The sequence below is a fragment of the Scyliorhinus torazame genome, chromosome 13, assembly GCF_047496885.1.
Source record: "Scyliorhinus torazame isolate Kashiwa2021f chromosome 13, sScyTor2.1, whole genome shotgun sequence".
NCBI lineage: Eukaryota > Metazoa > Chordata > Chondrichthyes > Carcharhiniformes > Scyliorhinidae > Scyliorhinus > Scyliorhinus torazame.
Window position 1 is genome coordinate 193,282,843 of NC_092719.1, and position 64,139 is coordinate 193,346,981.

General features: G+C 45.9%; 1 protein-coding gene across 2 annotated transcripts; it reads left to right on the forward strand.

The window, feature by feature from the left end:
- The first annotated feature begins 14,505 nt into the window (after positions 1-14,505).
- On the forward strand, positions 14,506-50,506 carry atrip (ATR interacting protein). 2 transcript variants are annotated; one of them, XM_072472650.1, is made up of 16 exons: positions 14,506-14,651; positions 15,933-16,020; positions 17,153-17,605; positions 21,179-21,261; positions 22,420-22,590; positions 23,864-23,982; positions 25,015-25,178; positions 26,687-26,794; positions 28,205-28,306; positions 30,037-30,163; positions 31,959-32,693; positions 37,970-38,112; positions 41,182-41,273; positions 42,779-42,865; positions 43,683-43,935; positions 49,311-50,506. In XM_072472650.1, the coding sequence occupies exons 2-16, from the start codon at positions 15,993-15,995 to the stop codon at positions 49,382-49,384; spliced, it is 2,739 nt and encodes a 912-aa protein (XP_072328751.1). In that variant the 5' UTR covers positions 14,506-14,651; positions 15,933-15,992; the 3' UTR covers positions 49,385-50,506. The 2 variants fall into 2 exon arrangements, with proteins under 2 accessions (XP_072328751.1, XP_072328752.1); XM_072472651.1 differs by lacking the exon at positions 14,506-14,651 and adding an exon at positions 14,692-15,234.
- Positions 50,507-64,139: the final 13,633 nt, after the last annotated feature.

The window sequence follows — 64,139 nt, forward strand, 5'->3', positions numbered from 1 at the left end:
CGTGGACTACAGCCAGACCATCAATCGGTACACGCAGCCCAACGCGTACCCCCTCCCACGCATATCTGATATGGTCAATCAGATTGCGCAGTACCGGGTCTTCTCAACAATTGACCTGAAATCTGCCTACCACCAGCTCCCCATCCGGAAGTCGGACCGGCCATACACTGCCTTTGAGGCGGACGGTCGCCTCTACCACTTCCTTATGGTCCCTCTCGGTGTCACAAATGGGGCCTCGGTCTTCCAAAGAGAGATGGACCGAATGGTCGACCAGTACGATTTGCGGGCCACCTTTCCGTACTTAGATAATGTCGCCATCTGCTGCCATGACCAGCAGGACCACGATGCCAACCTCGATAAATTCCTCCGCACTGCCACCCGTCTCAACCTGACCTACAACAAAGAGAAGTGTGTGTTCAGCACGACCCGGTTAGCCATTCTCGGCTATATAGTCCAAAACGGACTTCTCGGGCCCGACCCCGACCGCATGCGCCCCCTCATGGAACTTCCCCTCCCCCACTGCCCCAAGGCCCTCAGACGCTGCCTAGGGTTCTTTTCCTACTACGCTCAGTGGGTCCCAAACTATGCGGACAAGGCCCGCCCACTCATTCAGTCCACCCAATTCCCTCTCACGGCCGAGGCACAACATGCTTTCGCCCGCATCAGAGCAGTCATCGCCAAGGCCGGGATGCGCGCAGTGGACGAGTCACTGCCTTTCCAAGTAGAAAGTATAGCGCACAAAGACTCCGTGAGACGAATAGAGTGAAGTCGATGAGGCTTTATTAAGCGTGTCTGTTCCCCCGCAGCTCAATAGTAGACTGGCCTGCGGGGGAGGACTCCGGCTTCTTATACTCCGCCTTCAGGGCGGAGCTAGAGGTCAACGGCCAACCAGGATCCGGGATCTGTCAGCCAATGACATTAGGGCTTCCAGTCCCACATGACCCCCAATACATATTACCACATTCACCCCTTGTCAAAAATGAACCCTGCGGGGTGATGCTTCGTATGGTGGTAAGGGTTTACAGGGCTGGTCATGGGAGGAAAAAAAACATTCATATGGCAATACAGTATTGTACAATTTTGTCCTGTTTCAACTATTTACAGAGGGTATAGGGAGAAAAGCAAAATGTTCTTGTGAAAAGTCCATATTTTGAGTTAGACCGACGCCACGAGTCGGTCGGACGGTCTGGTCGTCCGTGTCGATCGCCTCGGCCCCGGTGGTGGTGGTGGTGCTTGTACCGGTGTTGTCGTCTCCGGGAGCCTTACGGTTTCCGCTTGGGCTTTATTCTTGGTCGGGCCTGAGGGGAGGGGAACCGATCCTCCTGGGAAGGGGGCGGTCGCGGGGTGCGGCGGTGGCAGGAAGGGGGGGGGGGGGTTGGGTGAATGGTGTCGGGGGGGTGTGTGTGTTGCCGGCGGGCGCCAGATCCCGCAGGGAGACCGTGTCCTGTCGGCCGTCGGGGTACTCCACGTAAGCGTACTGCGGGTTCGCGTGGAGGAGGTGAACCCTTTCGACCAACGGGTCCGCCTTATGTGCCCGCACATGCTTTCGGAGCAAGATGGGTCCTGGGGCCGCCAGCCAGGTCGGCAGCGACGTTCCAGAGGAGGACCTCCGTGTCGGGGTGGATAAAGCTCTCCGTGTTCCCGGAGTCGACTAGGCATGGCGTCTCGTGGCCGTTTATTAGCACCGTTGTCGTCGTCGTCTGGAGTGTCCGGGGCCGAGCTTGATCGAGCGTAATCGAAGCGAGGCGTGGTTGTAGTAGTGGAGTGGGGTCCGTTGTTGCCGTCCAAGATGGCGTCGGGGATGGACAAAATGGCCGCCCCCATACATCGCACGTGGCTGGGGGGTCACACGTTGGCGGCGGGGGTGGACAAAATGGCCGCCCCCACGCATCGTACAGGTCTGGGGCGGTCCAAGATGGCGGCGCCCTTCCTCCCCTCGTGGTGGCCGGGACCCAAAATGGCGGCGTCTGCGGGCCGCACATGGGGCGCTGGGGGGGCTGGGGAGCGCTAGGACCGCGCGGAGCTCCCTCACCGGGGACAGCGGTGGTCGGGACCCAAGTTGGTGGCGCCGGCGGGTCAGACGTGGGGCGCGGGGTGGGGGCTAGGGGGGCGTTAGGGACGCGCAAAACTCCCTCTTCTCCATGGAGAGTGGTGGCCAGGACCCAAAGCGGTAGCGCCGGCGGGTCATACATGGGGTGCGGGGAGGGGGGTTGGGGAGCATAAGCGGCGTGCAGGGCTCCCTGTTCTACCGGGACCGCGGTGGTCGGGACCCAGAGCGGCTGCGCCTGCGGGTCGTACATGGCGTGCTGGGGGGGTTGGGGCGCGTAAACGGCTTGCAGGGCTCCCAGTTCTCCCGGGACAGCGGCGACCTCGCGGGACCGGCACACAACCGCGTAATGGCCCTTTTTCCCGCAGCTCTTGCAGATAGCTGCGCGGGCCGGGCAGCGCTGTCGGGGGTGTTTCGCCTGGCCACAGAAATAACAGCGGGCGCCCCCGGTGCGACTCGGCGTTTGGACCGCGCAAGCCTGTGGGGTGTCCGGGGGGGGGTGGGTTTGTCGCGACGGGTACGTACGGAGCCCAATGGGCTGCCGCGCGGTCGGGGCCGTAGGCGCGGGTATTACGCGCGGCCACGTCTAGGGAGGCTGCTAGGGCCCGGGCCTCTGAGAGTCCTAGCGACTCTCTTTCTAGAAGTCTTTGGCGGATTTGGGAGGAATTCATACCTGCCACAAAAGCATCGCGCATTAACATGTCCGTGTGTTCATTTGCGTTCACTGAAGGGCAGCTGCAGGCTCGTCCCAAAATCAGCAGCGCGGCGTAGAATTCGTCCATCGATTCTCCGGGACCTTGCCGTCTCGTCACGAGCTGGTAGCGAGCGTAGATTTGGTTAACTGGGCGGACATAGAGACTTTTCAGTGCTGCGAACGCCGTCTGGAAATCCTCCGAGTCTTCGATGAGGGAGAAGATCTCCGTGCTCACCCTCGAGTGCAGGACCTGTAGTTTTTGGTCTTCTGTGACCCGGCCGGTGGTCGTTCTGAGGTAGGCCTCGAAGCAAGTCTGCCAGTGTTTGAAGGCTGCTGCCGTGTTCACTGCGTGGGGGCTGATCCTCAGGCATTCCGGAATGATCCTGAGTTCCATAGTCCTTTTTAGGCACGCTTAATAAATTGTAGCGCACAAAGACTCCGTGAGACGAATAGAGTGAAGTCGATGAGGCTTTATTAAGCGTGTCTGTTCCCCCGCAGCTCAATAGTAGACTGGCCTGCGGGGGAGGACTCTGGCTTCTTATACTCCGCCTTCAGGGCGGAGCTAGAGGTCAACGGCCAACCAGGACCCGGGATCTGTCAGCCAATGACATTAGGGCTTCCAGTCCCACATGACCCCCAATACATACTACCACAGAAAGCGACGCTTCAGACGTCGCCCTTGCCGCCACTCTAAACCAGGCAGGCAGACCCATGGCATTCTTTTCCCGCACCCTTCATGCCTCTGAAATTCGACACTCATCCGTCGAAAAGGAGGCCCAAGCTATTGTTGAAGCTGAGCGGCATTGGAGGCATTACTTGGCCGGTAAGAGATTCACTCTCCTTACGGACCAACGGTCGGTAGCCTTCATGTTCAATAACACACAGCGGGGCAAGATCCAAAATGATAAAATCTTGTGGTGGAGAATCGAGCTCTCCACCTTGATGCACAATCAATACTCTTGAGACCACGAGGAGTCATATCAATTCAGCTTTAATCAGATAGAACTGTACCCAGCAGCGATGTTACAGAAGTGGAGGCTGCTGGGATGGCATCGGTTCTTATACCCCGCCTCTCAGGGCGGGGCTATGTACATTACCCAATGGTAGACCCCGTGGTCGAGCCAATGGTCATTCCTCGGGTGACTCCCGGGTGGCAGACGTCCTCATGGAGGGCTCGGAGGCGGTCTACTTGTGCGGTGGCACAAGTGCCGCGGGATAGGGCATCAGGAGGCTCGTTCAGCTTCCCGGGACGATACAAGATCTCGTAATTGTAGGTGGAGAGTTCGATCCTCCACCGCAAGATCTTGTCGTTTTTTATCTTGCCCCGCTGTGCATTATCGAACATGAAGGCCACCGACCGTTGGTCCGTGAGGAGAGTGAATCTCCTGCCGGCCAGGTAATGCCTCCAGTGCCGCACAGCTTCTACTATGGCCTGAGCCTCCTTTTCGACCGAGGAGTTGCGAATATCGGAGGCATGGAGAGTGCGGGAGAAGAAAGCCACGGGCTTGCCCGCTTGGCTGAGGGTGGCGGCCAGAGCCACGTCGGACGCATCGCTCTCGACCTGGAAGGGGAAGGACTCGTCGATGGCTCGCACATGGAGTTTAAGGACGGAGACTCCAACGATTGGACCGGCGAGGGACAAAATGGCTGCGCGCACTCCTCCAGCATGGTTGCCAGGGGACAGAATGGCAGCGGCTGCGACGCTGCCTGGAGGGACAAAGGCTGCGGTACGCGTTGGGCCGGCGGGGCTGGGAAAAAGGAGTGCGGTGGGCCTTGGACGGTCGGGACTTGAAAAAACGGCTGTGGTTGCACAGCGGGTGGCTGGAAGAACGGCTGTGGGTACTCGTTGGATACCGCGGCCACCGTGCGGGCTAGGCAGACCGCGGCATAGTGGCCTTTCTTACCGCACCCTTTGCAGGTGACGGTGCGGGCCGGGCAGCGCGCGCGCGGGTGATTCGCCTGGCCGCAGAAGAAGCCGCGTTGGCCGGCGACTTTAGCGGGGCGCCTTGCTGTGCAGGCCTGTAGAGTTAGCGGGTAAGTCTGGGGGTTAAGCGGGTAAGTCTGGGGGACTGCCGCGGCGGGGTGCCACGCAGCCCAGGGGGGCGCGGTGCGCGTGGGGGCGTACGCAAGGGCGTTCTTGTACGCCACGTCCATGGACCCAGCCAGGGCCCGGGCCTCGGTGAGGCCCAGTGTGTCCATTTCGAGTAGCCTTCGGCGAATGTCGGGGGAAACCATACCTGCCACGAAAGTGTCTCGAATTAAAAGTTCGGTGTGCTCGTTCGCCGTCACCGCTGGGCAGCTGCAGTTTTGGCCCAGCATTATCAGTGCCCGGTAGAAGTCTTCGAGTGTCTCATCTGGGCTCTGCCGTCTCGTTGCCAGCAGTTGACGGGTGTAGACCTGGTTCAGTGGACGAATGTATTGTCCTTCCAGCACTTCCATGGCTTTATCATAGCTCGCCGCCCCTTCGATCAGGGGGTAGATCGCCGGGCTGACCCGCGAGCGTAGGAGGTGTATCTACTGCCTTTCCATGGGGGTGTCAGCAGCCGTATCGAGGTAGCTCTGAAAGCATGCCAGCCAATGCTTAAAAATCGCGGTGGAGTTTTCTGCGTGAGGGCTGAGCTGAAGGCACGTCGGCTTGATGCGGAGATCCATCCTTCAAAAGTACTTATCTGATTAAATTGATGCACAATCAATACTCTTGAGACCACGAGGAGTCATATCGATTCAGCTTTAATCAGATAGAACTGTACCCAGCAGCGATGTTACAGAAGTGGAGGCTGCTGGGACGGCATTGGTTCTTATACCCCGCCTCTCAGGGCGGGGCTATGTATATTACCCAATGGTAGACCCCGCGGTCTAGCTAATGGTCATTCCTCTCTCAGGTACTGCAATACCTGGTATTACCACACACCTATAATTACGAGATCTTGTATCGCCACGGTAAACTCAACGAGGCCCTAGACGCCCTCTCCCGAGGTACATGTGCCAGCGCACAAGTGGACCAACTCCGGGCCCTACACGACAGCCTTTGTCACCCGGGGGTCACTCGATTGTACCATCTGGTCAAAGCTCGCAATCTTCCCTACTCCGTCGAGGAAGTATGGACAGTCACCAGGGACTGCCAGGTCTGTGCGGAGTGCAAGCCGCACTTCTACCGGCCAGACCGTGCACGCCTGGTGAAGGCTTCCTGCCCCTTTGAACGCCTCAGCGTGGACTTCAAAGGGCCCCCTCCCCTCCACCGACCGTAACACATACATTCTCAGTGTGGTCGATGAGTACTCCAGATTCCCCTTCGCCATCCCATGCCCCGATATGACATCAGCCACCGTCATCAAGGCCCTCAGCACCATCTTCGCTCTGTTCAGTTTCCCCGCCTACATCCACAGTGACAGGGGATCCTCATTCATGAGCGATGAGCTGCGTCAGTTCCTGCTCAGCAGAGGTATAGCCTCCAGCAAGACGACCAGCTACAACCCCCAGGGAAACAGGCGAGTAGAACGGGAGAATGGGATGGTTTGGAGGGCCGTCCAGCTGGCTCTATGGTCCAGGAACTTCCCAGCCTCTCGCTGGCAGGAGGTCCTCCCTGACGCTCTACACTCCATCCGGTCACTATTGCGCACCGCCACTAATAACACACCCCATGAACGTGTTTTTACCTTCCGCAGGAAGTCCGCATGCGGGATGTTGCTCCCGACTTGGCTTGCTGCCCCAGGACCGGTCCTTCGCCGTAGGCACGTCCGACTCCACAAGGCGGACCCCTTGGTGGACAGGGTTCACCTGCTCCACGCCAACCCGCAATATGCCTACGTTGAGTTCCCCGATGACCGCCAAGAGACTGTCTCACTCAGGGACCTGGCACTGTCAGGTTCCACCCCAACACGTACCCCCACCAATGCACCCCCACCCACCTCCCACCGCGCCGCCAATATTGACCCCACCAGACCACACACCCCCTCCCCTGTTCCGCACAAGAGGGCAAAGAGGACTTCTGCATGCTCCCGGAGTTCCCCGATGACTGGCCAGCATCAGCACCGCCACCACCGCCATCGGTGCCACCTCCACCACCGCCAGCACCGACTTCGCCGCCATCGTTACGCCGCTCCCAACACAGCACCAAAGCACCAGACCGGCTGAACCTTTGACGGACTCCGGACTGTCAACATGGAGTTTTCTTTCCCTACCACTGTACATAATTGCATTAATTGTATATAGTTTCACCCCCGCCGGACTCATTTTTAACAGGGGGTGAATGTGGTGAACACTGTAATATGAGATGTAAGGTAGGACCTGCACTTCAGGTTCGCCGGTAGCTCCTGCCGGCTGACTCCGCCCACGGAGAACTGGATAAATATGCATGACCTCCAGTGCCCTGCCATTTCGCCAGCTGCAGCAGGAGGCCACGCATCTCACTGTAATAAAGCCACAGTTGTACCCAACTTTAGTCTTTGTGCAATTGATTGTGCATCAGTGGCGTACCCCGACGGCACAAGATACGGTCTCCCTACGAAACCTGGCGCCCACCGGAGCCCCACGCACACCCCAGCCACCAGTCCCACCCTCCCCGCCACCAGGGCATCTTACAGGAGGATCGATCCTTCCGCCTGCCCCGTCTAGGCCCCCCCACCCACCGACGCACCCCGCAGGCGCTCGCTTCCTAGGTCAACCGTTTTCCCCACCAGCGCCGTCTAGGGGTGTCGAAGCTGCCATGGAGATCGAAGCCACGCTCCCGGAGTCACAGACGCCTGAGCCTCTACCGGAGTCACCACCGAAGCTCCGACGATTACAGAGGATCAGGGCCCCCGATCGACATAATTGCTTCATTTTAAATTGTAAACTGTAAATTTAAATCATCAATTGTAAATAGTTATTAGAATTGTAAATAGTTACAAAACGCTGTACGGAGGTATTACGGTACCTCCATAACTAATTCTACCACGTTGCCATGTTTGTAGTATCAGGCCACCACCCCCGCCGGATGCTTTTTTAACAGGGGGTGAATGTGGTAGTAGAGGTATTACGGTACCTGGTATGCTGGAGCACCATTGGTGGAAACTATGCTTTCTATTGGTTAAGATGTATGGCAGCTCCGCACTGCTAGGCGGGGTATAAGAGCCCGTGCCCCCCCAGCAGCCATCATTCTGTACCTGAGCTGCTGGGGGAAACATTTAGTTTATTAAAGTCTTCAGTTGGACTACAACCTCGCTTTAGCGGTCAATGATCGTGCATCACCGAGGAACCGCAGTGCTACTTCTGCGGCCAGGGTCAACACCCCCGGCAGCGTTGCCCAGCCCGCACAGCGACGTGTAGCGACTGTGGGAAAAAGGGACACTTCGCTCGAGTCTGTCTGGGCCGACCTAAGGCCCAGAAATCGAAAACTCACCAGGCCCGACCCATGGACTCACAGGCCCGCAGACCCCGCAATGTGGTGCGTGCCTGCCCGGAACGCCCTCTTCAGACGCGTTATCAGCCTCGTGCGACTCATGGGGGTCGCCATCTTGGCTGCCGGCTCAAACACCGGCCGACACGTGCGACTCATGGAGGCCACCATCTTGGCCGCCGACTCCGGCATCGACCGATGGGGGCGGCCATCTTAGTCGCCATCTTCGACCCAGCCTGACACATGCGACTCATGGGGGCCGCACCTTGGGATACCGCCGACCACACAGGCTACCCGCAGCTGGGCGCAGTCACCCTCGACCAGTCGCAGCCAAAGCACCTGAAAAACTCAATGATGGTCGTCCGGGTCAACGGGCACGAGACCCCCTGTCTTTTCGACTCCAGGAGCACTGAGCGCTTCATCCACCCCGGCACGGTAAGGCGCTGCTCCCTCCATACCTACCCCGCATCACAAACCGCATCACAACCAATCTCCCTTGCGTCCGGTTCCCATTCGGTTCAGATCCGGGGGGTACTGTATCGCCAATCTCGCTATGCAGGGCGCAGAGTACGCTCGTGTTAAGCTCTATGTCCTCCCCAACTCTGCGCCCCCCCTGCTGCTCGGTTTAGACTTCCAATGTAGTCACCGAAGCCTGACCCTACAGTTCGGCGGACCCTTGACCCCCCTCACGGTATGCAGACTTGCGACCCTCAAGGTCTCCCCCCCTTCGCTCTTTGCGAACCTCACTCCCGACTGTAAGCCCATCGCCACCAGGAGCAGGCGCTACAGTTCCCTAGACATGACTTTTATCAAGTCCGGAGGTCCAGCGACTGTTGAGTGAAGGGATCATCGAGGCGAGCAACAGCCCCTGGAGAGCCCCTGGTCGTCCGGACCGGGGAAAAGAACCGGATGGTTGTGGACTACAGCCAGACCATTAACCGGTTCACGCAACTGGATGCGTACACTCTCCCCCGCATAGCGGAGATGGTCAACCAGATCGCATAGAACCGTGTGTTCTCAACGGTCGATCTGAAGTCGGCCTACCACCAGCTCCCAATCCGCCCGGAAGAACGACACTACACCGCCTTCGAAGCAGCCGGCCGACTCTTCCACTTCCTCAGGGTCCCCTTCGGCATCACTAACGGGGTCTCGGCCTTTCAGAGAACGATGGACTGAATGGTGGACCAGTACGGTTTGCGGGCTACATACCCGTACTTGGACAATGTTACCATCTGCGGCCACGACCAACAGGACCACGACGTCAACCTTCAGAGGTTCCTCCAGGCCGCCCAATCCCTGAACCTCACATATAACAAAGAGAAGTGTGTTTTCCGCACTACCCGACTGGCCATCCTCGGCTACGTCGTGGAGAACGGAGTCCTAAGGCCCGACCCCGACCGTATGCGCCCCCTCACAAAACTCCCCCCATCCCACAGCCTCAAGTTCCTCAAACGATGCCTGGGGCTGTTCTCCTACTACGCCCAGTGGGTCCCCAACTATGCGGACAAAGCCAACCCACTTATTCAAACCACCACTTTTCCCCTGACGGCTGAGGCCCGCTCGGCCTTCAGCCACATCAAGGCCGACATCACCAAGGCCGCAATGCAAGTGGTGGACGAGTCCGTCCCCTTTCAGGTAGAGAGCGATGCGTCAGACGTCGCACTGGCCGCCACACTCAACCAGGCGGGCAGGCCAGTAGCATTCTTCTCTAGCTCCCTCCACGCTTCCGAAATTCGACACTCCTCGGTCGAGAAGGAAGCAGAAGCCATAGTGGAAGCCGTGCGGCACTGGAGGCACAACCTAGCCAGTAGGAGGTTCACCCTCGTCACCGACCAGCGGTCGGTCGCCTTCATGTTTGACAACGCACAACGGGGCAAAATAAAAAATGACAAAATCTTGAGGTGGAGGATCGAACTCTCCACCTACAATTACGATATCAAGTATCGTCCTGGGAAGCTCAATGAACCCCCAGATGCCCTGTCCCGCGGCACATGCACCAGCGCGCAAGGTGACCGACTTCGGGCTATCCACGATGACCTCTGCCACCCGGGGGTCACCTGGCTTACCCACTTCATTAAGGCCCGCAATCTGCCCTAGGAGATCAAGGCCATGACCAGGGACTGCCAGGTCTGCGCGGAGTGCAAACCGCACTTCTACCTGCCAGACAAGGCCCGCCTGGTAAAGGCCTCCCGGCCCTTTGAGCCCCTAAGAATTGAATTCAAAGGGCCCCTCCCCTCCATCAACCGTAATATATACTTTCTAACCGTCGTCAATGAGTACTCCCGCTTCCCCTTCGCTGTCCCCTGCCCTGACATGACCTCAGCCACTGTGATAAAGGCTTTGCACTGCATCTTCACACTGTTCGGTTTCCTTGCGTACGTCCACAGCGAACGGGGCACATCGTTCATGAGCGGTGAGCTACCTCAGTACCTGCTGAGCAAAGGCATCGCCTCGAGCAGGACTACGAGCTATAACCTGCAGGGAAACGGGCAGGTGGAGAGGGTGAACGCGACGGTATGGAAGGCCGTCCTTCTGGCCCTCCGATCTAGAAGTCTTCCAACCCCCCGCTGGCAGGAGGTCCTCCCCGACGCCCTCCACTCCATTAGATCACTCCTCTGTACAGCCACGAACGAGACCCCTCACGACCATTTGTTTGTCTTCCCTAGGAAGTTCATCTCCGGGGTCTCGCTTCCATCTTGGCTGACAACTCCGGGACTGTGGCAAACCACTGTGTTCCTATATTAAGGGCTGTACGGTATAACCTGCACTACAGGTTCACCTGGGCCCCTGCATGCTAGCTCCGCCCAGGAGCCGGGTTATAAATATGCGTGGCCTTCAGCTAGCAGTCATTTCGTCAGCTGCTGTAGGAGGCCACACTTCAGATACTAATAAAGCCTCAGTTTGAATTCAACTTCGTCTCCAGCCAAATTGATCGTGCCTCAATTTATTAGTATCTGATTCAGAAGATGGACCTCCGTATTAAACCAGATCGACTGCAGCTGGATCCACACGCAAGCGACGCCAGAAAGGACTTTCAGCACTGGCTAGCTTATTTTGAAGCGTATATCAACGCGGCGCCGACCCCTGTTCCAGAAGATTCAAATCTTGTACTCCAGACTCAACTCTAAAATCTTCCCGCTGATCCAGGAGCGCCCAATTACGCTGACGCTATGACTCGACCCAAAGAGAGTTATGAGCAGAAGACGAACACGCTCTTCACCAGACACGCGCTCACAACGCGTACTCAACTACCTGGTGAGTCAATCGAGGACTTCTGGAGGGCCCTGATCCCATTAGTTCGGCACTGTGACTGCCAGGACGATACAGCTAAGGAGCACTCAGATCTCCTTATGAGGGACGCTTTTGTAACTGGGATTGGGTCCGATGTTATCTGGCAGCGGCTCCTAGAAGGGGCCACGCGCGACCTCGCAGAGACTAAAACACTGGCGTTTTCCATGACGGTCACCCTGCGCAATGTACAGTCCTACGCCCCCAACCGCGCTGCCCACTCCTCCTACGCTTCATGGACCCCACAGGCAGCCGCCCCAGCGGGGGCGCTACCCACCCAGCGCCAGCCGGTGATCTCCGGGGGGCCCCAATGCTATTTTTGCGGCCAACAAAGACACCCCCGCCAACGCTGCCCGGCCCGCGCTGCCCTTTGTAAGGCCTGCGGGAAGAAGGGCCACTACGCAGCGGTGTTCCAGGCCCGCTTAGCTGCTGCGGTCGCCCCCCCCCTCCCCCGGTCACGGACAATGGGCGCCGCTATCCTCCCCAGGCCATGTGCGAGCAATGGCCTCCGCCATCTTCTCCCCTGCACCAGGCCCGCTCAGCGGCAGCGGTGCCCCCGCCTCCCCGGTCACGGACAATGGGCGCCGCTATCCTCCACTGGCCATGTGCGAGCAATGGGCGCCGCCATCTTCTCCCTCGCACAACACGTGCGTTTCATGGGCGCCGCCATCTTGCTCCACCCCCGCAACGTGCGTTCCATTGGCACCGCCATTTTGTGACCCCTAGGACCTCCCGGCGTCGCCATCTTGTCCACCCCGCAGCACACAGAGACCAACGGTGTTTCAGGACCCCGACGCAGCGGCCGCCTCACTACCCGATGATCAACCACGACTCGCATCCATGGTAATCGACCAGCCCAGACCACACACTCTGACCAACGCATCCACCAGCGTGAAAGTCAACGGCCACGTGACCTCCTGCCTACTGGACTCCGGGAGTACCGAGAGCTTTGTACATCCAAATACGATAAGGTGCTGCTCCCTTAAGGTACACCCTACCAATCAAAATATCTCCCTGGCCTCCGGGTCCCATCGCGTAGCGATCCGGGGGTACTGCACGGTCACGCTCACAGTCCAAGGCGTGGAGTTCCATGGTTTTCGCCTCTACGTCCTCCCTAACCTCTGCGCTGCACTTATCCTTGGCCTCGATTTTCAGTGCAACCTCCAGAGCCTGACCCTTAAATTTGGCGGACCAATTTTCTTAAAATCTTCCAATCGTCACATGGTGCAGACTCAATGGGACAAATTACCTCCTTCTGCACTGTTGGGATTCTATGGATTCTATGTAACAAACTGGGTAGATAAATGGGACCCAGCAGATGCAATATTTGAATTTCCAAAGGCATTTAAGGTGTCACATAAAAGCACAAGATAGGAGCTCAAAGTGTTGTTGATGATGTATTGGCATAAGAAACAAAGGCAAAAAAACTAGCAGGTGGAGTATAATGTGGGAAAATGTGAGGTTCTCCACATTGGCAGGAAGGATAGTAAAACAGAATATAATTTAAATGCAGAGAAACTGCAGAATGTTGCACTACAGAGGGATGTGGGTCCCCTTACATGAATCACTAAAAAGTAGCATGCAGTATACAGCATTTAATTAAGACAAATTGAAAGTTGGTTTTTATTGCAAGGGGCAATGGAATATAAAAGTAGGAAGTCTTTCGAAAGCTTTACAGGGCAGGTATGATACCATATACACCTCGTGAAATGCATACAATTTTGGTCTCCTATACTTAGGGAGGGATAGACTTGCATTGGAAGCAGTTCAGAGGTTCACTAGGTTGATTCTTGGGATGAAGTGGTTGTCTTGTGAGGAAACGTTTGGCCTGTACACTCATTGGAGTTGAGAAGAATGAGAGAATATAAGATTCTCGGGGAAGTTGCTGGAAAGATGTTTCCTCTCATGAGGGAACAGTTTACAGGGGTCTTCCATTTAAAATAGAGTTTTAAAAATTTAAAAAAAAATCCAAGTAAGGGGCAATTTAGTGTGGCCGATCCACCTACCCTGCACATCTTTGGATTTTGGGGGTGAGACCCATGCAGACATGGGGAGAATAATAATAATCTTTATTAGTGTCACAAGTAGGCTTACGTTAACACTATAATTAAGTTACTGTGAAAATCCCCTAGTCTCCACACTACGGCCCCTGTTCGGGTACACTGAGGGAGAATTCAGAATGACCAATTCACCTAACAAGCACGTCTTTCGGGACTTGTGGGAGGAAACTGGAGCACCTGGAGGAAACCTACGCAGATACGGGGAGAATATGCAGATTCCGCAAAGACAGGAATCAAACCTGGGTCCCTGGCGCTGTGAAGGAACAGTGCTAACCACTATGCTACTGTGCGAATGTGCAAACTCCACACTGAGGCAACAGTGCTAACAAGTGCGCCACCGTGCCGCCCTCATTTAAGATAAGAGTTGAGCGGCAGGAATTTATTTTCTCAGAGGTAGTTAGTACTTTGGAATTCTCTTCCAGTCAACAGTGGAGGCTGTTTGGGTCATTCAGATAGTCTGAGTTAAACAAATTTATGGCTGACAAAGGGAGTCGAAGGCTATGGCGACAGACAGGAAAGTGGAATTAAGGCCACAAATCAGCCATGGCCTATTTCCACTCCTATTTCTTTTGCCAATCTCAGCCTCCAGCAATGATCTAGAGCAAACAAAAGAGATGCTCCCTCGCAGCCTCGAGAGAAAAAGAAAATTGGTTTTAGGTGAAGAGCATCCAAATTAGAAATCCATTATTAGGTGGGTTACAGGGATAAAGAGAGGGTGGAGGCATGGGGCTTAAGTAGTGTGCTCTTTCCAAGGGCCGGTGCAGACTCGATGGGCTGAATGGCCTCCTGCACTGTAAATTCTATAAAGTTATAAATAAAAACAGAAAATGCTATAATTATGAATCCATTGTTGCTGCCAAAACTTTTAATTCAGAACTATAGTGCAGAGGAGTATAGCTTTGGCATTTTACTTGAACATTTTTTTGAATAAGTGAATATGACGATGATTAATTCAATATGCGTGGCATCTATTGTTATTGATGCTTCAAAATGCAGTATCCAAATAGAATCTGAACCAGGAGGATGCCGTAGGTATAGGGAGCACCAATCGGAAAGCTGGATGGAGGGATGTGTGCGGTGCCGGTGAACGGGAAGAAGCCACGAGTTGATTGGCTGTGGCTGGGTGACGCTGCTGCAGGCAGGCAACATGGCTGTCAGTGGAGAGCTCCTTGTGCTCGAAGCTTTGTGAGTGTCAGAGTTGGACCCTCGCGGGCTTTCAATTCCCACCGCGACGGGGCCCAGTTGTTAATCAGGCGACCTTGTGTCCTCTGGGTGTCGTTTATTCATACGCGCGAAACCAGACGTCTATTTTTGGAAGGGGGCGTGCCAAATTCTTGAGTTGTCACAGAAAATGCTGCAAGTACCCAGCAGGACTGCGGAGAGAGGAGCAGAAACAAATGCTTCAGGCTGTGATCTTCCATCAGAACTGGGACTGTTGGAGACGTAACATTTAGAGGTCTTCAGCCACTATGTCTTTGTTGGCGGCGGCGGGGGTAGATGAAACATAAAAGCTTGACATCATTTTCCAGTTCTGATTGGAAGGTCACCGACCTCAACTCTCCACAGACACTGCAGACTCGTTGAATATATTCGACGTGTTCTTATATTTCTGATTTCCAGCACCCGCATTTTTCTGCCTTTCTATTCCTGACTTGAGAGCTTGGACCCTTTTTAGTGAGAAGAAAAGACTGAATTCGCAACTACACAGCATTGATTTTTCTTTTGAAGCAGATGCAACACTATGGTTTTTGTAACCTTGTGAACCAAGGTTAGAAATTGAGCATGTAGTAGGTTATTGGGTAAACTAGGGGTGGCACTGTGATTTGTTAGCACTGCTGCCTCAGCTCCAAGGGCTCTGGTTCAATTCTTTTGGGTGACTGTGTGGAATTTGCAAGTTCTCCCCATGTCTGTGTGGGTTTCCTTCAGGTGCTCCAATGGGCGGCACAGTAGCACAGTGGTTAGCACTGTTGTTTCACAGCGGCAGGTTCCCTGGTTCGATTCCCCTCACTGTCTGTGCGGAGTCTTCACGTTCTCCACGTGTCTGCGTGAGTTTCCTCCGGGTGCTCCGGTTTCCTCCCATGGTCCCAAAAGACGTGCTGTTAGGTAATTTGGACATTCTGAATTCTCCCTCTTGTGTACCCGAACAGGCGCCAGAATGTGGCGACTCGGGGCTTTTCACATTGACTTCATTTCAGTGTTAATGTAAGCCTTCTTGTGACAATAAAGATTATTATTATTATTACCTGAGAACTCAGCACAGAGTAGGTTCTTGCTCTGTCCAAACAAGCTCACTTGAATCATCCATGGAATCCCACTTTCCCCTTTTTATTTTTCTATGTCTCAAACATCAGATTTTAGTTGAAAGAATGTGTAGATGATTTGTTTACAGGTTGTTGCCAGTATTCTGTCCAACCAGCTCCTGGGAAGTATGTGAAAACTTTCTCCATCTTTCTCCTATCACTATAGGAAAATGGAACCCGCCTTCGCGTAGCACGCCAAGAGGCTGCCATGTGCAAAATTCCATAAATGAATCTGTTACATATGGTTGATTCAGGTAAACTGAATATTATTTCAAGTGTGAGTAATGTTGAACTGCATTATGTCCTGTTACGGGCAGCATGGTGGCACAGTGGTTAGCACTGCTGCCTCACGGCGCCGAGGTCCCAGGTTCAATCCCGGACCTGGGTCACTGTCCGTGTGGAGTTTGCAAATTCTCCCCTTATTTGCGTGGGTTTTGCCCCCACAACCCAAAGATGTGCAGGGTAGATGGATTGGCCACGCTAAATTGCCCCTTAATTGGAAAAAATGTATCGGGTACAAAAATATTTAATGTCTTGTTAGATGCATCCAATTTAAGAAGCAATGTGCCATGGTTGTAGCTCGAGGATGCCCAAGAGAGACATTATTTAAAGTATTTAAGATTCATAAGAGATAAATTTAAGCTATGATATGTTGAAAATTGCTACAAACTTTAGATGCAGACTCCATGGACTCAAACTTAGATGAGATATACACTTGAGATATGCAGAGCTTTGCTCCTCACTTCAATTCTATCATCCATCAAGATCTCTTTTTTTCTTTTCCAATTCTGGCCTCTTGTACATTCCGGATTTTAATTGTTGCACCATTGGTTATTGTGCCTACAGTCACTAAATTTCTAAATTCTGGAATTGTATCTAAATTTCTCTATCCATCTCTCCTCCCTTAGGACAGTCTTCAAAACTTATCTTTTTGACAAAGGTTTTGTCACCTATTTCATCATCTCCTTATGTGACTAAATGTTTTATTTTATTGGATAACATCCTTGTAAAGCAACATGAAACTTTTTACAATGTCAAAGGTGCTATACAAATGCAAATTGATGGTAGTGGTGAATGTAGGGAATGGACTGCCTTGTGTGGTCGGAAGGAGCAAATTATGAGATATTTGTCTGATCAGATTCAGATTGTCTTTTGGGGTCCTTTGCTGTTCTATATTATAATTGCCCATGTTGGACAAATATTGCTGATTCTTTTATCTGGATTAAATAATTTTTGTTGTAAAGGTATTCGATTTTGGATTAGGACAGTCTTCTCTGTATAGGTGTTTGCTTTCTGTCAGTCTGTCTTTTGAAAAACATTGGAAAGGGTTAATTAAAAGATGAATATTGTTCATAAATGTTTTATTATCTGTTGGCTGCTCCGCAGGATCAAATACTGGAGCAATGTCATCAAGTGCTCTTTTTATGAACTCAGCAAAGAAACGAAACAGCTCTATTATTTATAGCATGGAAAGGTTGCCACCAGAAATTCCAGTTTCAAGGATTTCAGGATTTTCAAACCGAGGAAAAAAGAACATAAACCATGACTGTGAAGGGTTTCCACCAAACAAACGCCGCAAAGCAGAACAAGCCACAAGAACAAATGAAGATCCTTTTGGAGATGATGAAGATTTCACTGCTGATGATTTGGAGGAATTGGATATTCTAGCCTCACAAGTTTTAAGTCAGGATGTGAAGCCTGTGCCCAATGCTATGAAAGCACCTGTGAGCAATATTAAAAAGAAAGAATCATCAGTACTGAAAAATGACACACAGACAAAAGTTTCTGCTGTGTCAACTGTATCATTAAGCAATGTAAATGCAGTAAAGGAACTTCATGGTAATGTGCAAGTTTTTAATTCCAGCATTTATAATATTGAATTCATAGCTGATAATACTTAAATGTTCTTTTCTTGGTTTTCTCTTCTCGTTTGCCATGTTATAGTGAATTGAGCACCAGTTCAAAATGGAGATGATTTATATGTAAACTTTTGGCTTGTTTTGTCATGCCATTTGACTGGGGGAGGTGGGAGGATGTGGAGCAGGGGAGAGAGAGTGGTGGTAGGTATCATAGCTGAAATTGATGTCCTCGCCATTCACATGCGCATAATCATCAGCACCTGTTTGCCTAATCAACTAAGAAGTGCTGAGGATAATTTTTGTGACCGTGTTGCTGAGGATTGAGTTAAGGTTACTAATATTAATGGGGATTCATGATTGAATCTGCAACCTGCACGGTCTCCATGGCCTAGTTAATCTCTGCATAATCTTGCTCCTGTTAACTTTGTAAAATAAGTTCATTTTTTAATAGAATCCAAGTCGGTTGGTGGAACAGGGAGTTTATTGACTTGTCCTGTCTTACAGCTTTCCTCCCACACAACCCAGTGTTCCAGCAATTTTCTATTTATATGATTAATAACCATCACCTATTTCTCTCAACCTTAAAGTAATTGACATTAACAAACCTTAAAAATGTAATTGATAAGACAGTGACACATTTAAATGGGAACAGTAATGTATAAAAAATAACTAAAGTTGATTGCTGTGGTCATGCAATAACTTTTTAAATTGGCATTACTTTTTCTTACACCTGTACAGAGTCAAAATGAAACACGGCAATAATGTATGTTTATGTAGCACTCCTCATAGAAACACATTTTGAGCACTTTACTAGGAAAAGAAATGGATGTGAAAAGGATGTGAAAGGCCATGCAGAGAGGAGACTGAAGCTATAGTTGGAAAAAAAAGGCAGTTTGAATGCAGGGGGAGGTATAAAGGCATTGTGGTTTGGAAAATGATTTCCAGAAGCCACGGATTTATTGGCTGAAAGGTTGACCATCCGTGTTGATGTGTGGAGTACTGGTAATTCAGAATCTGAAGAATGGAGGATAAAAATGTATCCCAATAGAGTGAAGTAAGATGGTGGCGGATTTTGAGAACTGGATCAGTGGTCCGAAAATCAATTAAATGCAGCACGTGAATGCAGTGATCAAGGCATGGATAAGGAATCTCAGCAGCAGTGGGTGAAAGTTTGGACGGAGGACATGAGCAAAGACAAACTAGGATCTATTGGATGTGGAGTAGAAAGATTAATTTAGGAGTGAGGTTGTGCACCATAAGGGGAAATTGTGAATTCTCAACTTGAGTATGTAATTGCTGATGAGAGCTGAATGAGATGGCTTAAGATTTCTTGAGCAATTTTCAACTCATCCGATCTTAATGTTGGAGAAGCAGTTTGATCATATACCAAAAGTTTGTGAACAGTGGTGGCAGGGCACTGTCTTACAGTGACCAATGAAGTAAAATTCCATTTGTATTATAAAAACAGCTGGAAAAACTCCGGTCTGGCAGCGTCTGTGGAAAGCAAATCAGAGTTAATGTTTTGAGTCCATGTGACTGTCCGATAGAGCTCAAATAGGGAGAAATGTGATAGATTCTTCAAGGGGGGGGGGGCGTGTCGAACGTTTTGAGCAAAGTAGAAAGTCCGAGATAGAAGGGAAGGAGGAGAGATTTGACAAAGATCATATGTTCTCAAGGCAAAGGGAGTGTTAATATAGTGTTAAAAGACTAAAGAAGCTGCTGATGCTGACATGAAGGTAAGATAGCAGAATATGTTAATTGTGGAACAAGGGTCAGTGAGGACAAGGAGAACTCTCATGCTTCTGGGAGGGAGGGGAAGGGGTGCGGGAGCTGTGTCGGACATGGCTGAGTGTCCTGTCAACCACAGAAAAAAAGGAAGACATGTTAGAAGCACCATTTTGGGAGGTAGCATCATCACAACAAAGTCAGAGAAACTGGGAGAATGGGATGGAGTTCATGCATGAAGCGGGGTGTGAGACGCAGTAATCAAGGTAGCTCGTCAGTGGGCTTGTAATGAATATTGGTAGTCAGTCTGTCACAGAAATGAGATAGACCCAGCGTTATCTGCTTTTATTTCTGATTCCCAACATCTGCAGCATTTTGCTTTCATTCCGTATTTATTTGGAATTCCAAGATTTACCAGTATTTGTAGTATTCTATTCAAAATTTGTTTATAATTAGGGCCATTTTTTAAAACATTGAACTGGATAGTCCTCTTGATTCTTACCAGTATCTGTGAATTGCAGGATTCTGTTCATTTAGTGTGAAAACTGAAAATCGAGGCTATTATGCATGTGTGTAAGACTTCCCCATGTCATACATTTTTACAGAGTTCTGCAACAAGCAACGCAAAGGAAATATTTCGGAAACAAATTTTTTCAAAAAAATCATCAAGAAATTACAAATAAGCATCCAACATCCTTTAAACTCTAAGCAAAAACCTCAGGCAAACATCTCCCCTATCAATTCAACAGTAACTTTATTAAACTCTTTGACGAACAACTGACCAACCCGCCCTCAATGCAAAATGAGTGCCCTTTTGGAAAACATTTTATACATCTTTCCCAAGAGTGAGCATGGACATCATACATACAGGACTGTGTGTCCTATAAAGGTGGTTCTTAATAGAAAATGTCAAATATTACATTGGATTGGGTTGGATTTGTTTATTGTCAAGTGTACCGAGGTACAGTGAAAAGTATTTTTCTGCGAGCAGCTCAAACAGATCATTTAGTACATGAAAATAAAATAGAAGGAAAATACATAATAGGGCAATACAAGGTACACATCGGGTGAAGCATACAGGAGTGTAGTATTAATCAGGTCAGTCCATAAGAGGGTCATTTAGGAGTCTCGTAACAGTGGGGAAGAAGCTGTTTTTGAATCTGTTTGTGCGTTCTCAGACTTTTGTATCTCCTGCCTGATGGAAGAAGTCCTTCATCTAAAACCGTGGAGTAAAAGCCCACTCTCAGTCCCGGATCATTATGTAGTGGTTGAGTGTTGTTTTCAGATCCGCTCGTTCACCTTCTCGGGTGTGGGAATTTCTTGTACTATTTACAGTCTCAGCAGTTCACTCCTGCATAAGAGCTAGAAAATGTTTAACAGTTGTTGGCAGAATATGAGAAAGGGAAAAGGATGTAAAAAGTGTAAATGGATAAATTTAGAAGTGAGTTTATGATAGAAAACAAATCCGGATAGAGAAAAGGAGATGCGTGGATTAGAAAGGCAAATAGAAAACAATAGGGAGGAAGAGACCAGTCAGAGAAAATTTGGGCAGAAAGTATGGGAAAGAGAAATGGGACAATGAAAATGTGAAGAGAGGGGAAAATATGTGGGCTGCGAGAGGTGAGGAGAGTTGTTGAGAAAGAGACAGCATTTTTGGTTTCTATGGAATCCTGAGAAGGAGGCTACAGCAAGAGATGGAAAAAATATTGTATGCATACGTTGTGCACATAACAGAAATCAATAAACAAAAGTTATAGTGTGGCTATGCAAGATTGGGGATGAGCATCCCAACTTTGTAAATTCAATTTCCTATTCCCTTTTTACACAGGGAATGGTCTCATTCAAAGTAACAATACTGATTCATTTGGATTTGAGGTTCTTCAAGAACAACATGAGAAGCTGAGGCAACAGGTGGTGTATATGTACTTTTTCTGCTAAAAGGGTTGTTACTGAATCAAACAATGGTCGTGGGTTTGGAAAGTGCTGCCTAGAACCTTGGTGAGTTCCTGCAGTGCATCTTGTAGGTGGTACGTATGGCTGCCACTGTTCGTTGGTGGTGGAGGGATTGAATGTTTGTGGGCTGCTTTGTCCTGGATGGTGCGAGCTTCTTTTGTGTTGCTGGAGCTGCACTCATCCAGCAAGTGGAGAGTATTACACTCCTAACTTGTGCCTTGTACATGGTGGACAGGTGCTAGTGAGTCAATACATGAGTTATCCACTGCAGCATTTTGACCTTCTGTGGTAGCCACAATATTTATATGGCTGGGGGGTCAGTTAGCTCAGTTGGCTGGTTCATGATGTGGAGTGACACCAACAGCGCGGGTTCAATTCCCCTACTGTCTGATGTTATTCATGAAGGTCCTGCCTTCTCAACTGCCCCTAGCCTAAGGAGTCGTGACCCTTGGGTTAAATCACACCAGAGAGCGAGTCAGCTCTCTCTCTCAAAAAGGGCAGCCTATGGTCCTCTGCACTTGAGCAACTTCATATCATTTCATTTATATGGCTAGTCCAATTCATTTCTGGTCAATGGTAACCCCCAGGATGTTGATTGTGGGGGATTCAGCAATGGTAATGCCATTGAATGTCAAGGGCAATGGTTAGATCCTCTCTTGTAGCAGATGGTCGGGGATAGAACTCTGTGGTGTTGAGATCAATGTGATCCACGTTGGCTGACCAGTCACTGGAGTCAACTGCACAACACCCATCTCTTTCCCCCCCCCCACCCCCAAATGAGTCTGCGTTACAAGCATGTTGCAGCTATTGCTGGTGATGGCCAAGGCTCCAATTTATTTCCATCACATGTCTGACCAGGCATCTGTTCTGCCCGCCATTGCTGAATGTTGGAAGCATTTTGTTTTTTTTAATAAACATTTTATTGAGGTATTTTTTGGGGCATTGTAACAGCAGCAATATAAACAATGTACATGAAAATATAAACATAGTACAAATACCACCTCCCGAAAGCTAGGCATGTCCGATAGCCAGGTAAATGATATTACATGTTTGAGTTTATTCAGGATATTTGTCATGATACTCTGTATGCATTGAAAATTTGTTTTATTAATGCAGTTTAATGAACTACAAGAAGAAGTGCAGGTTAAAAATGGTGAAATCCGAGTTTTGCGAGATTCTTTACGGAGTGTGGAATCTGAATTTGACCAGCAGAAAAGACAGTATTTACTCAATGAAAGGGAGAAAACAGAAGCACAAAGCCAGAGAGAAAAGGAGCTCTCCAGAAAGGTATGAGACCAATAAGAACATGGCACAAGAGGATCAGTTTCTCATTAATCTTATATAACCTCTATTTCGGAATACAGCCCACCAAGCCATCTCCTTCACAGGTCCACACTGTTTAAGATTCTGTAGTCAGTTCCTGACACCTGTCCTGTGTCAGTCCTATAACTTCTGATAATGGGTGCAGTAGAATGATTTTAGCTTGCTCTTGTCTATGGGAAAGTGCCTATCCTTCATTCATTGCTTGCCTAGAACTGCTTTTTTGAATTTAGAACTTGCATTGAGTTGTATTGTGTCTGCAACACAGAAACAGGCCATTTGACCCAATGGTACATGCTAGCATTTACATTCCACACAATCCTCCCTCCGCCCATCTTCATTCAACCCTATCAACATTAAAGCTTGTGTAAGGAATTACATGATCCATTCTTTTCCATCATTACTGCCGTGTGTTGCTTCATTGCTGCCAGAAGATAATTATATTTTTAAAAATAAGTATTGAAACATAAAAGCATTGAAACATAAAAAATGATTTCAGTGCCTAATTTTCCCTTTGTCTCTTGAATGAACTTTATGATGTGGTGAAGGCACAGGTGCAAACCAAGGCATTGAATATCGACAGGTTACTTGACCATGTCAAGCCATCACTGTTGAGTCATAAATTGTTTTCATCTACTTGCAGGTAGACATAATAATCTTTATTAGTGTCACAAGTAGGCTTACATGAACACTGCAATGAAGTTACTGTGGAATCCCTAGTGGTCACACTACACCGCCTGTTCTGAAGGAGAATTCAGAACATCCAATTCACCTAACAAGCGCGTTTTTCGGGACTTGTAGGAGGAAACCGGAGTAGCCGGAGGAAACCCACGCAGGCACAGGGAGAACGTGCAGACACAGCACAGACTGACCCAAGCTGGGAATCGAACCCGGGTCCCTGCCGCTGTGAAGCAACAGTGCTAACCACTGTGCTATTGTGCTGCCCATATGCACCCTCCGGATACTAGAAGGGGAGTCCTACCTTTTTATCCCTCCTCCCCAATCCAACTTGATTTTAATTCTTGAGCCCAGGGATTCTTGAAGCACTGTGATCCATTTTGAGATTGGCTAGCTCGGCAGGAAAGGTTTTTTGCTACTTTAGGTTTTACAAAGACAAGCTTTTGTCTAAAGCCCATGACACCATGAATGTTTTCAAATTGATTCACTACACATTGATTTTAACTTATTCTTTTGTCTCGGGAAAATATATTTTAGCTAACATTGTGTTTGTGAACTTCAGGTACAGTCACTGCAGTCTGAACTGCAATTTAAAGAAGCAGAGATGAATGAGCTGCGTTCAAAACTTAAAAACTGTGAAAGAATGGCCAAGTCTGTTGTTCCGAGTGTTGCTAAAATCAGGTACGTGAGAGTAGCTAAGTGGAAGTCCTAAATTTAGCTATTCAAGGAACACTTGATAGTAAGAGAATTTTTACTAAAGGGAAAACTCAAAATCTTGTCTGTATTTATTTTGGTTACTCTATAAAGAAATTAGCTATCTCGTAACGTGCTCTAAAACGTGTTTACTTTGCATCCACAAATCCTGTGCAGTGGCAATGAATGGGGATTGAAATCAATGGTTAATTGGATTCTACCATTTTTACAGATTGGCTTGTCCAGTGAGAATGGCAAATAGAATGCTTTTGTTTCAAAAGCAGGGAAAATAGTTCTAGAATTATTATTATTTAAATGTGGTTGTTTAGGAGTTTATATTCTGTGACATTTTATTATCTATGTAGAGTTTGGAAATCTTGACTTTTTTGCACAAGAGATCAATTTGTATGTGATAATTGTAGCTCTAGGCTGGAGATGCGCCACTTCAGTCTGAGCCTGAAAATGAAAGTTTTAATGTTTCAAGGGCTGAGCAAAACAACGTTCTATCTGGAAGACAAGTGCGTGGCATATAATCAGTGGCTGGTAGTTTGCCACCTTGTGGGGAAGTTTCCAACCCTCTCCCATCAGCTTGGCCAGGAACGTTTTATGTAAAAATCAGTTTCACTCGTTCACTGTTCTTATTTATTCTTTTTGCGTTTCTCACTTGGGGGCCAAGCACTAAAAATTATACACTGTAACAAAATAGCAGTTGAGGTTCTTGGACATATTGCATGACCCATCAAAATGTTTTAGTACCTAAGGAGGTTGGGAATCTCATAGGTTGAATTGTCCAGCCTAATTTTTAAAAAATGTTTATCAGATATCTTTGTGAAAATATTTATTGTATCTTCTAAATACAGTTATGCTTGTTACTTCTTATAGATTAGCCAAATGGTACCATAAATCTTGAATAGGTTATGGCGCTAAGTTCAAATTGTTGGCAATATTTCTATTCCATTAATCTCCAATGTATGTCTTAACATCTCCAATGTAGTTGTAAAAACACACATGTCTCTTTAGCCCTAGGAAAATTTCATCTGGATCCTTAAAATCTGAGAGTGGTGCTTCCCCTCAGATTGCAGGGAATTATTTTCCTGATATGAAGGCATTTGCCGCAACGATGTCTCCTGTGCATTCTGTTTGTTCTGCTCCAGCAGCTAACGAGCTCTTGGCTGATAAGGAAGGTGATGCTGTTTTTTCACTTAACATAGCAATCCAACATGCACACATGTAATGTGAAGTTATAATTATTACGAATGTGTAGGCATTTTATGAATGTTTAAGATAGAGTTAGAAATGTTTCCATAAAGTGCAATTGGAACACTGATTTGTACGCTTCTATCTGTGCAATTTTATACTGGCTTTATTCATGACATAGAGCTGTCTCACTCGTTTAATTGTCATGCTTATTTTTGTTCGAGCCTGTTTTAGTCGTCTGCAACTCTAAACACTCAGGTCCTTTCTCTTTGACTGCTTTAAGTTATTTAAACTGAGGGCAGCATGGTGGTGCAACGGTTAATACTGCTACCTCACGGCGCCGAGGTCCCAGGTTTGATCCCGGCTCTGGGTCACCGTCCTTGTGGAGTTTGCACATTCTCCCCATGTTTGCATGGGTTTCACCCCCACAACCCAAAGATATGCAGGGTAGGTGAATTGGCCATGCTAAATTGCCCCTTAATTGGAAAAAATGAATTGGGTACTTCAAATTTATATAAAAAAGATATTTAAACTAAAGGAATTGTTGGAATGCAGTTTGTAGCAGCAAAATTCATTTTCACGAACTAAATTCTCAAACGAAATGTGCCATGATTCTAGTTGCGAGTAGTATTCACTTGATTCTAAAATGCTGATCTTGTCAGTGTTAGAGATCGGGTCAATGAAATACTACTTTTAAAATCGTATGTTCAGGCAAGATTTGAATGTCAAGTAACTGATATGTGAGAAGTATCCTCAATAGTGTTAGAAGCAATAGAATCATCAAAATATAAAGAAACAAAAGAAAATTCTTTGTAAAAAGCTTGCATGGCAGAAACTGAAATAAAAGAGTACTTTTCCTGCTTGCTCTAGATCACACATTGGAACTGCTCCAAAATGTGGAGCTGCAGCTGTAGATTACCACCAGTTTGCATATTGACCTTGTTTCTGTCATGGTTGTCTGTACAGAGTTAGATGTAATGGGCTAGCTGCCATGTCTGCCCTGAACTTGACTCTGGCCACCTGCAGAGGAATATGACTTTTAAACATAGAGAACAGAGTTGAAAGCCTGGAAGTATGGATAATTGAATTGGTATGCATTGCTACACCCTTTATCAGGAGAGGGAGGACATTTGAGTTAGAGCATGGAATAGTTGAGGCAGGTGTATTGGTGGGTTGAGACAATGTGATTTGAACACTAGGATGAGAATTTGTTTGGAGGTGTAGGGAACTGGAATATAAGTCCTTGAGCATGGACAATGAGCTGAGTGGCAGTTTGGTGTGGATTTGGAGATGGCAGCAGACTTTGGAGTAATCTGTAGTTTATGCAAGGTGTTGAAGGCGGAGGCTATGTAAGAGAGCATTGAAATAGTTCGGTCTAAAGAGGTAACAAAAGCCATTCATTAAGAGTTTGTGTCAGATGGGATGCGGCAGGAGCAGAGTTGGGTGATGTTATGGAACTTTAATTAATGTTCAAATTTAACTCTTGCATTTACAGACACAAAGGATTTGAAAGAGTTACACATTGCTAGGAGGGAAATGCCAAAAAAAAGTCCCTCACTTAATTCCATTCAGGGGAAATTCTCACACAACAGGCAACCTGAAGGTAAGCTATCATTATTTTTGATATATTTTTGAGGTTATGCATGGATGTGACTTATCTAAGCCTCCTTAATGAGCCAATGTTCCTGTAGATAATGGGCTATTCATGCAGTTTCCATAACTTTGGTACAACCTGGAAATATGCACTTGATATTTGATCTATAATCTATTTTTATTTTCTATGAAGGTCCATGTTTACCTTCTCCAGTATTAATCCTGCATTTAAAGAGAAAATTGGAATCTAGTGAAGAGAAAAGTTTCTTTTGTAGTCCGATTTAGGTGGTGCTTGCTTTTAGCATGGCAAAATACAAGTAAAACTTCTGAATAGTGGGACAATTGCATTCTGATTAGGTTACTAGACAAAAGATTTGTTAAGAAGCTTTGTGTAAATGCTTGGCAATTGTGTACTACATTCAACAAATGGATATAAGGGGTAAAGTTATTGCACTTTTCAAGTTTCTTCAATCTCCTAATGTTAGATGGAATTCCTACATGCCAGTCAGCTTTCACTGCTTGGACTCCATAGATTTCTGAAGCTGTGGCGAAATTCCCACCCTTTGGGGAACTGGAGTTACTCCAGTAGTTATTGAGGAAACCTCTAAAAATGCACACATTAGGTAGGTTCCTGAGATTATTTAGGTGGCAGCAATTATTCTTCGTAGATTGTAAAAGTGATATTTTATGAGGATTGTGAGAACTCTTTTAAAGTATGTTGATTATTTAGTTTCTGGAATCTTATTTTCCTGTGTCTTTTGAAGATGAGTAAATATTCTGAAAATATTGCCTGCATACAGAGGGCCTCACTATGGATGGGATCCTAGAGTAACCTGGGAATTTAGGACAGGGAAGGAAATTACCAAAGTTGAGAGGGATGTTAATGTGAAATTCTGATACACACCTACAATTCCTTACATGAGGAGTTAATGATCCTTACCGTGCCACCATATGGGCGTCCTAAGACTTGGCCAAGGACTTCTTCATTGGACAAGTCCACTGAAATCTTAGTTTGGCCTCTATTTCCTCGTGTCCATTCCCGCAAACCTTTCTTACCAAGGGCTGCATTCCTTCCCAATGGCAACTGTTTTTCATCCATGCTTCTTGAGGTTTTAAATTATTGGTACTTGTGGATTTTATATATATATATATATATATGCAATAAAAATAGCATAGGAGTGAAGTATTCTATTTGTAGCTTTGCCGCAGTGTTCAAACTTTTCTAGAGGTGGAGGAGGAAGTGTGAGCAGTAAAATGTACTTTGTTTTGTTGTTTTTTATTTGATTTGTGTTTTTGCATATCAAAGATCTTATTCTCATATCTTTGGTACAATTTACATCGTGGTTTAAGGTACAACTTTGACATTTAGCTCAGTTAATGTTATTTGATCAGACTTGGTGAATCTTTTGTTCCTTCTTAGGCTCTGTTGCGCATTCCATTTGTACTGGTGAGAGGGTGCAAGTAACCTGGTCCAAAGCTGATCTTGAGATGGTTACGGGAAGTTGCAGAGGAATGGTCGAAGGTGAGATTTCCTCAGATTTTCAGGGCCTTTATATAATGTCTCCTGCTAAATAACATTTATTATTAATCTGGGGTAAGTTAAGTTTCATCATTATTTTTTAATGGAAAATATTTTATTGAGGCATTTATAATTTTAACAATTTTAAACATCAAATTTCAGCAAAATCACAACAATATAACCAACAACAACCCCTCCCCACGAGCACAAACCCTAGCCAACATGGCTGACACAAACAATGCCACCTTCCCCAACCACCCATCTGTTGGTTCTCCTATCCTTCTCTCCCATGCCTCATATTCCCCCTCCTTCCCCCATTGCTGACAGCTTAATTTTTCTCGAAGAAGTCGATGAATGGCTGACACCTCCGAGCAAACCCCTGTAACAAACCCTTCAAGGAAAATTTAATTTTTTCGAGTCTGAGAAACCCCGCCTCGTCGCTAACCCACACCCCGACTTCGGGAGCTCTGAGTCCCTCCAACCTAGTAAGATCCGTCTCCGGACCACCAGGGAGGCAAAGGCCAGGACGTCGGCCTCTTTCGCCCCCCTGCGCTCCCTGGTCTTCCGACACACCAAAGATTGCCATCTCTGGACTCGGCATCACCCTCACTTTTAGACCTCTGACATGACGTCAGTAAACCCCTGCCAGAAACCCCTCAGCCTCGGATATGGCTAAAACATATGGACATAGTTCGCAGGAGGCCCCGCACAGCACCCTCGCCTGTCCTCCACCTCCTCAAAGAACCAGCTCATCCGGGCTGCAGTCATATGTACCCTGTGGACCACCTTAAACTGTGGATCACTTTAATCTGTATCAGGCGAGGGCAGCCCAGTGGTGCATTGGTTAGCACTGGGACTACGGTGCTGTCGACTCAGGTTTGAATCCCAGCCCTGGGTCACTATCTGTGTGGCGTTTGCACATTCTCCCCGTGTCTGCGTGGGTTTCACCCCCACAACCCAAAGGTATGCAGGTTAGGTGGATTGACCACACTAAATTGCCCTTTAAATGGAAAAAAAAAAATAATTGGATACTCTAAATTTTAAAAAAAACCTGTATCATGCTGAGTCTGGCGCACAACGAGGCTGTAATAATTCTTCTAAGGGCCTCCAACCCCCCACCCAGCTCTTCTTCCCAATTTCTCTTCACCTCCCCAATCGGGGTTGCCTCCCACTCCATCCGCTCCTTATAAATCTCTGAGATCTTCCCTTCCCCTACCCCTGTTCTCGACACTGTCTTATTCTGTAGCCCATGGGACAGCAAGTGTGGGAAGGTCATTGTCATCATTGTTTCCTCATGATTCTCACTTTGTGTTCTCAGCTGCCATTATAAGCCAGTCTTGTTTCTTAGATTTAGACCATTCCATAGGTTTGGAACTTTGAACTAGCAATTGTTGATTTTGGGGATGCATGAGGTAGGACGAGATAGAAAAGGCTGTTTCACAGATTGTATATTTCTAGGTTGGTCTCCAGATTTCTCCATTGCTTCAAACTTTAGGCATATATGGACACTGGAATGCAAATCAGCCAATTTTGTAACCTATATCATTGGAATAAGTTTTGTTTCAAGGCAAGACCCAAAATGGTCGAAGGAACAGGTGCATCAATCGTTAAATTGTACAGATTAGAAATTGTTTAAGTTTGTAACTGAAAGCTTTCTTACATTTTGCTTCTGTATTGGTTGTTGACATTAGGGCCGTATGATGACTTTTTTTGTGCAATTTGTGCTTCTTAAGGTGCCTTATTGATGACCATATTGCTTAGCCAACCAGTTGGTCCTGGGACTTTGGGGTTGAACCACCTTCTCAACAGCAATTCGGAAAGTTTTTCTGGCTTGGCCCAACAGCACAGTTGCCTTAGCATGTAAGTATGACTTGTTGCAAGTGAGAGACGGAAATATAAATAAACTTCCACATCAGTATATGCTAAAACTAAACAGCCCTAAAATTACATCTTTTGAAAGAAAAATAACATTTTGACAGTATTTTGTTGTTGGTGAATAGTGTAAGGAAACCTTGATCTTATTCACTTAATTCTAAAGGTGGAAAGGCTTTTTGAAATACTGTTTCAGCAGATTATTTTGCCAGTCGATTAGACTATTTCCCAACATAATACTGACTGCAAACAATCTGCATTGCTTATTGTCTCTACAGATAGATTGGTGACATGAGGAAAATAGAATTGTGGCAGTTATCAGCTGTCTAAGGCACATTGAGGAAAATGAAAACATGTAATTTGACTTTTCCCTAAAGAAGTTTATTTCCTTTTTGAAGTTGGTTCAGATGATTGTAGATTTTATCTTTTTAATTTTAGGTTCCTCTTGAACTCCCAACAAGGTAGATAAGGTTTTCTTTTTAGTACTTAAGCTGCCTTGCTGAAGTTCAGTTCAGAAAATGAGTCCATTCTAGACAGTCGTTTGGTGCTTAAAGTACAGTCAGCCTGTAATGCTTTGAAAATCGAGCAAAATTAAAAACCTCCCATTGTCCTCCAAATATATTTTATAACAAAGTCTTGCTATGTTTAGATAGGCAAATGAGATCGGTTCCATACCTTGGAATTCCACTTCCAAATTCTCAGCATGAACAGCCTAAACCTTGAGACGCCATCCACACATTTTCTCTTGGCTCCCTCAATAATATCAATGACTTGGATCCATAGAAAGAGGCCATTCAACCCGTTGAGTCTGCTCCGACCCTCTGAAAGAGTACCCTACCGAGGCCCCCCAGTAAATCCCTGTTACCCCACCTAACCCGCACAACTTTGAACACTAAAGGGCAATTTTAGCATGGTCAATCCACCTAACATGCACATCTTTGGATTGTGGGAGGAAACTGGAGCACCTGGAGGAAGCCTCGCAGACATGGGGAGAACGCGCAAATTCCACAGTCACCCAAGGCCAGAATTGAATCCAGGTCCCTGGTGCTGCGAAGCAGCAGTGCTAACCACTGAGCAACTGTGCTGCCCCTTGACGTCCTTTTCCCCACTTGCAGTGCATCCCTTCAAATCCTACACATTTTATGTATGTATATACTTTGAAATTCAAAAATTTATTTTAAGTGATGTTTCATTTACTCCTAAACTCTTTATATGAAAACCTTCTGTATATAATCATCAAATAACAACTACATTTCATGCCTTTATTGCTGCCATTTATTGCATATTCATTATTTTTAACCAATATTCCTTTTTTACTGAACAGCAACGAAAGCATACTATTGAAACAGTTCTTTTCATTTGGAATATCATTCCTCGGGTGTTTAATATGGTGTTGATCCAGTGAGCATATAACTACCACGATATTTAGCCTTTATTAAAGATCAAAAGCTAAAAACTTTTCAATTTAAAAGAAAATGTGAATCGATGATGAATCTATAAAGTATACTTTTTAAAACAGAAACTTTGTTGCAGTATTCAATCCTTTCAGGACACAGCATTTAGGTTGCTTGCAGAAAGTCTGGATTTAGGTCCTGGTTTTCAATGATGTTTCAACTTGCCCCACATAGCATGTTTCACAGATTCAATCTAATTTGGCAAGTTCACTGAGCCATTATGGGTCTAGATTCATAACTAGAGGCAGCCTCACTGGACTATCCAGAATATGTGTAAAGTGAGAAGACATAATAAAAGTGTGCTAAAATAAAACCGTTTATCTTTGCAGTGGGTCTTCATCAACGGGGAAAACTTCTGAAGCTGGAACGAAAAGAACCCTTTCAAGTCTAAGTGACCTTCAGCACTTAGCCATGTGCGGCATTAACATGCTCATCTTGGACCAGGAATCATCAGAAAAAGAATTGGACACAAGAAAAGTCCCTCTCCAATTGAGAAGTCAAAATGACTTGCCTGGTGCAGTTCACCTTTTGCCACTAATAGAATATTACCTTGCTATTTACTGCCAAGCTTTGCACACTGAAAAAGCAGGAAGAAGCCCTTCTGGAAGTAGAAATTGCTGCCCCTCCAGTTCTGGGGAACCTGCTGCCTCAAATGTGGATGATTGCTTCAATAATTTGGAAGACTTCGCACTTGCAGCACTTGGTGTTTTATATCACCTTGTATCACATAGTCATACAGTTGGAAAATTCTTGTTGGCCCCTACCTCCAGTCACAGCAGTGAAGACGGCACTGTCTTAACTAAACAGTTACATAATAAAAATGCAGCACTAATCAGGCATGGAAATGAAGAGGAAGCAGGACCTTCTGAGCTTGACAAGGGGCACATCCAACAACAGGAATTGGTTGATAAAGAGCAACCTCAGCACCACTTGTTCAACAAGTTGCTGCAGCTTTCTGATCCTGTAGTTATAAGTGTCTCTCACCAAAGAGAAAATCTCCAGAATCAAAGCCTAAGAGTTTTAGGGAAGGTTGCTGAAAGTGCTACCACTGAACTCTTGTGCAGGTAATGAAAGGCAGACTAGGATATCACCCATTGTGGTTAATAATAGTGATACATGTCAATGAAACTCTAACCCCAGATCAGTAGGATCCATGTTAAATCACCATTGTGTGCTGAGTTAGCTGACAATAGCTGGGTTGACAGTGAAGGTGCTATGATTAGCTTCTACTCCCCTCAGTTAGATAAAATGGGCTTTGATTCTTAGTCCTGATCATTTTCCAGTGATCCTTTCAGGTAGTACACACATGCAAACCTGATCCGATTTGGGTGTGGTGTCCTTTCTGTTGGTTAGCTTTACCATCTGGACTCGCAAAAGAAAATTAGGTCTTATCTATGTATATCAGCCCAACTTTGGGATTGTCATTGCAATGACAAATCTACTCTGCTGCTGAAACAGCAGTACTGGAGCGGGTGGAGGCAGCCTCATGTAGGGGCACAAGTTTAGGGGCACTGTTAACGGCACCTCTGCTGTTCTCGCCGGCTCGGTACTCCACAAGCCTGGTGGTAGTGGTGGCCTTGAGGGTGTGGGGACAGTAGCGGAAGCACATGGAGTGGAGGGGGCGTCGGTATGGACACCTTTTTGTGGCAACTACCGAGGGTTTGATGGGAGGCTTTGAAGGTGTCTGATGGGGATTGAGCAGTTTGGGGACCTTTTTCTTGACGGCAGCTTTCCGTGCTTGGAGGAGGAGTTTGAGCTGCCCGGGGAGAATAGGTTCCGCTACCTACAGGTGAGGGACTTTGCATGGAGGCAGGTTTCGACCAACCGCCCCAGGGGATACAGGACAAGGTAGTGTCAAAATTGAGAGTGAAGGTCTCAGAAATTTTATAAAGAACACATGGAATGGGAGGGAACCACGATAGAGGAGGTAAAGCGAAAATGGGAGGGAAGAGTTGGGCAAGGAATTAGTGGCGGGATTGTGGGAGGATGCCCTGAGTAGGGTTAATGCGTCGTCGTCGTGTGCCAGGCTTAGCCTGATACAATTCAAAGTGGTCCACAAGGCGCATATGACTGTGGCCCGTATGAGCAGGTTCTTTTGAAGGGGTGGAGGATAGGTGTGGCCGGTGTGCGGGAGGGCCCGCAAATCATGTCTAAATGTTTTGGGCAGGTCCGAAGCTTGGGGGATTCTGGCAAGGATTTGTCGACGTCATATCTACGGTATTGAAGGTACAAGTGATTCTGAATCCAGAGTATGTTGGAAGACCCGGGAGTCCAGGGGGCGAGAGAGGCTGTTGTGTTGGCCTTTGCCTCCGTGGTAGCCCAGAGACTATCTTTTTGGCATGGAGGGACTCGGAAGCCCCGAAATCGGGGGTATGGGTCAGTGACATGGCCGGCTTGAGATGATCGAGTTCACCCTGAGAGGATCGATGCTAGGGTTCGCCCGGAGGTGGCAGCCGTTTATTGACTTTTGGGGGGAAAATTAAGCTGTCAGCAGATATAAGAGGGGGGAGGGGCATTAAGGGAAAGAGGGAGGAAGGGAGAGTTGGTTGAGGTGGGAAATAGTTGGTGGAAAAGGGGGAACGGGGGAGCTGTGTCTGTAGGCCACGTCGGCTGGATTTTGTGGGTGGGTGGTAGCTGTTCTGTTTTATTTCCTTTTGAAAATTGTTGTTAAAAATTTATATATACCGCAATAAAATATTTTTCAAAAAGTAGATAATGTACAGTGCAGATTATAGTGGCAGACATTTGTCTAGATTTTCAAAGGATTCTGTAACAAAACTTAAAAGTAAAATGTGCTGAAATGCTTGCCACTACAACATTTCTAGATTTTAATTGTATTATATAATTCAGCAACTGCAGCAAGCATCCAGAAATTTGCTAGTTCAATTTTCTTAACTGAAAAAATTGTTTGTTTACTTTAACCATGATTTCACTTTTAGAAGAAATGTTTTCGATAGATTGATTTAGCAAAAGGTGAACCTTCCAAATAAATGTAAAATTGTCAGAACAATGCAACTATTGTGGAATGTTTGTGTGTTGAACAAAATTGTTTGTCCAACCTATAGATCATCTGATTGCACTGTTACCCTGATGTTGCGCAACCTTTCAAATACTAAATTACATTGTGATTTGTTGCTTATGTGTGAAAACAGTTAAGCTATTCAGACTTAGTGTTCCAGAACATGATCAGTTTCGCTTGGAAGAGGTAGAAGGAGTGGGCTGTCATGAATGCTTTTGTGCACCTACAAGTAGCTTGCTGTTCAATATATTTTCAGATATCTAGGGGTGGATTTTAACTCCTGCAGTGGAGCAGGTAGAGAGCACATGCTTGTTCTGGTTGGCATGAGACCAAAGACATTTCAATGCTTTGGCACGATAATGAGGCCCATGTTAAGCTGTACATCTAGGACAGGTGCTGCTGTTTATTGGCTGTGGACTGGTGCCTTGTTGGGTGCATTGAAGGTATGGCTGCTAGCTAGCTGTCAACTAGGTCTGAGGAATGGTCCGATTATGGAACCCCTGTGTGTGTGTGCGCAGCAGCTCATGACATTATTGTGGGGCTTACAGGAGCCTTCCTGCTCCTTCAAGTGTCCAAAAAAATAATTTCTTACCTTTTTCTACTTCACTGCAACTGGGCAATTTAAGGAAAAGGCATATAACCGCACAAAAGTAAGTGGCAGGTCAGCTGATTAGTCAGAATATCATGGCAGAGAATGACTAAAAGGTTCACCAGGAGAAAGAAATTAAGAGTATGAGCGGAAGCTAGCTAGAAATGTAATGACTGGTAGTAAAAGTTTCTACAGGTATTTAAAAAAAATAAAGAATAAGTAAAGTAAGTGTGGTCCTCCAGAGAATGACAGTGGGGAGTTATTGGTAGATAATACAAGGCCTTAGCAGATGAAATGAACAATTATGTTGCTTCTTTCTTCACTATAGAAGATACAAAAATATTCCCGTAATAGCTGTAAATCAGGAGGTAGAAGGGAGAGAGAAACTTGATGAAATTACAATCATTAGGGAAGCCATACTGAGCAAACTGATGGAGCTGTGGACTGACAAGTTTCCGGGTCCTGAGCGACCTCATCATAGGGTCTTGGAGATGGCAAATGTGCTGGTAGACGCTTTGGTATTCATTTTCCAAAATTCGCTGGATTCTGGAAAGGCTCCATCAGACTAGAAAGTGCAAATATAACCCCTCTATTCAAGAGGGAGAGAGGCAGAAAAAAGGAAACTATAAGCTAGTTAGCTTGATGTCTTCTGTGGGGAAGCTGTCAGAATCAATCATTAAAGAGGTTATAGCTGGGCACTTAGAAAAACTCAAAAGTAATCAGGAAGAGTCAGCATGGTTTTGTAAAAGGGAAATCATGTTTAATTAATTTATTGGCCTTCTTTGAAGGAGCAGCATGCACTGTGGATAAAAGGAAGCTTGTAGACATACTGTGATTTCCAAAAGGCATTTTAAGGTGCCACATTAAAAGTTATTATAGAAATAAAAGCTCATGGTGTGGGAGGTAACATACTTGCATGGATAGAAGATTGGCTGGCTGGCAGAAAACGAGAAGAGTATGCATAAATGTTTTTTTCCTGATTAGCAGAATGTGACGATGGAGTCCTGCAGGGGTCTGCACTGGGCCCTCAACATTTTATAACTTCTATCAATGACTTTTAGACAAGGATACCGAAGGCATGGTCGCCAAATTTGCAGATGGCACAAAGATAGGTTAAAAATATGTTGTGAAGACAACATGAGGTTGCAGATGGATATAGATAGGTTGAGTGAGTGGGCAAAAATATGGCTGATGGTGTATAATGTTGGAAAATGTGAAGTTGTTCACTTTGGCAGGAAGAATATAAAGCAGAGCAGTATTTGAACTGAGAACAACTGCAGAATTCTGAAGATCAAGGGGATCTAGGTGTTCGAGTGCATAAAACGTTAGTATGCAGGTGCAGCAAGCCATTAAGAAGACTAATGGAATGCTGTCCTTTATTACAAAAAGAATTGCACATGAAAGTAATGATTTCGTACTTCATTATCCAGGTCATTGGTGAGACCAGTTTTGATCTCCTTATTTAGGGAAGGATGTAAATGCAAGGGAGGCGATTCAGAGGAGGTTTTCTAGCTAGATATTTGTAATGAGTGGTCTGTCTTATAAGGACAAGTGATACAGACTGGGCAAATTTCCACTGGAGTTTAGAAGAGTGAGGAGTGCCTTCATTGAAGTATGTAAGATGCTGAATGGTCTTGATAAGGTGTACTTGGAAAGGTTGTTTCCTCTTGTGGGTGAATCCAGAACTAGGGGGCACTGGTTTAAAACTAGAGGTTGCCTTTCTAGGAGAGATGAGGAGAAACTTTCTCTTTGAGGGTTGGGCGACTTTGGAACTCTGCCTCAGAAGGCGGTGGAGGTGGGGTCATTGAATATTTTAAAGGCGATAATAGATACATTTTAGGCAAGGAAATTAAAGGTTATCAGGGGTAGATGGGGGAATTTGGAACTCGAGACACAAACATTTCCACCATGATGCTGAATCCTTGAGCAGGCTCAAGGGGGCCGAATGGCCTACTTCTCCTATTTTGTATGTTTATATTCCAGGTACATTCTGCACCCAGTTAACCCTGAAGTTGCAACAAAGACCTATGTACAAAAGGATCATCATCTACATTCTCCTCACTCACCCCCCCCCCCCCCCCCCCCCCCACCACCACCACCACCAACAACCCAGGTGTCAGAGAACGCTGTTCAAATTTTTCACATTGTTTCAGTAACAATATTGTATTTTTAACAGTGATGGTAATGTAATGTCTGTAAGGATGATTTGTTTTCTTATTAACCACTTGGGGTTGGAGGTGGCACTGTGGTTAGCACTGCTGCCTCACAGCGCCAGGGACCTGGGTTCGATTCCCACCTTGAGTGACTAGAGTTTGCACCTACTCCCCATGTCTGCGTGGGTTTCCTCCGGGTGCTCCGGATTCCTCCCACAGTCCAAAGATATGCAGGTTAGGTGCATTGGACATGCTAAATTGCCCCTTAGGGTGAGGTTACGGGGCAGGTATAGGGCCTAGATAGGGTGTTCTTTCAATGGTTCGGTGCAGACTCGCTGTACCGAATGGCCTCTTTCTGTATTGTAGGGATCCTATGAACACCGGCAAAAATGCAGTAATGTCTGCTATTTCTAAAATTGCCTTTGAGTCAGGGAGAGGAAACACTTATGATTTTAGCTCTGCTCAGACGCATTTGTCAAACATACTAATGCGAAAGAAGTGGTCATTAGGTGACATAATTTGCTGCAGTTGTTTCTCCAGTTAGTTATTTTGCCTAAGTTTATTTGGATTTTCTGTCAGGTTCCACCAGTTATTAAGCAGCCAAGTGCTGCTGCGATGCCTGTCGCCAGATTCTTCATGCTCCATTGTTCAACTTGTCGTTCAGCTCCTGGCAAATCTTACAGATCACATGGAATTGGCCTCGAGGTTCTGCTCACAGTCGGGTGAGACAAATTTGCTTTAAACTAATTTATTTTTGCAGTTTTTTCAATTCGGAGTCAAATGTTCTGTTTGCAACACCATACATGAGAATTTTGTGGAGCAACTAAAAATTAGTAACAGTCTTCTCGACGGCTATTTAGAAACAAAATAAGGACATAATGGTGATTAAGAATTGTAAAATATTGGGCATCATGGTGTTGCAGTGGTTAGCACTGCAGACTCACGGTGCCGAGGTCCCAGGTTTGATCCCGGCCCTGGGTCACTATCCGTGTGGTGTTTGCACATTCTCCCCGTGTCTACGTGGGTTTCACGCCCACAACCCAAAGATGAGCAGGGTAGGTGGATTGGCCACTCTAAATTGGCCTTTAATTGGAAAAAATAAATTGGGTACACTAAATTTATATAAACAAAGAGTTGTAAAATATGCTTCAAAATGCTATTATTTAATCAACAGTGGCAACAGTTGCAGAACTAAACTATTTATAACTTTTAATATACAAAACATAATGGCTTGCACAGCAATGCTCAGCTCAAGTATGTTTTCTCTTTTTTTAGAAAATATTTTATTAAGGCATTTATAATTTTAACAATTTTAACCATCAGGTATCAAGAAGAACAAAACAATACAACCAACGCTCTCTCTCTTCCCCTCCCCCACCCCAGTAACAAACAGGACCTTCTTACTCCCTTTCCACTAGTTTTCCTGACCTTGCTCGGTCCCCCCATGCCTCCCTTTACCCTGCTCCCTCTGCTGACATGTTTGTTTTCTCTTATTTGCACGTGCACATTCAGTTTAAAGGTTATTTGTGGGAGAGAAGCGAGGCACTTCAATTTTGAACAATACCACCCCAAATAAAGACCAGAAAGAATGCGTAAAAAGAATGTCCGGTGTCAGCTGAAGAATACGCACTTTAGAGATGTCTGTCATGTGGCTGTGTTTGTTCAGCTGCCATTTATTTTGAGCAAGTGTTGAGGGTTGCTTTATGCTTTTAGTTACCAATTTTGGCACAATTTATGAAATATCTGCACTGTCTCAGTTCAAAGCATTCTTTCTCCAGATATACGCAAACATACACATGCCCTTATTTTTAGCAGCCCAAAATTTGTTTAACAAGATATTTCCTGATATTTTAAAAACTTAGACTTATAAAACTGAACTGCATTCAGTGTTGACCTCCAAACTTTTGTCAGCCCTCAAAACCGGAACAATGAAACTGGACATTTTTACTTCTTAACACCACTATGTAGTGTCTTGAATGTTTTCTGTGTTAAATGTACTCCAGAGAGCAAGTTGTAATTGAAACTTCAACTAAAACCTGAATGTTGATTCTTGGCTTGCAGCATTTCTTGCATTCCTGTGTCTAATACATTGTGCAGACAGATTGTGATGTAATAAGATTTATATGTTGGGATGAATTTTTACCTGTTTTTGACCATCAGTAATGCGCATGTTAGTTGAAGATTTTTGTCATAGTCTGCTGAGGGTATAAACATATAATACAAGGGTTATTTTGGTTGTTGATCTGGATATTCATAAATAAGCATAACAAGAATTGTTCACTTACGCCTGTATCGGTTTTCTCTTCAGTTGTTGAGAAATGAGGGCAGCTGTTAATTGTAGCACTGGGTGGCAGTGGAAAGGATAGCTCTGGCTGACTGCTCCATGGAACCATTAGAATTATTTGTGTTAGCCACAGCTTATTAATTTCATCAGATTTTAAGGCAGCAGTGTTCGTGGGCTAACCTGTTTGATTTTTGGAAGCATATTAATGAAAAATCATTTGTTTTAATGTGCCCTATAAATATAGAGTCACCAAGCCTTATTTTAGAAGACATTTCCATGGTCCCTGGGTGTCGGTTGCTTTCTGCCGTCTTGCCCAAGTGACCATTTTCATGTTTAATTTGCAATACTATTAGACTATTTACTCCACACAATTTCTGAGACCAATCCCATCCTCCTTCAATCTGAAACCTGCTTGCTGCCATAAATTGTTGGATAACTGTCAGAATACTAGTTGACTTTTGAAATTACTTCTCTGGTCTGATGTGAAGAAGTCAGTTGTAGTAGCATTTTCTCAGATTAGGATCAAAACAGAAAGATTTTAGTTCACATGGATCAGTTGCACCCTGGTAGTGCATTTGCCAGCTTGCTCTCCAGGAAGCTGCTTTTTGTGTCTTATGTAAATTATTTGCTTCATTTTCTGTTCTTCCTGTGATTATAAGTTAAATTATCCCTAATTGAGAAGAAAAACAGAGAGCAGTTCCCAACTGCTGGGTGTATAGTAAAGGTAACCCAGTAAAATAAGCACACAAAATATTCTTTCCTGAGGAAATATCTGACTCGTGCAAGGTGTATCTACAGGAAAACATTACTGAGATCAGAAAATAACTGTTGCATTCCCAGGGTTTGCTACTCATAGTGCATCATGCTCCAGCACATTGTTTTTATTGTAACTTAATATAATAAAATCAAAGCTGGATTCTTGGGACTGATGCACAGCACCAGGAAATCATGCAGTTCGCCATTGCAATCCATTTGCTTCACCCAAAAGTGCTAATCATTCAATTTGTGTTAAGACACGAAATTTAGCAGTTTTCTGTTTAACTCTTTACACGACTTGACTATAATAGAAAAACAATCTATTGGTCCTGAACTGAGTCTGATTGCTATTCTACTCTAAGTTCATTATCTTAAAATCCAGCAGTTCCTTTCTCACCCGACCATCTGACTCAGGCTGGGCGGAGCTGACTAGTGCAGTGGGTTCCCAAGGTCTTTTTGTGAATATTTTGTGTTGAGTGCTGGAGAGTTGGAGGCAAGGAAACTGTAAAACAGGTAAATTTAAAGGCCCAGCCATGTTGAGAAGCCAGGGAGAAGGTACGTTTGTAAAGTAAGTGGGGGCTGGGGGTCGGGTCGAGTGTTGAGGGGTCCTGGGAGATTAGGGCTGGGGGAAGGGGGAGTTTTGGGGGTGGATCAGGGGTAGTTCGGAGCTCCAACATTACATGCCTATGCTTCATAATGTTGACTTTCTTGATATTTATAAATTTTATAAATTTGTGTTCTCTCCTTCTAGCGTCATGCCTGTTTCTTAACCTATATACATATGCTTCCTCCAGACCTGACAGCACTGCTGCAGATAGATTATGGCTCCAGCTTGAACAAGAGGTAAATTCCAGAAATATTATAAATATAAAATGATATAATATAAATATAAAATCTTTGTAAATTAACAAAGAACGCTTTTAATGATTTGTGTGCATGGTGTAAATCATTGCAACTCATTCGCCTGAAGCATTTGGATAGCCATGGCAGCATAAATTATGAATTTTTTAGTGCTTATTTGAACTGAAAATAATGCAAATTTGCAGCTTCTTGACATAATTGTGGTGCAGTTTTGTGAAATGTTATAGACTCATTGAGTAGACATGCAGAAGAAACATAACATTTACTTCCAATTTTCTGTTTTGAATCACATCTACTCCAAATAACTTTAGAATCTTGTTCAAAATTTAATTTGGGTATTTGGAGTCGCAAAAGGTCCATAGAATAAGTTTTTAAAAAAAATTAAATTTAGAGTATTCAATTATTTCTTTTCCAATTAAGGGGCAATTTAGCGTGGCCAATCCACCTACCCTGCACATCTTTGGGTTGTGGGGGTGAAACCCACGCAGACATGGGGAGAATGCGCAAACTCCATACGGACAGTGATCCAGGGCCGGGATGCGAAGATCATAGAATAAGTTGATTGTGAGCAGTAAGCCTTGAATGGTTTAGGAAAATGGAAACTTGTTTGTGTAGAAAGAAAAATACAGAATTATTATCAAAGAAATATGATGTCATTCGGAAAAAATATATTTTCAGGATGTGTTGGGCAAGGAACTAGAAGCGGGTCTGTGGGGGGATGCTGTGAGTAGAGTCAACACATCTTTATCATGTGCCAGGCTCAGCCTGATACAATTAAAGATGGTTCACCGGGCTCACATGATGGTGGCCCGAATTAGCAGGTTTTTTGGGGTGGAGGACAGGTGTGTGAGGTGTGCAGGAGGGCCCGCAATTCATGTCAACATTTTCTGGGTGTGTTCAAAGATTGGGAGATTCTGGCAGGGATTTGCGAATGTCGTATCCATGGTACTATAAACGAGGATGGCGCCGAGTCCAGGGGTGGCGATCTTTGGAGTGTCAGAAGACCTGGGAGTCCAGGGAGTGAGAGAGGCTGACGTCTTAGCCTTTGCCTCTTTGATAGCCCGGAGACTGGTCTTATTGGCGTGGAGGGACTCGGAGCCCCCGAAAGCGGGGGTATGGGTTAACGACATGGATGGGTTTCTCAGGCTGGAGAAAATTAAGTTTGCCTGAAGAGGATCAACGTTAGAGTTCATCAGGAGGTGGCAGCGTTTATCGACTTCTTCGGGGGAAACAAAACTGTTAGGGGGGGTAGGAGGAGTTAGTTTAGTTTAGTTTAGGCGGGATCAGCGAGAGGAGATGGAGGGACTGAGGAATTGTGTGTATAAGCCACGTTGGCTGGGTATAGTTGTTGGTTGGGGGGATGTTATGTACTGAATTACGTTTACATTTGTATTTGTATTTTTTGTTATTATATAATCATAATCATAAAATGCTTTTTTTTAAAAGAAAAAACAATTTTCTTTTTTGTGACTTGTCCACATCATTAGGTCGTTCGATTTCTCACCAAATTTGGCTTGGCCCATTCTGGTGCCAGCGCTGTGTTGGTAGAATCAGACTGTCCATGCAATACGGAGGTAAACAATGAATTTGTTCTGCAAAATATTATATGAATGTTTATAACAGAGTGTCCACATTTGTGTAGTTGGCTGAAGCAGACCACCTAAAGAATAATTCAAGAGCAAGATTTGATTATGCGGTTTGTTCAAAGCTGTTTTCGGATACAGTACCAGTTTAGTGTCAGGAGGAAGAAACAGCTGCTTAACTTAAACTTGTGCAACGCAGATTCAGAGCTATTGCCCAGTTTGACACAGTTGTGCTGTGTCCAGTTTCAGGCCCTAACTCAGAATTTATGCGACCATTGGATTATCTCTATTATCAGTATGAAGAGACAGTATGTTTAATCTAATGCTACATTTGTGGTATGAATATTATCTTCGAGCATTATCCCGTAAACATTATTAAAGATTTTACTTTATTTTTATGCCTGTAAAACTTTGACCAGAAGATTTAAACAATGTTTTGTGTCTTAGTTCCTCATGCAGTTAGGTACTTGGTGTCCGATGGGACATTTGTCTGATAGTTCCCAGAGCTATAAGCAATACAGACTTAATTGCTTCTATTCTTTTTCTATGCATTGGGACATCACAGACCAATATTTTGTTCTTGTGTCAGCCATCAGTGATTTCTCTTTCCAGAGAGGTGTGACATTGACAGAAAAAAACTTCCATCGTCTAAACCATATTTCCTTCAAGCTGGAGAATATATGCTTTTAGAGTGAGCATTTGATAGAAAACTCAGTTGGTGAGCTCCGGGAAATTGGGGGGTTTCATTGTGTATAAGCAAGAACAAACCGTGATAAGTATTTTTTATGCTCTTTTTGTTACAATGCAGGTCTTGAAGACTTTAATAGTCATGTTACATCGACAGTGGCTGACTGTTCGAATATCCCAACAAAATATTTCTTCACTGGGTAATAAAGCTGTGTTGCAGTTCTTGAGAGAAGCTGTTTTGCTGCTGCACTGCCTTTCACAGAGAGACAAACATTTTACAGACCACTGTTTAGATGTGTTGCACCTATATGATCAAGTTATGCATGGAATCAAAGCTATTTTTAAAAAAATACCAGACCTCGAAGAAAGTGAAGGTGAGAGATTTGTTGTAAATGTATTACATTAATTTATTTGATTAATGAAGTGTGTCTAAGAACAGAAGAATTTTCAGGAACAGGAATGTTCCAGTGGGCCATAATAAGCCCATATCTAACTCATAGATCAATGCTTCCTAATCAACTTTCTCCCAGTCCCAAAATCTTTTCTCCTATCTATTTTTCAATTAAGGGACAATTTAGCATGGCCAATCCACCTACACATCTTTTTTTAAATATAAATTTAGAGTAGCCAATTATTTTTCTTTTCCAATTAAGGTGTAATTTAGTGTGGCCAATCCACCTAACCAGCACATCTTTGGGTTGTGAGGGTGAAATATGGGGAGAATGGGCAAACGCCACACGGACAGTGACCCAGGACCAGGATTTGCAGCCGGGTCCTCAGCACCGCAGTCCCAGTGCTAAACACTGTGCCACATGCCGCCCCCTCCCCTGCACATCTTTGAGTTGTCGGGGTGAGACCCATGCTGATACGGGGAGAATGTGTAAGCTCCACACAGACAGTGACCCAGGGCCGGGATCGAACCCGGACCCTCGTCGCCATGAGGCCTCCGTGTCGCCCTTTCCCACATCTATTTTTTCAAAAATGTTTGGTAGAGATCTTCATCTGGGGAGTCGGATTTGGAAGAATATTATGGGAAAAATAATACTTGGAACAGTGGAATTGCTAAGGGCCAGTTCTTTACAAGAAGCCGAGTATAATCCCCAAAAATTGTCATAAAATTATAAAAGTTTACAGCATGAATGACGTCGTCATATTCACCCTGGCTCTTTGCTGGAGCAATTGGACAGAAAAATAAATTTCAGTTCTGAATAGGCATCCAGTTCCAAGTACAATATGGTAGTCCTCTTATTTGTACTAAAAGAATGGATTTACAATAATTATCTAATACCCGTCCGATATTTCATTTATGGTTAAGTAACAAAACCAAGTCAGTTTGGGGAGCAGGGATGTAGAGCTACTTGGACCCTAGGAGTTTCTCTTTGGCACAAGCTTGAAAGCTCTGGTTTAATTGCAATGCGACAAGTTTATACATGCAATTTTAGGCTGAATTATTGTGAATGAGTTCAGCACAGGTCAGAGTTTTCTTGTTACGCTTTTTTAAGCTCCAAGTGAAGATAAGTTATATCAGCAGAGTATAATCGAGCATAGTCTTTCACAGTTAATGGGTCAAAATCCTGGAACTCTCTTCCTAACAAAACTGTGGGTGTACCTGCATTACATGGAGTGCAGTAATACAAGGAGGCAGCTAACCACAACCTTCTCAAGGGCAATTGGGGATGGGCAATAAATACTGGCCTAGCCAGCGACACCCACATTCCTTGAATGAATAAAAAAAAAACATTCATCATATTCAGATACCCTTCAGGTATTACACCAGGCACCTCTTTGGGTTTTGCACCACTGAAAACTAACAATAACAGCCTATTTATAGGTGAGTGAGTTTTGCACAAGTCCCTGATTCTCCCCATTGGCTCCTACTTGTCATATTACATTTGGTGCTTCTTGTTCAGTAATTTCCCTTCATGCCTGGATTTGCCTTTCATGCTTCCAACATTCCTTATTTTTTTGTTTTGTCTTTACAGCAATTTGTTTTACTTTCCTATTGTCTATCCTTCCATCGTTGGTCATATTTTTGTACTGCCTTGCTGATCTAATCCTCATTTCTCAAGTTGTTCACTTATATTATCTTGCGCAGCAGGCAAGGCGTGATTAACATAACGGGTAATGCTATCCGTCGAATAACCTGTCTCTGCCAACGATATAATTCTGCACTTGTCACTATCTCTCATCATTTATAATTTCTTCTTACTTTGTTTTCACTATCTGTTATTATTTTGTAACATGTGAATGACATGTTTTTGTGAAGTTTTTGTTCATTGGTTATGTATTTCAGACGAGCATAATATGTACTTCCCAATTCTCGTGAACCAGAGAAGCAGATTCTTCTATTTTCTTTATAGCAAATACTCTTAACTAACTGAATTGCTGCCAACTGTATTGAACTACAAACATCTATTAACAAAACAAAATCAGTTCCCTGTATACGTTTCCCATCATTTGTTGGCACTGTCATTGCAGAGTTTATCTTGCATTCTCTATAGTCTACTGTTACGATCCCAGTTGGTGTTACCATTGGACAGCAAGGTCCCAGAATGGAACCCTGGCTAAATAGACCATAATTTCTTTCCTCCGAAATGTGGATGTCTGCCAATTGGCTTTTTACAAAATATTAAAACATTTATTGAACACTCAATGATTGACGATAACAATACTTCTTCACCTCACCTATATGTTCATAAATATACACCGATTTTAAGGTTAACACTGGTTTCAAAACATTTCTTGTACTATAATGTTCTCCGCAAGTACATAGTCCATGTAAACCAACAGGCCGACTGTGGTCAGACGCACCACATTCCGTGACCAAATGGTAGATGACGCCCAATATATCTTCTGTGGATTTCTACTCAATCTACTTATCACACTGAGGCAACTGGTCTCACGAACTCCAATTTCCACCCGAGTGTTTCCAAACTCCACTCTTGATGAAACAAGACGTAGAATCTTCTCCTGAACATTGCTTTCTCTCAGATATTTCACCACTGATGCACTTTCAGCATTTCGATCTTTCCTTTTAATATTCCTTTGCCTTGAATTGCCAAACTTGAACACAATCTCTCAGGTACACAGCCATGCCAATAGGACATGACTGCTTCACAGGCTCTACTAAGGTTTTAGGATTACTTCAATAATCTGGCTTCTTGCTGACCGACTTCACAAGGTTTACACCTATCAGCTCTGTCTTTAACTGGGATCCTCTCTCTGCCCCTTCCGTTAACTTTAGTGAGCAATACCTTTTGTCCCGTTGATTTCAATCTTTCTGGGGCTTCTCTTTTCATTCCCTGTTTTTTTTCAATAATCTTTATGGTCACAAGTAGGCTTACATTAACACTGCAATGCAGTTACTGTGAAAAGCCTCTAGTCGCCACATTGCGGCGCCTGTACGGGTACACAGAGGGAGAATTCAGAATGTCCAAATGACCTAACAGCACGTCTTTTGGGACTTGTGGGAGGAAACCGGAGCATTCGGAGGAAGCCCACACGGACAGGTGGAGAATGTACAGACTCCACACAGACAGTGACCCAAGCTGGGAATTGAACCTGGGACCTTGGAGCTGTGAAGCAACAGTGCTACCCACCGTGCTGCCCCTAGAACTAACTTATTTTTAGCTTCTGGGATTTGATTTCTTCCCATTACTCCATTGTTATTCATCTGGCAGTTCCTGTGAGAGATGTTTCCTCTCCAGTGACCTCGTTCCAACTGCCTTAGGTCCAGCTTAAACTGAACTCTTTCTAGCATCAAGTGCCCCCCCCCCCCCGGTTGCTAAGGAACAGCCGAGTCTTACTTTAAGCTCTGCTTGTTTACATGCTGTGAGCCCTCTAATCACAATGCAGGAAGTTCGAAATTAAACTAAAACCCCATACATGAAATTTTAACGTGAATCTAGAAGTTTTAACCCTTTCTTACACAGAAACACAGTTAAATTCACCCACATCTATACGTTGTTTCTAATAGCCAATATTTAAAACAACCTGTTTCCTGACACCACAGTGATAGTTGAGCTGAACCGAACAGACAGCTTATCATAGCTTGCAGTATCATAATCTACATATAGTGCATGAATGGTGGTCACTGCTGGCCCTGTGTCTGCAATAGTCTGGTGGCCTCATTTCATTTAAACATTTTTTTTTTTTTTTTTTTAAGAGTACCCCAATTCATTTTTTCCAATTAAGGGGCAATTTAGCGTGGCCAATTCACCTACCCTGCACATCTTTTGGGTTGTGGGGCTGGGACCCACGCAAACACTGAGAGAATGTGCAAACTCCACACGGACAGTGACTCTGAGCCAGGATTGAACCTGGGACCTCGGCGCCATGAGGCATCAGCACTAACCACTGCGCCACCGTGCTGCACCGGTGGCCTCCAATAATAACCACTTTTGCAGCTACTGCTCCATCTCCAACCTCCTTTCCGTACATAGCCCTTGTATGTGTCGTCACCTCAAATCCACAAATCCATGTCCATCTTTCCCAGAACTCCCATGCTTTAATCCCTTCAACCAGTTTTCCGCCCTTGTCACAGTACCAAAACACTCTTTATCAAAGTCACATATTACATCCTATGTGACTGTTGCAACGGTGAACTACCAGTCCTTGTCCTTGTCGACCTGTCTGCAGCCTTTGACAGGGGTTACCACGCCATAGTTCGATAAAACCCTGCCAATGTCCTTCAACTGGATGTGGCTTCACTTGCCTGGTTCCATATCTAATTGTAGCCAGAGTATCCCTTGCAACCACTTATCTGCCTGGTCCTGTTCCATTAATTCTGGTGTACCCCAACTCCAAGGATCTATCCTTAGCCCCTCCTATTTTTCAGCTAGATACTGCCCCCTGGTGATACCATCTGAAAGCACAGCATTAATTTCCATGAGTACACTGATGACATCCAGCTCTTTATCGTATCACCACCTCTCTTGACTCCTTCTGTTAAATTATCAGACTGGTTGTCTGACATTCAGTACTGATGGGTAGAAATTGCCTTCAATTAAGTATTGGGAAGGTTGACGCAATTGTCTATTTTTAAACAATATCTTTCTCACCATGTGGCTGTCACATTTCTTGCCACCCCTAGTTGCCCTGAGAAGGTGATAACGGCAACCTACTTGAATCACTGCAATAGCAGTTTGATCCTGAACCACTGGCTTGCTTGGCCATATCCGAGGGCTGAGAGTTAACCATGTTGTTGAGAGACTGGAGTCACTCATTTAGGCCAAGCTGGGTAAACTTGACAGTCTCACAATGAGCATTAGATAATCAGTTGCATTTTCACAATAATCCAACAGCTTCATAGCACCCATTGCCAGCAGTGTCAAAAAAAGTGAATTCATATTTTGAAACAGCCAATGTAAGATTTGCACTTAAGCCTATTAATCAGTTGACCAGTAACAAAATCACTACAATACAATAAGTACCCAAGTGTTGTATGTAAACAGAATAAATTAGTTTAAATTCTTAGGAAACACCTGAGACTTTGTCCACATGAACAGAGTTGTGATTGATCATTACGTTGCTTCTTTACTTAGCTGCTTCATAAACTGTTTCATCAACTATTACCCGGAATTATATTGACTGTCACCAAAATAATTAATTCTATTTTTAGAAAACTGCAGAACTCATCCAAACTCCTGCATTTTCTTTCTAATGTTCAAGTGAAATAGTTCCTAAAGTATGAAAAGTCTTGCTTTACAAAATATGTATACTGCCTTATTTATACTAAGTCTTATTTCAGAACTAGCTTTGGAAGAGCTTTGTTCCAACGAGCCAGAAGTCGAATATCAGGAACTAGAAACTGATGGAACTTAAAGCACTGTACACAGGATTTAAAGGACTTCATCAAGTTCATGTATTTGTGCAAAACTTTGATGTTGACATACTTGAATACACCCAATTGTAGTCTGACTTAGCTGAGCTGATGTTTTTCAGTTGTTTTCACTGCAACATTAAATGTCAGGAAAATCATAATGAATTGGTTTTAAAGGACTAGTTTGGTGGGTTTCATTTATGAAATAGATGCAACTATTTAAGTGCCTTTCAGCAGTTGAAGCAGAATGAAAGATTTGGTAGTTAGTAACTGCAGCCATGTATCTCACAGATATCACTGTCAATAACAGTCAGCAAATGTCACCTTTTACTGTTTAAAAATGAGAATATATGACTACTTTTTATACACTTGCCTTACAGTAGAATTTATTGTTTATTAACTGTGGGCTATGAAACCCAAGCGTGCTGCAAGAAGAATACCTTAAAATATGACTGTCAATAGGTTTATTTTTTTGGTGAAATACTGAATCTCAGCTGGGTATCTGTTTTATATGCATTTTTTAAAAAACTCTGTTTAAAAAATTTGCACAAGTATACATTTTTGTTTGAGTTTATTATCAGGGAAACAGGTATTGGAGTGCAATATTTTCAGATTCCAGGATGCAATGCTCTGCAGGCTGAGTTCAGTATAACAAAAATGGCAAATGTTCAAAACACTCAGCAGGTCAGACAACATCTGTGGAGAAAGGAAATAAGTCACTATTTCAGGCTTTGGGCAGAAGTGAAACGTGAACGTTTTTTAAAAAAGAATCTCCACAGTTATTGCCTGATCTGTGTGTTTCCAGCATTTTCTTCTTTTTTCTTTTGGACTAATAGCATCTGTGGCTTTTGTGTACCTGTGTGTTGAATGAGTGTGGCACGTTACAATTTCATCAGTCAATGGCTTGGGTGACCAGCCCAAAGAAGTTTGAAGATGAAATATTGTTGATTGAATGTCCATTTATGTGGAATAAAAATGCTTAATTTGTAAACCTGTTCAGATTGATTAAGGTTTTTGTGCTGGACAAGTGTTGGGATCACTGCAACTTCAGAGATGTAAAATATTTTCTGAACTATTTGTATAGTTTTGTTTTCTTTACAATAAATGTAAAATTCTAAACATTTTATGATTGTTTTGAATGTCTCTTTTAGCATAGTATACGTTTTTACAGTCCTTCTCTATAACAAGTTTTATTTTGAATTATTAATGGTTATCTTCTGCAGTATAGCAAATTAAAAAGGAAATCCAGAGGTTGTAAATTATTGCAAAATAGGCATATTTCAGTAATAGGAATAATGGTTCAGTGTAATTTTAAAACTATTTTTGCATGTCATAAATGCAGTAAAATAATTTTAGTTACATTGTGTTAATTGGACCAGTTAATTTTGATTGTTTGTTCCATATTGTCTCTCAACCCTACAGCAGACACAGTTGGAAATGAAATGTCTCCAAGCCTTGAAGCTATTCCATCTATTATTCCTCTGCTCGCTCTCTGAAAATGCTACCAGGTGGTCCCACTCCTTTCCTCTTCCACCATTGTCCTGATTTCTTTTTCAAGTATTTATCCACTCCTTTTGGAAAGGTTGAATCTTCTGCCACATCCTTCTCAGGCAACACATTCCAAATCATCATTACTTGCTGTGAGTTTTTTAAAAATCCTCTTCTCTTTCTCTTTTTGCATCTTTTGGCAATTATCTTAAATTTCTGTTCCCTAGTTACCGGCCCTACTCCAAATGTGAAATTCTGGGGGTGCAATCTAACAGCCGCATTGCGCCCGGCGAGGATCAGTGTGATCCGGTTAGATTGTGCGAGAGGCCCAAATCAGGAACCACGCCGGGCGCAGAGCGGTTTGCGAACTAACCGGTCTGCTCCCATTGGTGGGACCCGGATCCCGCCTAGACGTGGCACAAAGCTAATTAAGTACAATTAAGGGCAATCGGCATCTCATTCACGAGATGGAAACCCAATCTAACGGCCTCCCGTGATCTAACTGGCTCCCCGGCGCCACTTAGTACTTGTCTATACAAACGTAGACCAGGTGTCATGGCATTTGAGGGGGCCTCCCAGGCCATTGGAGATCACTGACTGGTCAGGAACAAGGCAGGTTGGCCCTCTGGCACCTTGGAACTACTACCCTGGCATTGCCTGGGTGCCAGGATGGCACTGCCAAAGGTCAGGGCCTGAGGGGGGCCATGCCTATGCAAGGAGCAATGAGGGAGTATGAAGGGGCCTCCAGAAGGTATGGGGGGGGGGGGGGGAAGGGTGGAGGTCCTGGAAGGGGGCATGAAGGTACAGGAAGCGGGATGGGAAGGCCTGAAAATGGGGGCCCCTCAGTGACCCCTTGGGGGTGGGGGAGATGGATGTGGGGTAGTGCCCATGTGTGTGGGGAGTGATATTGCCTGGGATGTGGGGGACCCTCATCGTCTTAAGAGACCAGGCACGCTTTCAAAATGGTGGCCCCCATCTCTGAGGAGCCGTTCTGGCCAGTGAGTTCAGCTACCCAGTGATGAAAAAATTCCAACTGTAGCTCGGAGCGGAACTCTGCAGGGCTCATAAAACTGGCTAAGTGTGGTTAGATAGTGGTGGGAAACGTGCCGATAGAGCTGGGAAGAAACCCCCAGCTAAACCGGCCTGAAATTACACTTTGACAATTTTCCATGCGTTCGCACCCTGGATGATATTTTTGAGTCTTGAGGGCAACTACAATGTTTTATTTCCGCATTCCGTCTGTATCCGGATAAAGAAGTGTAACCAAGCAGACTGGATTTACTGTGCAGCACGATCTTCAGTTCGCTATTGATGGGAAAATCATAATTATTAGCAAAATAATTGCTCCAAACATAAAACTGATACAGTAGTATTTAAGCTGCCCAGATAAATCAGCTTAAAGTCCAATGTAATTTAACTACCTCTGAATTTGTAATTAGTGTTTTCTGTCAATCAAGAATCCTATTTTGGCAGACTTGCAGTCATAAAAAATGAATTTTAATTTAGTGGTGTGGTTAAATTGGACTTTGAAGAATATTTAAATTGTCCACCGTTTCAACCTGTTCTTGCTCACAGAACTGATATCTTCATATCCTTATCCTACATTTGTGACTCTTCCAATGCCCTTTGACACAGAGAATTTCTGGTGTCTTGGCCCTTACTGTCTCCTTTTCACCATAGACATCCAATCCCCAAAGACCTCAATCCCCCAGCAGTCAGCCTGAGGATCTCTGCTCCTTCCTTGAATTGAGGCCCAACCTCCTCAAATAATGCTATAGGATCAATTGTGTTTACCTAAACCACAGCAACAGGCCTTGTTTTAATACCTTCTTCAAAGGACAACATCTTTGACATGAAGAACTCACTCAGTAGTGAACTGAATTACAAACACAAATCCGGGCTAGGAGATTGGGATACACTGCGTTTTGACTTGGTGTTGGAGTGCTAGTCAACCGATGGTTCAAAATTGTATCTTTGCAGTAGACTAGTAAATGTCAAATTGCTGAGTAATTTCTACCACCTTGGCTGACTCAAAGATTATTTTGGAGTTTTTTTGATTGCATTGTTGTTTTCATATCATTACTATCTACAAAGCTCACATCCACCTTTTATCTCCAGTCTGCATCCGATCTGCAACATTGCAATGGAAATGTGTATTGAATGAGGCAGAAAATACTAAAAATTGGCTTGATATCAGTTCTGGCAAACCCTCAATTCTGACTTTTCATGTGGAAGACTTAGCTGGAAAAGGCAATCTATCCATTATTTCATGATAAACAAAAAATTAACAGCGGGAAGAGCATTTCAATGTATGACTAATAAGTAATTATTGATCCACTCCAGTCTAAGGCGTTATGGAGGAGAGAAACAAATAATATTTCATAATAAGATGTAATGCCAGATACGGATGTATGAAATTTACTGACATGCATTAACACTATGGGTGTTTGCATTTTGCCAAGCTTCAGACGTATTTGCAAACTATTTGATAATCAATTGTCAATTCTCAAATTAATTATATTGCTCGGTATAAAATAGTTTTAATTAAGAAAGCTGCCATGGTGCTTCATTGATTCCATTATTTGGATCAGTAAATAATAGAGAATTATATTAACTGCAAGCAGGGAACACCAAGGATAGTGGTTCAACATGCTGTAGAAAGAAGCTGTTGCTGCAATGTGATGCAATCTAATTGAGGGCTTCAGATGTTATCAACTATAAGAGTAAAATTCTTAATGGTTTATGAAAGCATTAATTCTCGTGCACTGTTAGATTGTGAACTTGGGATGGGAAGCAGGTATGTTGCAAATTGTTTCTGTTTGTGGTCATTGTAATAAGAATTCCTTTGTCACTTTGATATTCACTTTTCAAGCAATGCTAAGGAAAGGTTTATATAATACTTTAATCCTTTAACGTGTTTTTTATTTTCTAAGATTGTTCAGGTTGTAAATTTCAGTTACTACTACTCTTTTGTATTGTTAAGTGCTTTTCAATTTCAGCACCATCTTGGAACATATCTTATCAAAGATGACCTCTATGCTTACAGATCACATACTTTCCCATAAAAGGTAACAGCAACCTTTGTACAAAAATAGTGTTCATGACACAGCACAGGCTGAAGCATGTAACTTAATTTGGGTTCTTTGTCTTGGAGGGGAAGACAAAGTAGACGTTAAACATTTTGCTCTGCAGCCTCAATAGTTTTTTTGTCCTATCATAATTAGTGAAATAACTGTTCTTCATTATGAATGAGGATCGGTACAAATTGACGCATTTATTTAGCTACATAAATTTAATAACAATCTTTATTATTATCACAAGTAGGCTTACATTAATACTGCAATTAAGTTACTGTGAAAAGCCCCGAGTCGTCACAATCCAGCGCCTGTTCAGGTACACTGAGGGAGAATTCAGAATGTCCAATTCACCTAACAGCACGTCCTTCAGGACTTGTGGGAGGAAACCGGAGCACCCGGAGAAAACTCATGCAGACACGGGGAGAACGTGCAGACTCCTCACAGACAGTGACCCAAGCGGGAATTAAACCTGGAACTTAGCACTGTGAAGCCACAGTGCTAACCACTGTGCTCCCATGCCACCCACCGTAAATGATCTTTGCAATAATTCCCACTCATAATTACAATATATGTTAAATTACTTTATGGCCTTGGGGCCTACTGGGGGAATCATTGAATCCTGACAAAGGGCAATATTCATATGAATGTTTCTGGTTTGCGAACATGGCTTTCTTAGTAAAACTGGTAAATTCATGTATTATTATAACTAAAACTTAATCTGACAGATGTTGGAAAGACAATCATTACATGTTCATATTTGCAGAAAACTACAGTATATTTGCATTGATAAATTGCACCTTGTTCCAGCCCTCTTCCAAAGTTGCATTTTAAACAACAATGCAGAACAGATGTGCAAATTGGAATTCAATTTCAACATGGCTAAGTATAAAGTGGTGCATCTTGAGGAATAAGAAGACCATGTAATTCTTGGAAATAAGAATCTAATTGGGGTAAGGGTAAAAAGAGATCTAGAGATACAAATTCACAATCAAAATGTAGCATGCACGTTAACAAAGCTTTACAAGTGCAAAACTGGTTCAGTTTAGAGGATTAGAAATGAAAAGCGGGAGGAAGGTATGCTTAACTTGTATCTGGTTAGAATCCTTTTGATTTCCTTTCATTGCCATTTCTTTAATTTTATCCTAATTTTTTATTTCTTCTGGGGATCGTTAATTGCAACACGTTTAAGTTGAGGGGACGAAGTACAGAATTCAAAGTTTCAAATGGCTTGGCAACTGAAACACTGTCCTCAAGTTTTGTATTTGGGAAAGGAAATTCCAGACTTTCTGGCACCCAGCAAATTGGAGGGATTTAGTTTGATTGGCTGTCTGGCGGCCAATGGGTTGGCTGGGGACAGTGTTCTGCCTGGTAACAGTCAGCGATTGGTTCCTGCCAAGTGTTTTTTTTAAAAGAACCCAGCAGAAGTCATGAGACCCTTGAAATAAGATGATGTTTTCTCCCTCTTGCCCTCTGGCTGCCTGCTGGCTCTGCGAGTCTACAGTGAAGACCATTACAAGCTGAATGAAAAGATAACATCCAACTGAAGGCCTAAACTGGAGAAAGAAACTTACTGGAAGACATTCATCTGAAGCCAAAGATCCCTATCTTTTTTAAATCATCATTTTCTTCCCCCTCCACCACCCTCGTCCTCTATGTCATCTGTTTGCATGTGTGTGGAGTGGGGAAGAGTTCAAAAGGGGGGTGGGGGTTGGGAATTAGATAGGCTATACAACTGGTTAACTATCTAATAATCGTTATTGTTAAATAATAGGTTATTTGTGTTAAAATTTACAAACCTGGTGGCTGCTGTTCCCTGGGCTAGTGCGCAGTCAATTCCAACCCCACTTGACCCAGAGTTGCAACACAGTTGAAATTTACTCTGTTTTAAAAATACCCAAAGTCTTTGGTTTTTGGATGCCCAATAACTAGTCATCAGGTTTGTAAATTTAAGCATAATTAACATTCATTAATGACAATAATGATAATAGGCAGTGGAGGCACTGGCATTATGGTATTACTGCTGAATTAGTAATCCAGAGACCCAGAGTCATGCACTGGGGACCTGCGTTTGAATCCTACCATGGCAGATGGTGAAATTTGAATTCAATAAAAATCTGGAATGAAAAGTCTAATTGGTGACATTGTCGTAAAACCCTATCTGGTTCGCTAATGTCCTTTCGGGAAGGAAATCTGTCGTCCTTACCTGGCCTGGCCTACGTGTGACTCTAGATCTACAGCAATGTGGTTGGCTTTTAAATGCCCTCAGGGATGGGCAATAAACGCTGGCCCAGCCAGCGATGCCCACATAGATACATACAATGCAGAAGGAGGCCATTCAGCCCATCGAGTCTGCACTGGCCCACTTAAGCCCTCACTACCACCCTATCCACGTAACCCAATAACTCTCCCAACCTTTTTGGACACTAGGACAATTTAGCATAGCCAATTGACCTAACCTGCACATCTTTGGACTGTGGGAGGAAACCGGAGCACCCGGAAGAAACCCACGCAGACACGGGGAGAACTTGCAGACTCTGCACAGACAGTGACCCAGCGGGGAATCAAACCTGGGACCCTGGCGCTGGGAAGCCACAGTGCTACCCACTTGTGCTACCGTACATCCTATGAATGAATAAAAATAAAGAAAATTGGTTAACTATCATCTAATTACTAACCCCCACTCTTTACCTCATCCCACCCTCTGCATGCACACAAGACAGACAAACACAGAAGGGAAAGAGGGGTGTAAAAATAATACTAAAAATAAAAGGAGAAAAGCCTCTTTCAGATGGACCTCTTGAAGTTAGATCTTTCTTCAGTCTTTGCTTTCAGCCTGTAATGGTTTTCACTATAGGCTCATCAGGGTTTTGAGACTTCTCTGCAGACTCAGAAATAGCAGACAGATGACATTTGGGAGAAAGAGAGAGAGCATCCTCTCAGTGTCCAGATGCTTTCGGCAGGGTTCTCTGAAAACCCCATCTGGCAGGACCCAATCATTGTCTATTACCGGATAGAATATAGTCCCTGGCCAATCCATTGGCCATCAGACAACCAATCAAACTGAATCCCTCCAATCTCTCGGGTGCCATAAAGTCCTGAATTCTTCTGTTCAAAAGCTAAATCTCCAATAGCACAGTGTACTATTTTGCAACTTTTGAGTTCCTCACTTCCCCTGCTCGACTTAAAGGTCTGTATCCATTAAAGATCCATGAACTAAAACAATAACGATAATGTAAAATAAATAGGAAATAAGGGAATCAATAGGAAGAGTCCTTACACTGCTTAATCGGGATCAAACCAAAGACATTGGATATTTAAGTAACTTTAATTTCACCTGTGTGTTGTGACCCAAGGTCAAGTAGGGCTTGAATTGACTACGCACTAGCCCAGGGTGCCGTGACAGTTGGCTAGACCATTATCAGAATTTGGTGCACAGTTCTGGTATCTAAAACTATACTAGACTGAAGAGAATACACAAATATATAGGCAAGGCCAGAACTGTCACAGTACAACTATCAGGAAACATAGAACATACAGTGCAGAAGAAGGCCATTCGGCCCATCGAGTCTGCACTGACCCACTTAAGCCCTCACTTCCACCCTATCCCCATAACCAAATTACCCCACCTAACCTTTTTGGACACCAAGGGCAATTTATCATGGCCAATCCACCTAACCTGCATGTCTTTGGACTGTGGGAGGAAACGGAGCACCCAGAGGAAACCCACTCAGACATGGGGAGAACGTACAGATATGACCCAGCAGGGAATCAAACCTGGGACCCTGGCGCTGTGAAACCACAGTGCTATCCACTCGTGCTACTGTGCTGTTCACTGGTACTCTTTGGAAAAGCGAAGGTTAAGAGATAATCTGATATGAGTTTTGATACGGTAAATGTAGAGAAGATGTTTCTGTTTATGGGGAGTCCAAAGTTAGGGGCATAGGAATGGCTGTTATGCATTTAATGAAAACCAGATAAATTCACAAGAGAGGAAGGTATAGAAGGATATTTTAATACAGTTAGAGGCAATAATGTGAGAGGAGACTCGTGAGGAGGGCAAACTCTGGCACAGATTAGTTGGGCTGACTGGCCTGTTCTGTATGCCAATATTTAATTTCAATTATGAGAGAATATGTGACCCCTACATATGCTTCATCAGTCAAAAGAAATCTCCCGAGTGTTGGAAATGTGAATTTGAGATACATTGACTATGTGCTGCCAATAGAAAGGAGTATAAATTTGCAAGCAAGAAGGGATAAACAGAACTGGAACAAGACTAGATGATTACCCTCCTTAGATTGAACTACAGCATTATGTAGTGCAATTTGTTTTTTAAATTTAGAGTACCCAGGGCCAATTTGGCGTGGCCAATCAACCTACCCTGCACATCTTGGGTCACGGGGGTGAGATCCACGCAGACACAGGGAGAATGTGCAAACTCCACACGGACAGTGACCCAGGGCTGGGATCGAACCTGGGTCCTCTGCGCGTTAGGCAGCAGTGCTAACCATAGCGCCACCGTTAGCCCGGTATTCTGTAGTGCAATGACATCCATTTCAAATGGCCTACAAATTTCAGCCCTCAACAGTAAGCTATTTTTTTTAGTCCTGTAAATAGGGGATTGCTCAGAAATTAGTTTGTGGCATATTGTAACTTTTAATTGTTTTGGATAATGATCCCATAGGTGAGTGTTTTTTCTGCCTCCTCCCCTTCCACCGTAAAACAAATGAAAACAAAGTGAGACTTCCGGTTGCGGCTATGCAGAGCTAAGTCGCACGTTCGGCAGCTCCCGCTTGGAACGGACTTTTGGGCTCTTTTCAGGGCCCCCAACGGAATTTTTTTGACATTTCCCAGTGTGGGAAGAAGACTGCAACATTCCCCCGACAGTGTATGGCTTGGACCAGGAGGTGGGCGACTAAAAAGGTGGTGGTGAACCCAAAGAAAGTGCGAGGGAAGAAGAGCAAGATGGCGGCGGGCGAGGACCGGGCAGCGTGGATGCAGTGGGCGCAGGAGCAGCAGGAGGTTATCCAGCGCTGCTTCTGGGAGCTCAAAGCGGACCTGCTGGAGCCGATGAAGGCTTCTATTGATAAGCTGCTGGAGACCCAGACGGCCCAGGGGGTGGCGATCCGCAAGGTCCGACAAAAGATCCCAGATAACGAGGACGAGATCTTGGGCCTAGCGGTAAAGGTGGAGGCGCACGAGGCGCTCCACAAGAAATGGCAGGAACGGTTGGAGGAGATGGAGAATCGGTTGAGGCGAAAGAATCTGCGGATCCTGGGCCTCCCGGGGGGGCTGGAGGGGTCGGACGTGGGGGCCTATGTGGTCACCATGTTAAACTCATTGATGGGAGCAGGGTCCTTCCAGGAGTCCCTGGAGCTGGAAAGGGCCCACTGAGTGCTGGCGAGGAGGCCCAAGGCTAACGAGCCGCCGTGGGCGGTGTTGGTGCGGTTTCATCGGTTCGCTGATCAGGAGTGCATACTCAGGTGGGCCAAGAAAGAGAGGAGCAGCAGGTGGGAGAACGCGGAGGTTCGAATATATCAGGACTGGAGCGCGGAGGTGGCGAAGGGACGTGGGTGGAGTGGAACCGGGTTGCTGCTGGTATGGTCAAGAGGGATCTGGAGCGAGTGGGGGGGTGGAGACGGGGGTGGAGACGGGGGTCTGCCGCCGTGGGGAACGGGCCGGGCATGTGGCTGGCCGAGGAGGGGTTATGGCTATTCGACGGGGGAGGGGGGGCAGGTAGCCCCCTGATCCGGCTGATAACCCCCTGATCCGGCTGATAACCTGGAACGCAAGGGGACTGAACGGGCCGGTCAAGCGGGCCCGGGTGTTCGCGCACCTGAAGGTGCTGAAGGCGGATGTGGTCATGCTCCAGGAAACACACCTGAAGGTGGCAGACCAGGTAAGATTGAGGAAGGGATGGGTAGATCAGGTGTTTCATTCAGGGCTGGATGCCAAAAATCGGGGGGTGGCGATCTTGGTGGGAAAGAGGGTGTCGTTCGAGGCGTCGAGCACTGTGACAGACAATGGCGGCAGGTACGTAATTGTAAGTGGTAAGCTGCAAGGGGAGAGGGTGGTGCTGGTCAACGTGTACGCCCCGAACTGGGACGATGTGGGTTTTATGTGGCGCATGTTGGGTCGGATCCCAGATATGGAAGTGGGGGGCCTGATAATGGGGGGGGGGGACTTTAACACGGTGTTGGATCCGGCACTGGACCGCTCCAGGTCTAGGACAGGTAGGAGGCCGGCGGTGGGTAAAGTGCTGAGGGGGTTTATGGACCAGATGGGAGGGGTGGACCCTTGGAGATTTGCAAGGCCGGGGGCTAGGGAATTTTCATTCTTCTCGCATGTTCATAACGCCTATTCCCGGATCGACTTTTTTGTTATGAGCAGGGTGCTGATAGTGAGAGTAGAGGATACAGAGTACTCGGCGATAGCCATTTCGGATCACGCCCCGCATTGGGTAGACCTAGAGCGGGGGGAGGAGAGGGACCAGCGCCCATTGTGGCGCTTGGAGGTGGGGCTGTTGGCGGACGAGGAGGTGAGCGAGTGGGTCCGAGGAAGCATAGAGAGATAGCTGGAGGCCAACGATAACGGGGAGGTCCGAGTGGGGATGGCCTGGGAGGTGCTGAAGACGGTGGTTAGGGGAGAGTTGATCTCTATGAGGGCCCACAAGGAGAGGAGAGAGCAGAGGGAGAGGGAGAGGCTGGTGGGGGAGATAGTGAGGGTAGACAGGAGGTACACCGAGGTGCTGGAGGAGGGACTGTTGAGGGAGAAGCGTAGCCTCCAGGCCGAATTCGACCTGTTGACCACCAGGAAGGCGGAGGCGCAGTGGAGGAAGGCCCAGGGGGCGGTTTATGAATATGGGGAAAAGGCAGCCGGATGCTGGCGCATCAGCTTCGGAAGCGGGACGCAGCTAGGGAGATCGGGGGAGTTAAGGATAGGGGAGGAAGTGTGGTGCAGAATGGGGTTGGCATCAATGGGGTCTTCAGGTACCTTCAATGAGGCAAGGGAGGGGGTGCCTTGCCCCCGACGATGTCCCGGGCACTGATCTCCTTGATCCTGAAGCGGGTCAAGGATTCCCTGCAGTGTGGGTCTTACAGGCCGACTTTGTTGTTACATGTAGATGCCAAGGTGCTGGCGAAGGTCTTAGCCACGAGAATTGAGGATTGGGTGCCGCAGGTTATCCACGAAGACCAGACGGGGTTCGTGAAGGGGAGGCAGTTGAACGCGAATGTGCGGAGGCTCCTGAACGTTATTATGGTGCCGGCGAGGGAGGGGGAGGCAGAGATTGGGGTGGCGATGGACGCTGAGAAGGCCTTCGATAGGGTAGAGTGGGGGTACTTGTGGGAGGTGCTGAAAAGGTTCGGGTTTGGGGAGGGGTTCGTCAGGTGGGTTAGGCTGTTGTATAAGGTCCCAATGGCGAGTGTGGCCACGAACAAGAGGAGGTCTGAGTACTTTCGGTTGCATCGAGGGATGAGGCAGGGGTGTCCCCTGTCCCTCCTGCTCATAGCAATGGCAATTGAACCCCTGGCTATGGCACTGAGGGAGTCGAGGAACTGGAGGGGGTTGGTGCGGGGTGGGGAGGAGCACAGGGTGTCGCTATATACGGACGACTTGCTGCTATATGTGACGGATCCGGTGGGGGGAATGCCGGAGGTAATGAGGACCCTCAGGGAGTTCGGGGATTTCTCAGGGTACATGCTCAACATGGGGAAGAGCGAGCTGTTCGTGATTTACCCAGGGGACCAGGAGAGGGGGATTGGCGAGCTCCCACTAAAAAGGGCGGAGAGGAGATTCAGGTATTTGGGGGTCCAGGTGGCCAGGAGCTGGGGGGCCCTGCATAGACTTAATTTCTCAAGGCTGGTGGAGCAAATGGAGGAGAAGTTTAAGAGGTGGGACGCGTTGCCGCTTTACCTGGCGGGTAGGGTGCAGTCAGTCAAGACGACGGTGCTCCCAAGGTTTTTGTTCTTGTTCCAGTGCCTCCCCATTCCCATCCCGAAGGCCTTCTTTAGGCGGGTCAACAGGAGCATAACAGGGTTTGTGTGGGCGCGAGGGACTCTGAGGGTGAGAAGGGTGTTCCTGGAGCGGAGTAGGGATGGGGGGGGGCTGGCGCTGCCCAACCTCTGTGGGTACTACTGGGCCGCCAATGCGGCGATGGTGCGCAAGTGGGTGATGGAGGGGGAGGGTGCTGCATGGAAGAGGCTGGAGACGGCGTCCTGTGTGGGTACGAGGCGCTGGCAACGGCGCCGCTGCTTCGCCCTCCAATGAGGTATACCACGAGCCCGGTGGTGGCGGCTACCCTCAAAATCTGAGGGCAATGGAGGCGGTACGGGGGGGGAAGTGGGGGCCTCGGTGTGGACCCCGATACGGGGGAACCACCGGTTTGTCCCAGGGAGAATAGATGGAGGGTTTTTGGGTTGGCACAGGGCAGGGATAAGAAGGTTGGGGGACCTGTTTGTGGATGGGAAATTCACGAGCCTGGGTGAGCTGAAGGAGAAGTACGGGCTTCCCCCGGGGAACACCTTTAGGTATCTACAGGTAAGGGCGTTTGCCATGCGGCAAGTGGTTGAATTCCCGCCGCTGCTGCCACGCACGGTACAGGACAGGGTACTCTCGGGGGGGTGGGTTGGAGAGGGTGTGGCACGATCAATTTGACCGAGGGGGGGGGCGACGGCTGCCGCTGAGCGGGCCTGGAACACCGGGGAGGGGGGGGGCACTGCTGCTGCTGAGCGGGCCTGGTGCGGGGGAGAAGATGGCGGTGCCCATTGCTCGCACATGGCCTGGGGAGGAGGGGAGGATAGCAGCGCCCATTGTCCGTGACCGGGGGAGGGGGGGGGCGACCGCAGCAGCTAAGCGGGCCTGGAACACCGCTGCGTCGTGACCCTTCTTCCCGCAGGCCTTACAAAGAGCAGCGCGGGCCGGGCAGCGTTGGTGGGGGTGTCTTTGTTGGCCGCAAAAATAGCATCGGGGCCCCCCGGAGATCATTGGCTGGCGCATAGCGCAGGCGTACTGGGTGGGTAGCGCCCCCGCTGGGGCGGCTGCCTGTGGGGCCCATGAAGCGTAGGAGGAGTGGGCCGTGCGGTTGGGGGCGTAGGACTGTACATTGCGCAGGGCGACCGTCATGGAAAACGCTAGTGTTTTAGTCTCTGCGAGGTCGCGCGTGGCCCCTTCCAGGAGCCGCTGCCAGATAACATCGGACCCAATCCCAGTTACAAAAGCGTCCCTCATAAGGAGATCTGAGTGCTCCGTAGCTGTAACGTCCTGGCAGTCCCAGTCCCGAACTAGTGGGATCAGGGCCCTCCAGAAGTCCTCGATTGACTCACCAGGTAGTTGAGTATGCGTTGCGAGCGCGTGTCTGGCGAAGAGCCTGTTCGTCTTCTGCTCATAACTCTCTTTGAGTCGAGTCATAGCGTCAGCGTAATTGGGCGCATCCTGGATCAGCGGGAAGATTTTAGAGTTGGGTCTGGAGTACAAGATTTGAATCTTCTGAGCCTCTGGAACAGGGGTCGGCGCCGCGTTGATATACGCTTCAAAACAAGCTAGCCAGTGCTGAAAGTCCTTTCTGGCGTCGCTTGCGTGTGGATCCAGCTGCAGTCGATCTGGTTTAATCCGGATACTAAAACATTGAGGCACGATCAATTTGGCTGGAGACGAAGTTGAATTGAAACTGAGGCTTTATTAGTATCTGAAGTGTGGCCTCCTACAGCAGCTGACAAAATGGCTGCTAGCTGAAGGCAGTGCATATTTATAACCCGGCTCCTGGGCGGAGCTAGCATGCAGGGGCCCAGGTGAACCTGTAGTGCAGGTTCTACCGTACAACCCTTAATATAGGAGCACAGTGGTTTACCACAGAGGGGAAGATCTCGGCAACATACCAGGTGATGCAGGAGGAGGAGGAGGCCTCGGTGGAGGAGCTGAAAGGTAAGTGGGAGGAGGAGTTGGGGGAGGAGATCGAGGAGGGGACATGGGCAGATGCCCTAGGGAGGGTGAACTCTTCCTCATCGTGCACGAGGCTCAGCCTCATAGTTTAAGGTGCTGCACAGGGCACACATGACCGGGACAAGGATGAGCCGTTTTTTTGGGGGTGAGGACAGGTGTGTTAGGTGCTCAGGGAGCCCAGCAAACCACACCCATATGTTCTGGGCATGCCCAGCGCTGGAGGAAATTTGGAAGGGCGTAGCAAGGACGGTGC

Excerpts from the sequence above, each read along its gene's own strand:
- atrip (XM_072472650.1), top strand. The coding sequence starts at position 15,993 with ATGAATCTGTTACATATGGTTGATTCAG. Across the intron at positions 21,262-22,419 it reads ATGAGAAGCTGAGGCAACAG|TTTAATGAACTACAAGAAGA; the intron begins GTGGTGTATATG and ends TTATTAATGCAG. Across the intron at positions 25,179-26,686 it reads GCTCTTGGCTGATAAGGAAG|ACACAAAGGATTTGAAAGAG; the intron begins GTGATGCTGTTT and ends TTGCATTTACAG.